We start from the raw sequence: 72,089 nt of genomic DNA, 5'->3' as shown, positions 1-72,089 counted from the left end.
TCATAAGTGAATTTAGAATCAGAAAATAAATCACAATAAATTACACATTTTTAAAAGCAGAGAAATATTATCATTATTTTAAATTCCTAAAAAAATAACATGACATTTTTATGAATTATTCTATAATACTTCTCTACATGTTTTCCACATTTTTATGGCTGCATACCTTTTGATCACCTATTCAAATGACAATGATTTGTCATTTATATAAAGAGACTATAAAGCGAATTCATTCTTTTTTCTAGAATGGTTGATAGAAATCCATTTATAATTATTAATGTTTGAAATGCAACTTCCCACACAGGCACACTTGCTCTTTGTAGTTCTAACAGAGATTTGTTTTCTCCAAAAAACAGGAATTTTGAGCAGTTCTATTTCATATGATTATCATGAAAAAAGGAAATAACCTAGTGGATTTACAGTTGCATACACTACATGAACACATATATTTCTGCAGGACAGAGTTTCTGTTTTGGATAGGCATTATTAAGAACCACATCCTTTGCTTACAGTTTTATGCTACTAATAATTGGAAAGATTTTCCACAGACTAGCCTGTTTTTCCTCCTGAATCTTGTTTTTCCTCCACAATTTATGTATTTCTGGTGCTGGCACCAGAGAACACATTCATTTGTGACAACCCTCTGGCCCTGCTTTGTGGTGAACCATCACAGAGGGTGAGAGGATTCCCGGAGGCCATTCCTCCACTGGAAGACTTGGCACTAACTTAACTATGTATGGAAGGGACTATGAACCACATACATACATCCTGCTAAATCCAAATTATTCCCAGCTCAACTTCCCCTGTAACTGGGTCCAAAAACGCCCATGGCCACTCCTAGAACCAGCTATGTAATTTGTGGGACCTGGTGCAAATGAAAATGAGGGTCCTCCTAAAATGATTCGGAATCTCAGAGACAGCAGAGCACTTATGCCAAGCACAGGATGCCGTGCCGCTGCCCAGGCTGCACACCCGTGAAGCTGGCCCTGGTCACCAGTCAGGAGAGGACATTTAATGGAGAAGTATAATTGGAAAGAGACAGCAGTTTCAATAGACTATGGCTAAAATAGCATGCGTTTGCCAGTTTTACAAAATCATACAACCTTATGAGCTTATTGCCCGGGCCTGTCCCGAGCCTCACAAGGGCTTCATGCAAGTGATGGTACCTGTGGCTTATGTGTCTTCAGCATCAGGGGAAATTGGCAGCACTAAAACATAGTAGGTGCTCAATAAATACTGTGAACGACGCCTAAGAGACTGTGCCGTCTAGCCAACAAGACAATGAGAGATGAATAAAACACTGCCACAACTCAATGTGTCAAGTCCAAAAAACATTACTGCATAAAATGTGGGGATGTAAAATCACAACAAAAGAAATAACCCAAGTGACTCTATCCAGTCAGGCAGTCAGTTCTGGGGTATCGGCTGCACAAGCCAAACCCACCTGGTCCTAGCTGCAGTTTTGGCACCATCTGGTGGCAATTTTCCTCCCTGATTTAAACACCGAAGGGGACTATTTTAGATCTGGAATCGTGGCTGACTTGGCTCTTTCAGGACAGTGGGAGTGATTTAAGGAATCTCCTAATTAATTGTAGCAAGTTTTGTGCCTCAATCTGAGAAATTCAGTGGGGAGAAATCTAAGGCTGTGAGCTTCATCCTCTGCTTCCTTGCTCAATGAGGCAGGACTGTGTCCGGTAGCACAGAGTCAGGCCTGCATAGGAGGCAATGATAGTCCAGGGGAAGAAGCTATGAAACTAGATGCTGATGCGTCTTCCAGATACAGGAAGGAATAAATGGGCAAGAATTCAGTATATTCTAACTGTGTAAAAGACAGATCTGGATGAAATTTTAAGTGAGAAGAGAGTGTAGAAGTATTGGAAAGAGTCTAAGGTCTGGAAGAAATGTCAGGATTCTGAGGTGCACTATCCTACAGAAGCACCATAGAAGGGGAGGATCAACCAACTGGATGTCCAAATCTAACTGGATCACAAGAAACTACAGACAAGAGCTGACTAGGCCTAAGAGGAGAGGCCTGGAGCTCTGAGGATCTGGGTTCAAGGGTACTGTGTTCAGGGTTAGAGCAGCGACATGAATCTACAGGATATGAGATATGGTAAGAAGAGGCTGCTGGTCAACCCAGTGGGCTAAAAAGAATGTGGGGAATTTTATTACTTTACAGGCACCTACTCCAGAGAGTTGGGATAATCACATTAGAGCACCTGACACTTACTAGGAACTCAATAGAAGGTAGCCACAACTAATGATGCTAAAAGAGTTCACTAAAGACTTCTGTTCCCATCTGTTTCTATTTTATCTTCTTTTACCCTTGTGAAATATTGGTGTGGATATGTTGAAGGAAGATGAACTATGAAACACAAGTTTGGGATAGCGAGTAATACCAATTACCAAAAATTTCTTTACACTCACTAGAAACGATATAGTTTTATAACAGTAGGTCATTACTAGACTGTATCAGTAACAATGATGACTTTTTTCCAAACAAGTTGGTCTCCATGAAGATATAGGCAGCTAAGAAGTTAGGAAACAGTGTCTGGCTTCATATGGGGTTTCCTAAGAAAAAGCTAATAGGATGCTACACAGAAGCTTTGGAAAAGGTGTTTGGCTGGGAGCCTACCATCAGCTAAAAAGTATCATCTACCTGACAGGGGAAGATGGGTACAAAGGAAAGACACATAACAATTATAACAGAAAAGAATTTAAGTTTTAAAATTATATTAGTCTACACTTTTAATTGTAGAATAAGCTATTACATGAAAGGCATTCATTGGAAAACTCCTCCCGATAGTTTACCATAATACTTCTCACCCTACCCCAGATCAATATTCAGACTCCCTATTAGCTGAAGGAACAGCAAGACTGTCAAAGGGAACATAGGAAATAATGAAATTTTGAGAATAAAATGTTAATGAGAAAAGGAAGGTGAGTAATCTTCAATGGGCTGTTTTTAATTAAACTATACTCAAACTGAATATTTTCTGCCTTATTCTCCCTTCCTTCAATTCAGTCTACTGAGAGGTTTATTTCTGACAGGATTCAGTCAGGGAAACAGAAACCCCATTAAGTATTTCAAAAGAGATAACATAAAAAATTGGTCAACCAAAAGTTGTTGGAGAACTAAAAGAGCAAAGACAGAATACGGTGCTGCGGACCCACAAGGGCAGGCAGCAGTACGCCCTAAGGCTGCAGGTACAAAGCGGGGAGGCTGGGGCTCTCAGAGCCTAGAAGCTAGAGGAGAGCCCTTGCCAAGTGCCCAGAGCCGGGGCTCAGCGGCTGCTGGGGCTTCTGAGGAACAGGATGAGGTCTGTTCTGAAAGTGTCAGGAAAAATGCTGGAACCTGGAAGCAGGAGCTACTGTCAGTTCAAGAGTCACTGTTGCGGTGGGGCTGCCAGAAGCAGGGTGCAAAGAGGAGCGCACAAGCCCCTGTCGTCCTGCAAGTCTGCAGCCTCCCCATCCAGCACCCCGGACTGGACTGGCAGAGCCTAACAGGAAAGCAGCTGGCCAGGAAGGAAGAGGGCTTGCAGAGTCCCAGAGGTATAAAGCCGCGTATGGAAGGGTGGGCGTGTGGCTGAGAGACAATAGCTGGACGACGCACACACTACACATTTAGAAAGAGAAATTTATTCCATGTTTAGGTCTCTGACTCACATCTTAATTTACAACAAACTAATTTGCCTCAAAATACTGCAAACAGGGACAAAAGAAGTGGTGGGGTTATCCAATGTCAGACAGAGTCCAACAGAACCACACTCGCCAGGACCTTTTCTTATGCCTTAGAGAAGTATTCTCATTTTGTCCTAATTGTTCTTACCTATGAAAAATGGGCTCCTACGAAGCCATATACAGGCCTGCTTAAAACAATAAGCTTTTCTAACCCCCGAGCACAACATACTCCGGGAGCATGGTCTGGATGCTTATCAAACAAGTTCCCGAGCTGTTCTCTGAAGTTTCTGGGCAAGTACAAACAACAGAGTCAAATAAATGCCTTTTAAAAGCAAGGCAGTGGAGCACGTACCCTGTCAGTGAGATCCTCATATCCCCACAGAATAAACAGTAACATGAGAATATTTATACTAAACAAAATTGTATATCAAGCCTGCTTTGGCTCAGCCAGAGGGAATGATAAATTCCTTGCAGATCTCTCATAGAGTGGTCCTTTGTGGGCCATGGACGCCACTTCCAAGACAGTACAAACCAATTACAGAGCAAGTCTTTTCATTATGTTGAAGAATGAAAATATCACCACCACCCCCCGCCATTTTGTTTTATTTTGCAGTTATATTTTAGTTAGCCCACCCCCTGCCCCTTATGTTGAAATAATTTTAATTTATTGTTGAGTCAAGCCCAAATTCAGGTTGGAAACAAATGACAGCCCTCCCCGCAATAATGACATCAAGAGTCCTTATCACCCTCATAACCGAGCTTTCTGCTTTCCTTGTCCTTCTAAGAAACTAAACGTTTAAGTTTAAAGTGGGATAGAGGAAAAACACCAAAGAGTTGATAAATTGTAAAATCTATTTGCCCACATTGATTTTGTTCTATCCACAACTGGCACAAGTCACAGGCAAAGCCCTCTGGTAGGAGCCGGAGGTTAGACGGACTAGGAAGCCGCACTCCATACAATGTCCACTTTGTGGTCCAATGAAGAGAAAAGTAGTGCCGAAACATTTCCACAAACTGTCAGTTTGTTTTTAAGAGGCCAGTAGAGAGAAGGTTAATATGAGTCAGGGTATTTCTTAGCTCATTTTGTCAGATTTTCTCAACCTAACTTGGTAATCTTTAGTTGTTACAGATCCATTCCAACTACTTCCGCCAGCTCCCTCATAGAAAGAGCTAGTGATACATACTGCATCTGTCCATAGGGTAAACCTTCAGGAACTCACAGCTGTTTCAGATTTTCTAAAGAACCACGGTGGGGCAAGGGAGATGGGGAAGGAAGAGAGAAAGACAATGGAAAGAAAAGGGGAATTAGAGTATGAACGGGAGGTAAGAAATGTGATTTTGCTGGTTTTGAAAATTATTTATTTAACAGAAATAGTAAATTATTGCTTTTAAATAGACAGCTGAATCAAAGGCCAAATTTAATTAACTCTATTTTAAACCATTAACTAAACCTCACATGCAGTGCCAGAGTCCATCATAACAGATTAAAAGGGAAAAAACAGTCTTATGTGTTTGTATACTTCAACAGATATTAGAAATTTGCCAAGATTTTCTTTAGAAAGTGTAGGCTTAGTGAAATTATCTTACTCACATGTTTTAACTCTGTAAAATTTATATATACTTTTTTAGTAATTAATTGTGGTAAAATATACATACCATAAAATTTACCATTTTAACCGTTTTTAAGTACAGTTCAGCAGCATTTAGTATTCACACTGATGTACAACCATCACCACCATCCATTTCCAGAACTTTTTTCAACTTCAAAAACCGAAACTTGGTACCCATTAAATGGGTGTTTGGCTTTATGTAGGCCTTACTTGAAGCCAGTGGCCTGGAATGGAGTGATAGGAACCTGAAGAGGCTAATTCATATAACCGGCAAACCAATCAACTCCTCCGACAGCCCCAAATGACTCAGTGGCATCAGGTGCTTTTACCCTCTCTCCTCTGTTTACTCTTGATGCCCAAAACTGAACCAAAGCTCTACAACAGATCTGCAAGAGTATGAATAATATATTCGTTTCCGCACTACAGTCTACCAAGTATTTCCATTTTATTCCCCCAGAATACAGCCCTTGATCAAGGCGGGAACTATTTTCCCTACTTAATAGGTAATGGAACTATGACTACATGGAGGGTGAGAGCAAGGACCAAAACCCACGTTCTCTAATCCAGTGCTCACCCTAGTAGGCCATGTGGCCTCTACCAAAGTAAGAGAAGAACGAAGCGTTTCTGCTTCTCAGCTCTCACAGACTGAGAAACTGGCCCATCTAAATGGACAGCATTTGCTCTCTTCACCACAGCAATTAAACTTCTTTATGACTGGAAACCACACTCAGTCCACCATTTCTCTATCTTTGTTGTATTTATATTGACAGTGAAAAGAAAACACCCACAGAATCACAATTCTGGAACAAAATTAATGCAATCATATTCAAGAGTCAAATGTAAGTTAAAAAAAAGATTGGTGAATAAATTCTATAAAAAGATTGAGTTCAACCTCTTTTTTATTCTTTTACTCATTAAAATAAATTCACATTATCTGTTCTTACTAGACAAGACTATAATCTTTCTTGCTAAACAAAATCTATGGAAAAAATTCATTTCTTTGTGCCTTATGGAGAGAAAGCACCTTGTCCTAAAGCAATAAAAATACTAAGGATTTACATAAAATTGCCAGAATCAACAAGTGGCTTCTTTTAGTTCACAAAGAGGCTACATATTTTGATTTCTTTCAAATAAAATTCTTCTACTGATACCCTTCTCTTTGCTCAAAAGCAATACATTCCCTAAACCTTCAGATTTTCCATTTAAATTCCAAAAAAGATAAACACAATTCCTTGAAGTCATGCCCAATACCACCATTCCATCTCCCTATATAAACATTAAAAAATTAGACAAGTCTAGCTTTTGGAGTTACCTCTAAAATGAACAATAGGTCATCAAAAAAGTAGGAAGGTAAAAACAGACAATCATGCTTTGAAAAAGGAATTTTATTTTCTAATTCTCCCCACACTTCAGTCACTTATTACTTGATCTTTTAAAGTGTACGTTTTAAAAAATGATTACTCAAAAACTGAGAATTGAATACAGACCTTGGGAATAAAGAGCTCAGGAAAATCAAGTAAGTTGAATCCATTTTTAGGTTTGTTCACGATCATTAAGGGTAGTTCAGCAACCATGGCCATTTTATCTATCCAATTCAGGAAGGCTTCTAATGTACACAAGGACATCAACTTGATACAGAGTAGGTTCTCATGAAGTTTTAACAACTAGAATACCTTAGGGTGATTACAGTCTATACACACCTGTTTTTGTTGAACAGAGAATTTTCCACCACACAGCTACAACCAAGCTCTTTGTATCCTCCTTTCATCTTCATTGACCAAAAGAAAACTTTGTCATGATTTTAAATTCCTTAAAATTTAAGTGAAGCCTTAGATTGGATCACATGAAAATACCTTCCTCCCCATAACTTCCAGAATTCCCCAATACTTTCTTTTATAGCATATTCAGCACAGTTCTTGCATTCTTGGGGTGTAAATCCCAATTAATGCTCTTCCCATAGTATCAATTCCCTGATCACTCACCAACTTTTTAACTTGAGCTTCTATATAATGAGGATACATAAGAAAAATGATCCCAAGGTCACTGTAAGCCATGTATTGAGAGTCTTCTGAGGTTTCTGTAGCTTCTGGGTCTCCAAAACGCTCTACATTGCAAGCTATCTCAATTTTCCCTTCATGAGAAAAAGTCATTGTTTGGACACCCTTAAATCCATTGGCATTTGAGCCCCGAATAGCACTCGGGATTTCTTTTCCCAAAGCCAAGTCTTGAGAGTCTATGGTAACACTGCAGCTCATCACATATGGACGATGCCTACATCATTAGAAGAGCGAGTTAATCAAGCAAAGCAAAAGCCTCATTTTTGAAGAAGCCTCATTTTTGAAGATTCTATCCTTTAGCCAATTTCAATCCAAGGAACTTCCTTTACTTTATTTAAAAACAGTCAAATATTCCTCATTATCAACTCCACAATTTTCTAAAGGTCATTTATTTGTTTGTTTATATATAACAGAGCTATATTTGAGCTAAGGCAGATACTTTTATCTACTCTAAAAGTACCTGAAAGACACTTTTTCTAGAATAGTTAAGAAGAGCCCAGACCTTCCAAAATATCAACAGAGAAAGGAAAGCACACTTGATAACTAAATATCAACAGCAGCAAAAACCCTTGGCCTTTCATGCATGTCCAAGACCATTTCCACACAGGTTGAAATTCGGTGCCAAGCCTCAGGGTCGGGGCATAGGAGTAATCACACTATGTACCCATCCTCCTCCCCAAATATACACCTGTCACCACAGAGTTACGTTAACATCTGATTCAAATTAATCTCAACAATAGTCTTGACTAGGAAAAAAGGTTTCTAAAAAGTGACATAAGGCCTTGGAATTGGGAAGGGCAAAGACACTTGTGTCTCATGACAATGTGGATTTGGCAGGCTTTGGAGCATTATGTATACCTTCTTCGGTATAACCTGTTGGAGGCACCTCTTTCTTCCTTTTCCAGCTTCCCAAGGGACTGGGACTGTCACTGCCACTCTAGAGTCCTGTTACTCTAGAGCCCAAGGGCAAATGTCCCGATTTTCCCTGCCTCAGGGATGGTGTAGCTCATGTTACATAAATAGCCCTGCTCTAATTATAGTTTACATTATAAGATGGACAACTTGGTTAAATTAGCATTGGTATAAAAAGCTTAGGTTTGCAATTTCTCCATTTTGGGGGAACTTAACATTTCTAAAAGCAAAGTTAACTAGAGATTGATGGGGGATAAAAGGCTGACCTCATCTTCAGCATATGACAATTCCTTAGCTACTACTTCAACATTATTTTACTGCCATCGCCTTCCCTTGCTACTTTCAAACTTATTACTCATGATGTCAGTCTCCATCAGAGATATCCTGCTGAGTTCACTTTCTCCCAGACAGCCGTGGTTTGGGGGTTTTGCTGCCTAGCCTGTGTACTTTCATACTAATAGACGTTTTACGGAAAATCAGCACACGGAAACCACATTTCATCTTTTTCCCACACATGTACATAATGAAACATTTCAACTCCCGAAGCTGGGCCTCCTCCTACTGGGAATTCTGCAGGAATGAATCAGATTACATTTCTCCATAATGCTGATTTCAAAAAAATTAAATTTCCTAACAGTCAATACATCTCTCTCTCATAATTTCATATACCAATCACTTACTCTAAATATCTTTGAGAATTATATCGGTTTTAACATATCACAGAGTACAATTGGAAATTTTTTTGTCAATGCTAATGTCATTCATTAACAAAATATCCAAGCATGGTTTCTCTCTCCTCTGCCCCTCAACAGGTAATGTTACAAATAGTCCTATTTCCTCAAAGCTGATATACATACCCTACTCTGACTCAAGAAGTGGCCTCATCTTTACCATATTCCCAACAAATAGTTGGATCACACTCAGATTTTACTAAGGAGTATATATGTACTGGGTTATAGTAAGAACAACTATTCAAAATACATATTGTGCCTATTGTGCTTTGCTATTCTAGAACTTTGATCTGCCAATCAACATTCAGATATTCACATGTAGTTTATCCCACTGGGGAAGCAAGTTTCCTTTTTTGTGTTGTTGTTTTTAAGATTTTATTTATTTGAGAGAGAGACAGAGAGAGCACGAGCAGGGATGGGGGTGTGGGAGCAGAGGGAGAGGAAAAGGGATAAGCAGAGTCCCCACTGAGCACAGAGCCTGATACAGGGCCATTGGGTTCTATCCTAGGGTTCTGAGGACGTGCCCTGAGCTAAAGTCAGATGTTTAACTGACTGAGCCACCAGGTACCCTAGGGAAGCAAGTCACTTTCAACAGAAATTCCTTCATAGAAACCCAGTGCTCTTCCTTCCCACAGTACAGTGTGGCATGGGCCATTCCATTCCGTATAGCCATGGGACTTTTCCTAAATCTCCCACCCAGTAAATTCTAAAGGGCCTTTTATCACCACATGCCTAATAACTACCCCTATCTTTTTTTAAGAGAGTGGGGGTGAGGGGCAGAGGGAGAGGGAAAGAGAGAATCTTAAGCAGGCTCCACACCCTGAGCAGGGCTTGATCTCACCACCCTGAGATCGTGAGCTGAGCAGAACTCAAAAGTCAGCGATGCTTAACCGACTAAGCCACCCAGGCATCCCAATAACTATCTTTTTTAGAATTTGTAAAGTTGATCATTTGTGCTAATAAATGAATTCATTGCCTAAGATAAATTATTAAAAATTTAAGAAGTTTAGATGTTAAGCCTAAAGTGCTAGAGTTCCATAAAGGATACACTTGTCCCAACACTGATTTACTTAATTAAAATAAAACCCTATTTTAAAAATTCCTACAAAAGCATAGTTTAAAGTTAACTCTGAGAAAAATAAAATTAAACATCAGAAATAGCTTTTACATTCTTTTTAACTAAAATAAGAGGTAACCACTTAAACAATACAGAATGATCATTTTTGTATATGCCCTTGTTATTTGTATTTTAAATTATGTTAAACTTTAGTTACACAGTAATTTATTTTGTTTTAGTGCTTTACCTTATTCAAGCAGTGAATACAGAGACATTCAATGAATCTGAGAAGTTTCTGAGCTAATCAGGTAGTAGTTTCTTCCCTGTGGGGTTATGAGGCCACGACCCATTTCTCCCTTGAAAAAAAGAGCAAGAAAGAGGGAGAAAAAACAACAACAACAACAAAAAACCCTGCTTTCTGCACAAAGGCATGCTTTCCAATTTCCTCCACTTAATCCTTCCCAAGTCCAGCACCAATATGGTGATCCAATTCTGAAGAATCAAATTCTTTAAATTCGCTTAAATTCAGCAGTCCCATTGACCTTATTCAAATGCTGAATTTGATTTTTTATGCTAATTTAAACTTAGTGAGAATTTTTAAATAAGGGAGATAATTAATCCCAGCAAATCGTATTTCTAGTTAAATGTCACAATTAAAGTAATTTCATTTTTTGCTCTAAAATTAGAAACCTGATGTGAAAGTTTGTTTCTCAGTTTGCGGTTTCGCTCCGCTCCTGCCTCCCGCAGATTGGCACTGGGCTGCTCTGGCGGCAGCATGAATCTCCTCACTGCAAAGCTGAAATTCCAATTTTATTCCAACGCAACTGTCAAAACGCCCTGAAGCAAGCTAAAAACAAGGAAAAAAATCTTTGGTATGATTTCACTTTCCATGTGTTCTTTAATGAAAAATTTATCATTCTAAATATTGGTGTTTACTCCTAGTTAAATACTTTTTTTTTTTTTTTATCAAAAAGAAAAAGAAACTGAGATTCAGTTGCTATTATTTCACAGGGAAATATAACAGGCCTGATGTTTTCCTGACAATTCTGTTATTTTCTTGTGTGGAAACACTGTATTTATCATATACTGTATGGCTGGTGATTCAGATATTGTAGAGACCTTATGGTGAACTGATATAGATGTAAACTCTTTATGCCAGATTGTTTAAGCAGAAAAAACCCAAATGCACTTAATTAACATCTGATGTGTAGCTTTTGCAAACACAAATGCAATATTTGTGTTTGAGCACTGGCAGTAATGACTGTGAACTATGCTATTAATGTCTGGTTTAAAGATGCTTGTGGTAGGACCATGTCTGGAATAACACAAATAAAAAACTGCATTCAGACAAAACAATAGTGAAGAGCCCATTAGAAAAATGAAAAAGCAGTACTCAGAAGAAACACATGTATTTTTTTCCCTTTAGATCAAAATTATTTTCAAAAATAGTTCCAGGCACCATCATCTTCAATCAATTAAAGGTGAAAAAATTCTATATATTTTCCTCTACAGAAAGATTTTCATTTTAAGGGGTCAAAAGTTGCTTAGGGATGTCTTTAGAAGTTCCATTTATTTTATTAAGCTACTCTTTGATGGGTAGTATCAAAACATGCACAAGGAAAGAGTCAAGATGGTGTTTCGGAGTATTTTGCATTTTTATATTTGAAGAGAGAACTTCAAATCTGTGGATTGTGTTACAGTTTGAATAAAGAGAGAGACTCTTGTGGACCGAGGTGCAACTCCCTCACTAAATAAGTTTTTACTGAAATCCTGCTGGGTGCCAAGAACCATGCAGATTCCTGGGCATAAAAACACAAAGAAGGTTAAAATAAGATAAAACCTAGCCTAAGTGTGGTCTTTGTTTCAGAGTAACTAACACAGTAACAAACAGACTCGGAACTCAAGTTCAAAAACATAAATAGTTATTACACCAAAAGCAATTAGTCATCGTTATATATCGGTACTTTACATTTTTGAGAACATGTACTAAAGGGAAACCACAGCTGAAACAGGACATTTGATGACTAAAGCCATAAAACTCAAACATAATTGCTAAGTCTGATGCTCCCATGGCAGGAAGAATGCAGGACTCTTATGCATGTGGCTGGATCCACAGAAAATAAAGCTAAGTGAGAATCTTATGGCCCTGGGCTGGGAGTGGCTTCCCATGGGTCTGAATTCAAGGTCCACCTCTTGAGGACACTGCCTCTGCTTAGCCGTCTTCCTGCAAAATGACTAAGATGCTTTCCTGCTCTGTGAGGAATTGGGAGCCTCAATTTCTCAACTTTGAACCCCTCTGAGTAACAATAACTAAGAAAGGAAATTAGAGAGGTAGGTACACATTAGCATTATCAGGGCATGAAGCCAGCCCAGGTGAGGGGGAAACCTCAGGTGACTTGCCTGCTCCCAGGTATTCCATAGCAGAACAGCTCCCTTCACCAGTTCATGCGGAGACCAGACCTAAGTCCTTCACATTTTAATCACAGGTTACATACTTAATTACACATTGAGACCTTCATCTTCCATCATCCCAACTAAATTTACAAACAAACACAGAAAATTATGAAAACAGGTTCTTTAAAACAAGACTCATTTGGGGATGCCTGGGTGGCTCAGCCGGTTAAACATCTGCCTTCAGCTCAGGTCATGATCCCAGGGTCCTGAGATCGAGTCCCGCATCAGGCTCTTTGCTCAGCAGGGAGCCTGCTTCTCCCTCTGCCTGCCGCTCCCACTGCTTGTGTGCGCTCTCTCTCTCTGACAAATAAATAGATAAATTCTTTTTAAAAACCCACAAGACTCATTCTAAAATTAGAAATTATTTCTCAAAGGCTAGGTAAATTTTTCGTGTGGACTAAATTGGGTTATTCAACATCAAGAAAACTGCCTGATGCTGCGCTTCTTATTTACAAAGAGCAAAGTAAGCAGGGGCAGCTCTCAGGAACCCGTTTAAATAACTAGATGGAAGTTCCTGATTCCAAGATGTACCAATTCCCTCCAACGACAATTCCTGAGGCACCATATGAAACTACAGCTCAGAGAATTGTCCTTGTATTTTTAAACAAATGATGCATATATGCAAAGCCAGTCATACAACATATCATCCAGGAGTGTTTAAATTATCTCACAAATGTTTAGGGTTTTTAAATATATATGTATAAAGTATTTATTTATAGACCTAAAAGTATCAACTATTACTGCTTCGCTCTTATTTACGTTCCCTATGAGCCGGCCAACTACAAACTTTCGAAAGGAATTTGGCTTAAAAGATTTTGTGTGTTTGGCACTAACTAGGGCTGTTAATCATTTCTGAACTCATTTTTTTCTCTTCTGTTTATCATATTCTTCGGGAACTTCGAAACGGAAACCCGTTCCCTCGTAAGTCCTGCCTTCACTCAGGCACTACGTAGGACAGTGAGCTAGACGTGTTCAGCTGAGAGCCCCGAACACTTCTATTTAACTTTTTTAAGAAAAAAAAAATAAACACAGCAACAATGTGTTGAGGCTTTTCTGTTTTATTGGGAGGAGTGAAAAAATATGCTGCGAAACACTGATGTAACTTTAAAAAGTGAGAAAAGTATATAAAGCTGTTCAATCTAAAAACAAGGAAGGAAATTGCCATTGTTTGGAACTAAATTCACTGAAAAACTAGATGAATAACATCTACCCTAATTACAAAAGTGTTAAAAATTCTACTTCAATAGATATTACTGTAAAAAAATTAAAGCATTTACTCCTTCCCACATAAATTTTTTTTTAAAAAGGGAGAACTCACACAAGTATAGTCACCTAAGATTTCAGTTGATCATATTCCTTAAATTTGAATTACAATCTGGTTTGTGAAATATTAGAAACTGTTTATTCACATCCCTTATTCACTGTTCCTCCTTGAAACATTTTATTTTTCTGCTATTAGCATCTGCTTCCAGCCCTGTCCAGGCCACCTTGGCTACTCTTGTAATTTTCAAGTTTTTTCACAAACTAAGATTTCTTTTTTTTTTTTTTTAAGATTTATTTATTTATTTATTTATTTATTTATTTATTCATTCGACAGAGATAGAGACAGCCAGCGAGAGAGGGAACACAAGCAGGGGGAGTGGGAGAGGAAGAAGCAGGCTCATAGCAAAAGAGCCTGATGTGGGGCTCGATCCTGGATCGCCGGGATCACACCCTGAGCCGAAGGCAGACGCTTAACCGCTGTGCCACCCAGGCGCCCCACAAACTAAGATTTCTACCACTTGTCAGGTGATAGTAGCAAAAAAAGACATGGGGAGAAGAGTTGTGCTAGTTTTTCCTTCTTATCTTGAATCTTCCATCTAACCCAAACTGAATGAATGCACCGAAACCCAGGTTTTATAAAACTGACCATTGCAAAACCTTAATAATTATCCTTTATGAAGATGATAGAAAATAATCACAAAATTGATTCAGAGAAATTGTGAAAGTAATTTGGAAGCATTAAGAATTTAAAAATGTTTTTCTTATAAATGTATGAGATAAATAAAATACATACACATATATTTTACAATACTGAAATCATACTGTTCATACTACTTTATATTCTTTGGCCTTGACACTGGCTATCCGCTCTTCCTAAGACTCTTCACATCTTCACATGGCTAACAGTCTTACCCCTTCAAGTCTTTGTTCCAATGTTGCCTTCACAATGATGTCTACTTTGGATTATCTCATTTTTTTTTTAAGATTTATTTATTTATTTGAGAGAGAGTGCATGAGCTGGGGGTGGGGCAAAGGGAAAGAGAGAGAGAATCTCCAGCAGACTCCACGCTGAAGAGGGAGCCCAATGCAGGGCTCAATCTCACGACCTTGCGATCACGACCTGAGCCAAAATCAAGAGTCAGATGCTTAACCAACTGAGCCACCCAGGCGGCCCCGGATTATCCCATTTAAAATCAAAATTCACTGCTTGACTGAGGGTTTTAGAGGGGAGGGGAGTGGGAGGATGGGCTAGCCCGGTGAAGGGTATTAAGGAGGGCACATATTGCATGGAACACTGGGTGTTACACGCAAACAATGAATCACGGAACACTACATAAAAAGCTAATGATGTACTGTATGGTGACTAACATATCATAATAAAAATAAATAAATAAATAAAAATGAAAAAAATCATAATTCACCTCCATCCTAGAACTCATGATGATGCCCCTTATCCTGTTCAATTTTTCTTTTGCCTATACCACCAATCATTTTTCTATCACACTATATAATTCATTATTTTTTAAGCTTGTTATTTATCATCTGTCTTTTTACTCCCTCGCCACTGGACTATAAATTCAGGGCACGTAAATTCTATTTTGCACAGTGATGATAGCGCCTGGCACATACGAGGTACTTAATAAATATTTGTCACCTTAATCCATTAATTACAAATCCTCTCTCTACATTGTATTGTATTTTCCATATCGCTAAAAATTCTTCCAAAACTTCACACTTAATTGCTTGTACAACGATCGTTCATATGGATATGCTATAATCTATTTAACCATTCCCAAATCCAGAACATTTACAATGTTTCCAGTATCCATGGTCATAAGTAACGCTTTGATAAACATACTTGTAGACAAGTACATGCACCTTTTATGATTTCCCTGGGATTTATCACTAGAACTGGAATTCCTGCAAGGCAGTTCTATGCATTTTGAGAGCTGTTGATACATATCACTGACTCGCTTCCAGGAGGTTTTTTTTTATACTACCACTAGCAGTATGAGTGCCTCTAACGACATCTTTCCCAGAATTACACATTACCTTTAAAATACCATCTTTAAACATTTTTGTGCCAATTTTGGCATCTTAAAGTTTTAACTTAGGATTTGCAGATGTTTACGAAATTATTCATGTAAATCACAGCTCTCTGTGTGGAGTAAAATAAAGAAGAAATTAGAAATCCCGAAGGGTTGTCCATTTCAAATCAAACGCTGCAGAATAGGTGAGGATGGAGTAGAGACACAGATTATCTCAACCATAAGCAATTCTCTCATAAGCCGGGGAAGCAATATGCACTTTGGCTTCAACAATTACAAACCAAGTTTGTTCCTAAGAGACTTAATATGACATTGAATTCAGATTTACTTTTACTATCATGTTAAAGTTCTTCCCAAATACTGACCCATTCATTCTCACTGCACTACAAAAACAAGAATTCAGCTTTTCAAGGGTTTGCTTAACCTAATGCTAAAGCCAGTTCTTCTGTCCCCCAATACTGGTAACCCTATTTCTAACTCCTGTGCACCTGACCAATCCCAGTCACCTGGCATAGCAATGACTTGGTCTGCGGTGCATTCCTTCAGGCTTAAGTGAGCTCAAATTAGAAACCAGGAAACAGATTTCTGGAAGTTAGAAAACTTACACTTCTACATTTGTGAGACAAATTGTGGGAAAATATGTGAGGTTCAAATTGGCAGGGCGCAATCAGTTTCTTCCTTTTTTCCATAACTAAATACTGAAAAACATTTATAATCACTCTTTAATAAATCTCTCCACAGTGGATTTTAAAAATGCCCGTTAGGGCACTTGGATGGCTCAGTCAGTTGGGTTTCTGCCTTCAGCTCAGGTCATGATCTCAGGGTCCTGGGATCGAGTCCCTCTATCGGGCTCCGTGCTCCTCGGGGAATCTGCTTCTCCCTCTCCCTCTGCCTGCCTCTACCCCCTGCTCATGCTCTCTCTATCTCTGTCTCAAGTAAATAATAAATAAAGTCTTTTTTTAAAAAATGGCCCTTTAGTATCATATCTGGTACTTAATAGACATGATTTCAACTTCACAGTCTTGTGAGTGAGATAAAATTATTATGTCCACTTTATAGATATGGGAACTGAGGCTTAATGAGATTAATGGTCAATACACAACCAGGCCAAGATTTGAGCATAGCCTCACAGCCTATGCTTTTTTCACTGTTCTACTGTACTAGATTGTAGATATCATTTGTTTGAGAGCAGAATTCTGCACAAGGCCTATATATAACCGCAGCAGAGCTGTGCCGCAAGGAAATGTGCCAGCCCACCTCTTGCTCCTTGGGTATCTAGTGATAACTGCTAGGTAGGTATTAACTACCAAAATGTTACCTAACGTGATTTAATTTGTGACCCCCACAGAAGATAATTGAGAATGGAAGAATTAAGTCTCAAATAAATGGCACTGGGCTGGAGACGTGCAGGGAACAGGGGCTGGGTTTTGAAGAGGGGCACTGCCTTTTCCTAAGTTCAGCCCTAAGCACAGGGGATGACTAGAGTAGCAGAAAGAGGCAAGAGTTGATCAGATCCAAGGAAAGAAATATCATTCCCAGTGTTTGTTCTCTCTGTTCTAGGAGCTTGTTGCCTAGAAAAGCTTTTTGCCAGGGTGGCTCTAGAACTGATTTCAAAGCCGTAAGCATCCACTTGGCCACTCTGGATGTTCAAGTACTGAAAGGTTTTCCTACCAGCTCAAAGTAGCCTCTGCTCAGGTCCCTACCCCTCAAGTGTCCCCATCACACACCAGGATACAACCTCACACTCGTAGACATAGCAGCAGACCCCCAGGCACCTTCCCCAGTGTCAGGAGCTGCAACCATTCTCCTCACTGGCCATGCCGCAGGGCTCATTAAAGATCCCAAATATCACCTTTGGGGGCTCTCATCGAATATATTACCAGGGCATCTAGCTTCTCCGGTCAGCTTATAAAGGCATGGGTGAGAGCAAAAGCTAAGAGAAGACCCTCACCTGATTCGAGGAGCTACCCCAGTTGTAAACCTTTCTGCTGATGTGGGAGAGACCAACTGAAGGGGATCTCAGGATGCTGATAAGTTTAAAAACAAAAGCAGGACAAAAACATACTGAGAACCTGTTAAACCATATCTTTGGGTGGGCAGGTGTTGCTCCCAGGTCAGATTCAAGAGCACTGAAATCCCTCCCCGTAAACCAGTCTAGTCGCTTCCTTCTCTGGACAAGACCGCACTTCTCAGGCAGGTGGGCCTCACCAAGGAGAAACACACTACAGTCAGAGAAATGCAGGACCAAATTCTCAGCAAGGACCGTGAACAGGGAGAAATTTTAACAAAATTAAATTGAAATCAAACCCAATAAAAAAGTAAAACATAATTTTTTGTGATAAAACACATTTAACATAAAATCTACCACTTTAAACAATTCTAAGAGTACATTAAGTATCCTCCCATCACTGTGTAACCATCGCCACTCTACCATATAATTAATACAATTTTTAAAAATCAAAGTTTGGGTATAATTAATTTTCCCTTGAAGTTAGTCTCATGATAAAAGTTTGTCTTTGTACAAGGAGGCTAAAATCTCCAACACATTACAAATCTAGTTTCACATGGAAAATTCATCACAAGAATCAACGAAATTGGTGCCTTCAATTTTTAAATAATTTTATAACAGCACCAAATTGTGTATATTGTTAAGAAAAATAAAAAGTTAAGAGTAAAAGGGCCAGATCTGCAATTGGAACCTGTAGCTATATGTACTATTAAATTAAAATTTTCATTAAAGTAATTGGAAAGGAAAAAGTGAAATTGTTGCTATTTGCAGATGACATGATATTATATATAGAAAACCCTAAAGACTCCATCAAAAAATTGTTAGAACTAATAAGGAAAATCAATAAAGTTGCAGGATGCAAAATCAATACACAAAAACTGTTTCATTTCTATACACTAATAATGAACTATCAAAAAGAAAAATAAAGAAAACAACCCTGTTTATAATTGTACCCAATAAAATACCTAGGAATAAATTTAGCCAATAAAATGTATATTGAAAATGAGACATCAATGAAAGAAACTGAAGACAATACACAAAAATAGAAAAGATATTCCATGCCCATGGATTGGTAGAATCAACATTCTTAAAATATCCATACTACCCAAAGCAATCTACAGATTCAATGCAATCCCTATCAAAATTCCAACTGCATTTTTCACAGAAATAGAATACATGATCCTAAAATTTGTATGAAACTACAAAAACCTTGATAGCCAAAAAATCTTAAGAAGAAGAACAAAGAAGAACAAAGCTAAAGCCATCATGCTCCCTGATTTCAAACCATATTACAAAGCTATGGTAATTAAAACAGTATAGTATTGGCATAAAAATAGACACATGTATCAAGGGAACAGAATAGAGAGCCCAGAAACAAACTCATACATATATGGTCAATTAATTTAGGACAAAGGAGCCAAGAACATACAATGGAGAAAGAACAGTCTCTTAAATGGAGCTGGAAAAAATGGACAGCCACATGCAAAAGAATGAAACTAGAGCACTGTTTTGCTCCATACATAAAAACCAACTCAAAATGGATTAAAGACTTGAATGTGGGGTGTCCGGGTGACCCAGTCCGTGGGGTGCCTGGGTGACTCAGTCAGTTGAGTGTCTGACTCTTGGTTTCGGTCTCCGCTCAGGTCATGATCTCATGGGTCATGGGATTGAGCCCTGAGACGGGCTGCACGCTCAGCAAGGAGTCTGCGTGAAGATTCTCCCGCCCCACGGCCCTCCCCCAACTCACAACAGCACTCCCTCCCACCCTCTAAAATAAATAAGTCTTAAAAAAAAAAAAAAAAAAGACTTGAATGTAAGACCTGAAACCATAGAATTTCTAAAAGAAAACTTAGGTAAGTTCCTTGATGTAGGTCTTAGCAATGATTTTTTGAATCTGACACCAAAAGCAAAAGCAATGAAAGCAAACATAAAGTGGACTATATCATACTAAAAAGCTCTGAACAGCAAAGAAACCCATCAACAAAATGAAAAGGTAACCTACCAAATGGGAGAAAATACTTGCAAATCATGTATCTGAAAAGGGGCTAATATCCGAAATAAATAAGGAATTCATACGGCTCATAGCAAAAAAAAAAAAATCTAATTTAAAAATGGGCAGAAGATCTGAATAGACATTTTCCAAAGAAGAGTTACAGATGGCCAACAGGCACATAGAAAGATGCTCAACATCATCAATCAACAGGGAAATGCAAATCAAACCACAATGAGAAATCACCTCACACCTGTCAGAATGGCTATCATCAAAACAGCAAGAAACAAGTGCTGGCGAGGATGTGGAGAAAAGGGAACCCTTGTGCACTATTGGTAGGAATATAATTTAGTGCAGTGCTCCCTTTGGCAGCACATATACTAAAATTGGAATATAATTTAGTGAGGCCACTATGGAAAACAGCATGGAGTTTCCTCAAAAAATTAAAAATAGGACTGTCATATGATACAGCAATTCCACTTCTGGGTATTTATTCGAAAAAAATGAAAACTAACTTGAAATGATATCTGCACACACCCCCCTCTTCATTGCAGCATTATTTATAATAGCCAAGACATGGAAGCAACCTAAGTGTCCACTGATGGATGAATGGATAAAGAAATAGTGTCTGATACACACACACATGTACTATTTTTCAGCCATATAAAAGAAGGAAATCTTGCCATTTGCAACAATGTGGATGGACCTCAAGGGCATTATGCTAAGTGAAATACATCAGACAGAGAAAAACAACAAACACATATGATCTCTCTTGTATGTGGACTCCATCTAAAACAAACAAACACCAAACAAACAAAAAACAAGCACATAGATACAGAGAACACATTGGTGGCTGTCAGAGGTGGAGTGTGGGGGAGTGGAAGAAATAGGAGTCAAAAGGTAAAAATAAAAAATAAAATTTAAATACATAAATAAAATATAATTAAAAATTAAGTTAAATGTGGCAGTAGCCACATTTCAAGTGTTAGTAATCACACATGGCTAGTAGTCTTCCTATTGGACAGTGTAGACATAGAACATTTCCATCATCACAGGAAGTTCTATTGGGTAAACACTAAACCAGATATTCTGTAAGGAAGTCCAATATTTCAACATTATTGGAGGCTACTCTGAATGACAACTTGTTTTCATCCTCTTCCTCCATTCCCCATATCTGGATTTTCTGTCTCTAACCTTATCTTCCAAGGCAGATTACAGAATTGCTTTCCAATCTTTTCTGGAGAACTGCCCCAGAAGACTTCTGTTTGCTGCTGATGGCATCTTTTTATGGGTCTAATTACAGTCCCCTGTAAGCAAGGATAGAGATAACATACGTGTGTGTGTGTGTCTGTATGTCTGTGTGTGTGTCTGTGTGATGTATAAAATTTAGATATTTAGAGAATTGTAGCATTGCCTTGGGGTGGCAGGAGTGTGGGCCTTCTTTATTCGAAGGTACATTATGGAACAGCAGAGGCTAACTACGATGGGCTTCTAGCCACAATAAGCACAGGAAGTCTAACCAACTGCAATTTTAGGGTTTGTTATTTGTTTTCTGTTTCTAACGTAGACTGCCATGTTGATGGGAGGGGTAAATTGTGGAGGATACTAAAAAACATTTTGTTCTCCTGGGTTGTATGAAATCTTGGGAAATGCTCTTTCTTTGAGTCAGGTTAGGACTCCAGCATTGGAAACTCATGATGTTGTACACACCACAAAGAAAATCTCCCACATTTACTAAGTGATCTCTGCTTCTTTGACAGTACATTAAGATACTCCAGGACACAGCCGGTGGGTGGGGCCAGATGCCTGGGACATGTACAGCCAACTGAGGTTTAGGAACTGTAAAATAACGTTTAGGTGGTTAGCTAAATTCTCCTCTCAAATCTGGAATGCCAGGGGGTGGGCATTGCAAGAACATTTAGGAGAGTTAGGATATTAAGACATCGTAACATCTGACAACTCTCCAAATTGTTCTGATCACCTGTACCTGCTCCACCATAACTCAAAACGACTCACACTTTGGCTGCTGCAGGAGCCTAAAGCACAAACTGTGATGCCTAAAAAGTCTCCTACTGAATAGTGTGACATATTTTCTGGCTTTGCCCAGCTCTCGGCCTATCCAGGCCAGCACCTCCATTCGGAACTATAGTTCTGGAGCACTGCATAAGTTTATAAGAATGTCTGCAAAGAAGGATTTTTGGAGCCTGGTAACCTAAAGGGCAAAGCAGTGGGAGATACCTGCAGTAGCGACCCCCAGCTGTTAGTCAGCAATGGGGGCTCAAGGGCAAGGGTGCACTTTGGTTTAGTGCAAATCGCATATGCTTTTTTGAAGCCATAAGATATCAGTTTGAATACCATTTCTGCTCCTTAATAGCTATTTGGGATCTTGAACAATTCACTTGACATCTCTGAGCTTCAACTTCTCTGTCTGTAAAATTAAAAAAAAAAAATGTTTTAAAGCTTCCTCTAAAGCACCAACTCCTTATCTAGAAATTTGGCAATTAAAAGGAGTAGGAAAAAAGCGTTTATCCTGCCTTTCCTGTAAAAACTGTGTTTCGGGGTAGCTAGAGAGCCAGAACTGAGGAAAGATTTTTTTAACAGAAAAAATCCAACTACTAAATGTGCAAGTAATGAAATAATTAGAAAATCATCATTTTACAGCCCCTAAGAAATAATTGTTTCAGACAAAAATCAACAATAGATGAAACCCTCATGAAAAGCCAACTAGGACCAAAGGCAATTCATCTTTGAATCACCAGAACTGAGATAACCAAACATTATCAGTTCCTGTTACAGTGCATATAAAGCTCTAAGCCTACCTTCAAAGAATTTTTGCCAAAAAAAAAAAAATTGAGCTTCAAATCAATCAAGCCTCTAAATCTAACTTAAAGTTTATAAAAAATATGAGACATGAAGATAGAAATTAAATGATACCACAAGGGAGTAAACAAGCAGATTCAGGACAACTGACCCAGTTTCCGTAACCAGTAAGGGCTGGAAGAAAGGGGGAGGGCAATGCAGAGGGACTGGTCTAGATCAACACTGGTAGAGATACAATGAATCAATGCTGTGCATGGAGATCCAGATTCAAATAAGCCCATCACAGGAAGACATGTGCCCGGATTATACACGGGATACTAGATGGTGCCAGAGAATTCTCATCTTGCTGGGTGTGATGACACTGTGGTTATATAAGAGCATGTCCGTAGTGCTTAGCAACATATATTAAATACTAGGGGTGAAATGAAATGATCTTTGGAACTTGCTTTAAAATACATTAGTAAAATCAAAGGAAAAGAAAGGAGGAGGAGGAGGAAGGTGAGAAAAACAAAAGAAGTAAAGAAAAAAAAGAAAGTAAAGAAATGACTCCATAGAATGAATGAAGAAATTAAGCTTAAATAAGCTAAGAAAAGCACCTGGCACGAAGCCCGCTGCACGGTACTCAGTAGACGCTAGCTTCCTTTCCCCTTGGCAAGCCCACACCACTGATCTGAATTCCGAAAGTTCTGAATACCTTCCTGGACTGCTATGTCCGCACCTACTAGAAACCGGATATTTTGACAACGCTCCTCTTCCATTATGTCTTCTACACAAAATCAGGATGGAAGGAATCCAACTTAAGTTTTGTTTTTTAATGAAGCCAGAAAAGGAAATATTTCATTATTCAAGTACAATGAAGACAACCAAAGCCAAAATGATAGTTAGTAATAGAGATAGTACGCTACACTCTTCACATTCAAGGAAATAACATTTATGTTTCTAATAATTGCAACTTAAGGGCCCATGGCAGGTGGGTATTTGTAATTTTGCTGAAAAGTAAATTTAGATTGCCTGTATTTTAAAGAAAAGCATCAAATTTAGTCAGAAGCTTACTAGCAAGTTATTTTATTTGTGAAGTAAATTACATATTCAAAAGAGCTAGTTTTAATTTTATCATTTTATTTTTACAATTAATCTACGTTAAAATCACCCCACGTAACTTCAAATGCTCACATCCTGCAAATCAAACAGGCCTTTTGCAGAAGATAAAAATTCTGCATACTTCAAGCTCAACCCAGTGGGAACTGACTCATTGGTTTTCAGGTAAGTGGGTTATTATTTAAAACAACAGCTCTGTGTGCATTTTCTGTAAAGCCACCACTCCTTCTCGAGTGAAGTCAAATGCTTCCAGAGCAGGGACTTTTAGCACTTGCAATGAACCCAAAAACCCAGAACGTCTGTACTAAGAATCCCTACTTCCTGTTTGTGCTCTCCGTCCACTAATATTCATTTCTCTCTCTCTCTCTCTCTCTCTCTCTCTCGTTCACAGAGTGTTTTACAGCTTTTATAGGATATAACATCAAATCTAATCTACTTGTATTATATAGTTAATTGTGGACTTTCGCTCCTCCATCTAGGTTTCATACTCCCTGAGGCAGTGCCTTGAAGTTAACATTTGTTAGGTTGAATGAATTGAATTTGGTTCCTAAGCCCTTTGCAGGTATTGGATACTGCAAACCCAAAGAGAGGGGTCCATTCCAAGCACACAAATGACAGTAAGGGGTCACTATGCTAACAAAGTGAGAAACCATGGGATCCATTTTCCACCAGTATTTTCATGTTTTCTAAGCTGTCCTCAGAACACTAGTCCCATCAGCAGCCATCAAAGCCACCTGTCTCTGAGGGGCTACTTGAATCATTCAGTACTATCAGACAAGGCAAACATCTGAATCACCTTGTGCAGAGAGTATGATGTCATCGTGCTGTCTTGAAACAGGCAAAGCAAAACTCTGCAGCTTCCTAAATTGCACTCTATTAAAAAGCAATATTTTTTCATTTTTCTTCCCTTTTTGACGATCTTTTCCCACCATTATTAATTCTGATCTTTCCATTTTCACTAGTTTTACTTTGAAAAGGCTGATAAATGACAATATTTTTCAATATATTTTTAACCCTCATGGTTGGCTGACTTTATTTACTCAAAAATGATTTTTAGCCATTTCTATACACATACATTTATTCTCTAAGTCTCAACTTTAGAGACTTCTATGAGTTTGCTTATACCTCTTTGCAAAAAGAGGACTATGCGATGAGCTGTACCTCCATGCAATGAGAAGCTTAAGCTTTCTCTGAGCCTATAACAGACAAAAGTGTGGCCGAAATGTAGTATTTCAAGAGAAGATACAATAAAGTTGTATGTAAAGACAGTAGTTAAGAATCTGCTCAATTAAATGGATATGCCTGCCTTATACTAATACACACTTCATGCCTACAGTGGTATTTACTATTGTCCTTTTCCCTTCTGCTTTTGTTTCTTTTAGGAGCAATTTAGGACTTCTGATATAAATGGAGTTAAAATTTAACCGTTAAACAGACTTGCATTTCTGCAGCTCGAGGAACGTAATGATGAGCCCACTTTTGTTATACTTTCAATAGCAGCCAAAAGGCACAACTAGAAAAAAACTCAGGTCTGTCATTCCCTTCTCTCTAGGAACAGATAAATTTTCTTTCATCTGACCCATGGTATGATATGTGGTTTATTATTATTATTTATTATTATTATTATTTTTAAACCAGAATTCTAGTGATACTCAAACAAGAATCAAATTTTTTCATAAGTACATAGCAATCAAAAAGTATTTTTCAACCCTGTCACCTCATACCCAATAATAAGTAAAGGGAAAGCAGCACAGAATCTGAAAATTAAACGGTGCTAGACTTGAAATCTTACAAGCGTCCTCTAGTTTCAGTCTAGCTCTCTTAATATAGCCAAGATTTTTGTTTAGTTGATTTTTTTATTTATGTATTTTTTAATGAGAAGGAAAAAAAAAAGATTCTCTACCAGAAGCCATAAAAATCTCTCAGACGGTAAAACAGATAGCCCTAAAAGTTTTTGCCTAAATTCATACACATACCTAAAATAAAGCTGGTCCATTCATCTCACTCAGTCCTTTAAAAGAGAAGTCATTTGAAAAAGCAGCATAGTAGTGTGATGCCGCACTGCCTCTAATTAAGTGCAGACCAGGAAAAAATTATTCTTGGTTCAATCCATGGTGGGGGGCGGGGGTGAGTGTGTGTGGAAATTTCTCTCTTTGCAATTCAAGATTATTTTAAAGATAGACCATTTCTTTTCCAATATCTTCATCAAACAGAGCTGTTAAGAATTGTCTCCCAACCATCCATCCCCAAAGAGCACGAAGTACCCAGTGTTCACCCCATATGCTCGGCTTTGAAGTGTGAAGCTGGGACGTCCCACTAGACTCTGCAGCCGCCATCAAAGCCATCTCACTACGACCAGCGCTGAGAGTTAGAGCGCGGGGCCCTAACCGCTCCAACACAAACACTGCATTAACAAAGCAACCACAAGATTCCTCCCCCACACGGCTAGAACTTGAAGAAATGTTTACCATATGTACACATGCACGAGATACGGAAATCTATTATGCTAGAACATCACTGAGAAGTACATTAAACATGCTGACTAGAACTGGATGTTATTCTAAGGGACTGAAAAAAAATAAAATGCAGCTGATCTTTATGATGAAAGAACAGAAACATCAGGCTGAAAATGAGATCAAGTGCAATTTCTAAATTGTATTTCTACTGACACAGTCTGTTGCCTGTTCTTTCTTGAAGTAGCAGAGAACAATTTGGGGGGGAAACAAAACTCTACGGCACATCTCTGGATGCTACTGTTTACTCTGTCATATTTCATTTTTAAAGGACAAATAAGCTTACAAATAATGATACATTGACAAAAGCATCTATGATTCAAAATGAATAGGATTTACCAAGAAAAAATAATTACACTTGTGTCTCTGAGTTGTCAATTTATCATTGGCATGGCGGTAAAAAATAAAGTGCAAAGAAAAAACTTGTTACATGCTATGGAAATGAGGTAATGAAGAAATGAGGGTAAACACTTGATTGATTTTCATGTAAAAATTAATCTGTCAAAATATTTTAAAATCTTTGTACCTAATGACTCCATTCATTTAGAGAAATTCTTGCATTTGTACACAAGAAAGACTATTCAAGAATGTTCACTGCTGCATTATTTGTAGGAGAGAAATTTGAGAAATAATCTGAATGTCCACAAATAAAGACATGTATGTATATGCGTATACAAATAGTGATATATTCATACTATGATACTATATAGCAACTAAAAGGCATAAACTAGAACTATATGTAATACCAAGGATAGATTTCCAAGATATCTTGCTAAATGAAAAAGTTCTATTTTGATAGCATTTATATTACAAACACACACAAGCAATGCTATATTGGCTTTATGAGTATATACATATATGTAAACAAAAGCATGGGGAAAATTCTGAATTCAGAGTGCACATTATATCCTCACACTATAACCTGGCAGGGGGTGGTTGGGAACCAGGAATGGGGATAATGGTCAGAGGTGAACTTTAACCTTACATGGAACACTTGAAATTTTGAAAAAGAGAATTAATAAGAAGTCCTAGGCAAGGTCTAATAAATAAAAAGTTGTGCGGATCCTTCACTCTGCTGCTGTCTTGATGGAAAAACATGAGCTTCTTAATATTTCTAGGCCTGTTTTTCAGCTATAGAATGAAAAAATTCACCTATCCTCTATCTTTATTAGAAACATTAAGAATTATAGGCCTCCAAATTCTTCATATATCATATACTTTCATGGAGAAATAGGTATCCATGAAAATATATAGTATATTAGTAGTTTTGGGGTACATTTTATATGTGTTTTCACATCCAAGAATCCAAGAATTTTGTTATTTCCTTGTATACAACATATACTTTTATAGAGACATACATGCAAAACTTGTTATTCCCATGTAGGGCATATGCTGAGATAATTACCACTTAGTGCAGACATGATTTTCACTCATTTAAAGAATTATACTTTCCTGAGTGCCCTAGCATATGTTACTTGTGCTGTATTCAGTAATACAAATGTTTTAATCTGTCCTGTGGTGTTCTCCAATTGTTTTGGGTATGGATTCCATTGCCCCATCTTTCTTAGGGGAAGGTACTCCATTACACTTGCCTGATAGTCACAATAGCATCACCATGTAAATGGAAAGATAACAGGCACTCCGATACTATCTGGATGTTCACAAATACCTCTTCATGTAGCTTCATATCATTTGTCTGAAATAGGCACTGAATATTATTTTGCAAAGAAGAACCAACAGGAAGAAGCTGTCTGCTATAGAACTTAGAATTTTAGAGCTGAAAGCACTTTAGAGATCTCCTGCTCAAGAGGTTTTCAAACATCTTGTCCTGCAATCCTTTTTCTCAAAAGGCACCTTATTTGGAATCCTGGTAACACAAAAGGGAGACCAGGGATCCATTTCCTTTATGGAGGAGGGCAATCGCCTGGGCCCCCAATGCTCAGCACCCTGACCCACAAGGCCACAGAGAATCGCTACAGTGACAGCCACTTACTGGCGGGAAGCAGTGTACAAGGACCTTTATAAACAGGCATGACTTCTCATAATCCTCCTGGCTGGATGATACTATCCCCCACTGAATAGAGCAAAACCAAAAAATGACTATAAAAGAGACTAAAAAATTTTCCTAACATCAGCTGGCAAATAGGTAGCAGATCTGAAATTTGAACTCAGATTTATTCAGCTCCAAAATCCTTATTTTGACCACTTACGATTTGGCTTTCCTGTCTAGCCACCCAATGTGATATGATCCTTTAGTTTATGCTGATCAAAAAAACACAGCATATATGCATACATCTGTCATGTGTATGTGGGATAGAATTGGGCCTGTCACTTTCTTAAGATTCTCCCTCTTAGTAAGGACCTCTCACTCTCTTTCAGGGGGCTACTGAGAAGCTGGGGCTGCCCCAAAGAAGAGTTCAGAATGTGACTTTATTTGGGAATAGGGTCACCGTAGATAAAATTAGTTAAGATGAAGTCATATACAGGAGTAGGGTGGGGTCCTAATTCAAAATGACTGGTGTCCTCCTAAAACAAAAAATAATTGATCTAATTAATAACAATGTTATAACCATATGTTGTTGTCATTACTATTATCACATGCTCCATGTCTCCTGAAGAAGCACACCCCACTTAACCAATGGAGAACAGGTAGATCGGCTGGTGGATCCATACGGGTATGGACAGACTTGGATTGATGTAGCTCATTTTACAGGCCCATCAATGTCACTAGCATCACTATGTCGTTTCTTCAGAATTTTCTAATCTTAGTGACTTTGACATTGGGAGTCACTACAAATGCTAGGAAGCAGGGATAAAAAAGAAAAGAAACTCAGGAAAAGAATTGCCAAGGTCAGGGGGCCCCTGGGTGGCTCAGTCAGTTGAGCATCTGACTCTCGATTTTAGCTCAGGTCACAATATCAGAGTCATGAAGTCAAGCCCCGAGTTGGGCTCATGCTCAATGCAGAGTCTGCTTGTCCCTTTCCCTCTGCTCCTCCCCCCACTCACACATGCACACTCTCTCCCTCTCATAAACAAATAAATAAATAAAATCTTAAAAAAAAAAAAGAATTTCCAAGATCCAGAGACCTGGGTTCAAAAAGTTAACTTTGATATCAGTGACCTGTTATAAATCCGTTATTAGGTTCACATTCTCTGAAACACCATCAGCAATCACATAAAATCAATCTCTGGGTATTATAAGGAACTACTCAAAATCAGAAAACCTAGAGCCCTTAAATTTTGAGAGGCCCCCAGGGCTGCATTTACTAGTAAGTAGTGAATGTTAATGTCTCCCACAATGACCCATGGCTTCATCATAAAGTATTCTGAGATCCTTTAGAGGTGCGGTGGGAGGCCTCCCAATTTTTAACTTTAAATCTTATAAGTGACTTCTAGATTAGGGAAGAATTATAAGAAGTATGCAGTCAGGCAGCAAAGATTTCATGCACTCAACCCATTCATCCCAAGATTCTTATAATATGGTCATTTTTTTGGTCAATATTTGAGATAAATCCTATTCAATATGCTTCAAGAGTGAAACAGGGAAGGAGGGAGAGTTAATACAAGGATGTGTTATCAAGCTAGTCATCATTGTGAGAAACTGGGTCTTGGCCTTGCTGGAATGGGCCTCAGAATTGTCCATCTCAAGGACAAAAGATGAAAGTATGCGTCTACCAGCTCAGGTCCCTCCCTGGTCATGGCTTGCCCCATGGGGTAACTTGCTTGGACTTCAGGTTACCGCAGAGTCAAAGCGAAAGAAAAGAGTGCAGGTTTTTCAAGTATGGTTGGGTTCATCCATAATTGCTGTGGAAGAACAAATTAGTTTATCCCACTTCAACCATTTGGCCTTATCCTTCCTCATTAGTACCTCTGTTTATATTAGTAGATATAATCCTGTTGCACTTATTAAACCTGTAGTAATATGCATTTACTGGTAATTCACCTTTGTAGTTAAAATGTACTAAATCAATCTTAATATTTTAAGTACTTTCCTAATGCACAATCCCTTGTTTTTTCAGTTTTCTTAAATACAGTGCCAGTATCCTTAAAATTCTCAAACTAAATGCTACGTCCTAAAACTATTTTAACATATGCTCATAAAAACAACCACTGTTTTTAATGCTATGGCAATGAGGGCATTGCTGATGGTGGAGAGAATTATATCAGAACCCAGCATCTAAATTGACTAATCTCAACCAAATCCAGGGCTGTTTCATAAGACAATCTCCATAGCAACTAGAGAATCAGGGTAGAAAATTCTTGAAGTGGAAAGTTGTGCCTGATTTGCCAGATCAGCCCATGTTTTGACAATCTGTAATAAGGTAATCAAAGGGTCTCAAGACTATCACACAAGTGTTGACATCGTGTGAATCTGTCATGGCATGTGTCCTCCAAGTTATAAAAATACTCAAAAAAAATCTAACAAGGCTGATATTTCTAATCAAATTCATTAATGTTTTATATACTTTGAGGTAAATCAAAAAATAAAAATCAATCATGTAGGAGCTATTTCTTTATTCATGTAACTTACTTAGCTAGTACTTCATCTTCCCAGTCTTCTAAATAATGTCAATTTAGATGGCATTGTACAAACATTATTTCATCTAATTAGTGACATAAAACAAAAAGCAGGTTTCCATATCATTTATAAAATTCATAGCTATTGTCCAGACTTTTAAGGCCGAATGTTATGAGCCTAATGTAAGGTAAGCCCATTGTCACTGGCAAATCGTAGGGAGAACTTGCCTGAGCACCTTCTGCGCTGACCCCTCCCCCACATTTTTACTTAATCCTTCTCATGAAGATTTATGTGTGAATGGGAAACAGGGTCATGTTTCAGAAACACTGGCTCCCACATGTAAAAACACTGAGCAAGGAAGAAGGGAAGAACATACAGGAAGCAGTATAACCCACTGCAATCCTTCAGAGAAAAATGCTTATAAAAAATTTATAAAAGCCCAGAAACTGAGACTAAGTATCTTCAATATTGAGCTGGACATCAGACAAAAGAATATGTTCCTGTAAACTTACCACTGATACCAAATTAGGTGAATTAAGTGTTCCTGAATGATCCAAATTAATTAAAAATCATTGAGAAGAATTACAGAAGTAGGGACTTCCAAGTAAAGATGAGAGTATGGATCCTTATGTTTGCTTTCACTGCTTCCCAAAATCCCAGGAAAAAGACAGGAAAGGGATACTTTTTAAAAGCAAGGACTCACTCAAACAAATGGAAGAGAAATGGAAAAGGAGGCAATAGCACTGTAACTTGGAAAACAGATATATGAGTGGTAGGTGATTTAGCAGACCCAAGGCAGCAAGAGGAAGAGCAAAGAAGCAACCTGACTTATGCCACACTTGACAATGATCAGAAATGGCAGCCTCACTCTGGAAGGGAAGATAGAGGCAAAGCTCAAAACAGGGAGGCTCGTGGAAAGTCTGTTTAAGCAGCAGTTAGATGCTACCCAACCTCCACATAGATAGGCAAGTGCCCTGCCCCCACCCTGGCTGAAGACACACGAGGCATCTGGCACCGAGGTATCTGGCACCAAGGCATCTGGGCTGGGGAATACTGGGCACAGCTGAGGGCAGGGATGAGTAATGAAAAGAGGGGAGCTAAAAGAATACTTACAAACTAAATGCTGAGACTCTATCAGCCCTCTTCTACAATTCATTTCCTAAAACATGGACATCTGTGTCTACCCTCCAGGCTGAAGACTGGAAGATCCTTCTCTAAGGAACTTGAACAGCCCAAGAGGAAAGACCAAAAGAATACTGACAAAGTGGGTTCCCCAAAGAAATGATCTAGTCAGAGGAGTCTACAGCTGACAAACTCCACCTATATACTAAGAGTATTCATTCAGTCTTTTGGTGTCCACTCTTAGAGTAAGCAGCTAACCAAAAATCATCAGATATCCAAGGAAAGCCTTTAAAACAAACAAGCAACTTGGGGGTGACAGTGGGGGTAGGGATTGAAAAACAGACACAATGCAGGAAGAAGAAAATATCAAAAATTATCCATTGATACTGCATTCATGAGATATGGTCAGGATGTTATTTCAAATAATAAGATAAAAGGACCATTCAGAGAGTATATAAAAGCATTTGGAAACGAATAATAGAAGAAATGAAAGATTTACTGAAGGCTTGGCATATAGAGGAAATTTGCCAGAAAGTATTATAAAAATATAAAGTGATGGGGAAAACAAAGAAAATAAGTGTAGAGAACCAGTACAAGAGTTCCAATATCCAAATATTGGAGATTCCAGAAAGAACTGAGAAAATGGAAGAAATCATCAATGGGGTAATTCAAGACTTGTCTGGCACCAAGGAACAAGATGTCAAGGACTCAAAAGGCCTAACACATATCCAGCATAATAAATGAAAACAGACCCATACAAAGGTGCATCACAGAAACTTCAGAACACTAGGAACAAAGTGAAGATCTTACAAGCTTCCAGAGAGAAATGACAGCTCACACACAAAGATTAGGAATCATAATGCCTTTAGAGGTCTCAATAGTAACATAAAAATAAGAATTCAATAATACAGTGTCTTCAAAATAAAGGAATTATTATTTCTAACCTAGAATTTTATACCTAGCCAAACTAACAAGTGTGATGCTAGAATAATAGCATTTTCAGACATGCAAGGTCTCAAAAATATACTCCCTCCTTCCTTTTTAAAGGAAGCTAATAGAAGATACGTTCCTCTAAAACAAGGACATAAACTAAGGGGGACAAAAAAAAAAAAGAGAAGATATGAAATTTAGGAACCAGTGGAACCAGTGTATCCAACATGGAGAGAGATGCAGGGAACACCCAAGATGATAGTTAAGGGAGATTCCATGATGGCAGTTATCCTCAACAAATTGAGGGCAACCAGTCCTAATTGGAACAGGTCAGAGAGGTCTAGAATATGGTTCTTTAAGAAGATGAAACTGATAGAACATTCAATACATGGAATGTTTTATCTAAATGCATGGAGAGACGCTATTATTAACAGACAAGTTGGGGTTAAGCCATTGATTGGCATATAAAAAACTAAGTAAACAAACAATCAAAAAGATAATGATCTATTTCAGCCAAAAGAAAAAGTTGTGCAGAAAGGGTAAAATAATAACAATATTCTAAATACTTCATTGTGAATAATGTTTACATAGTTATAATAATGTAACCACTAAATATTTATCCAAATTTTGACATAACTATTTGGAGAAGAGGGAGGATTAGGAAGAGGGTGTGAGTGTGTGCATGCTGGGGGTCATGGGTGGGTGGTGAAAGGAAGCTAAATTTTCAACTTCTGCAGGGAGAAGTCAATATACAATGCCTAAAACTAAAAAAACCAAGAAGCACAATATGAGTTGGTATTTAGATATCTGGAGTTTAATCCTAAATGGTAAGACAAGAGAGTTGAAAGCACTTGGAGCTGGAGAGAAGGAAATTAAAGTGATAGGGAAAAGGGAGTTATGTAGGTACTTAGGGTTTTGGGAACAAACCCTGTGAAACAGTCAACTTTCAGCCACATGTGCATTTCATTTGGATAATAACAAAGAGGAAAAAGGAGGAAAGAGGAGAGAGAGGTAAGGACACAGGGAGGAAAAGGAAAAGAAAAAATTTTAGAGACATAATACAGATAAAAATGAAAGATAGCCTAAGAGATCAAATGTGGTTTTTACTGAAAAGGAAAACAAAGTCCAAACATTTTTGGAAAAGTATAAGCTTTAAATAAATACAGACTAGATCTCTGTGTCTCCTAGCTCTCGATTTTATATCTAATTGCCAAATGGCAGCATATAAAAAAGTATTCAATGCTCTTTCCTCCCAAATCCCCTTTCTTCCATCATTTGTAAGTGATGACACTTTCATTCCACTACTTTGTTCCCAGCCGCTCCCCCCCACAAAACATCCCATTGGTTCTCTCCGTTCTCTCCACTTTATTATCTAGGGCACCATCACATTTCCAAACTGGTCTGCCTGCTTCCTGTCCATCCTTTAACATGCAGACAGAGTAAGCTTTCTAAAATTCAAAGCCAATCACAGCACTCTTGCTTAAAACTCTTCTGTGGTTCTCACTGCCTTTAGGATAAGGTTTGAACTCCTTAACCTGGCATATACGACTTCATGTTCTGACCTCTACTACCTCTGAAGCTTCATTTTTTAACATGCCCAGGAATNTCTCTCATCCCACCCCATCTCTAAGTTCCAGCCTGCCACACTGAAGTCCTTTGCAGGTCCTCAAACCCAGGATGCTCTCACATCTGAGCCTCCACATCGCTGTGCCCATTAGCCTAAAAGTTCTTCAACGAAAATTATATGCAAAAGTATGTGTGTCTGTGCCGATGTATGCATACACAAATGAACATGCATAAAACTTGCAAATGATTTTGACATTATTTATAAGTCCCCTGAACACCAATTTTGGACCCTACTTTAAGAACACATTCCTTAAGTTATAAGCAAGCTTACAGCTGCTATAAAAAAGTTCTGAAACACATTATTCAGAATATTTGCATATAAAGCATACATGAATTACACATATCAATATTAGCTATTTTTCATGTCACTGGAATGTTCTCCATTGCCCTTCCTCCCAAAGAAAGTTGGTTAAATGATTATCCTAAAGTTAGTTTCTGTGAGAAGCAGCTGCCTTAAGTGAAAAACATCCCTTCACTGTTCTGAGAACAGCAAGATCCTAGAATTTGAATACTTCTACCTCAAAAGAATGCCTGAGCATGCTGTTAAGACAAAAACAAAAGCAAAAACCTTTAAAAAAATTGAATGATATTAGATGAACAGCTGTGTAGAAAGGGGAATGTAAAAATAAAAACTGCATGTTGCAGCATCAAAATAGTAACCATATACAGTATGACTGTTTTTAATCAGATGAAGATTGAAGCTATTACATTTCAAATCAAATGTTATAAATTAGTTCAAGAATGCAGCTGAGCTCTCATTTAATTAGAAATGTCCATGTTTAAATCATGAGGTACAGTAGCTGCCAATGAAGCAAAAGGGCAAGGGGAGGGAGAAATACTGTGTCCAGACCCTCCGATTGTCAACTGCCTCCTACGCAGGATGAACATCTGGGGGTGGACTAGTCCTGATGTAATGAAGAACTTCATGTACTAGTTAATTTGAGATTTAATGTAATTGAACATAATTGTTTCGAAGACAATTAAAATCATTATTCTGGTCTAGACAATTCTGAACTCTTCATTTTTGTGTGAACCGTATTTTCCCCCCACGCTGAATTTTAGCCCTTTTTGGGTAAAAAAGTACAGCAAATTTGGGGCCAGGATTCCCCTGGGAAATAATCTTTGATTGTCAAGTCACATTAAAATGCAGTGTAAGCAGTGAGGTGCTCCTCTGGAAACAAGTCTCTTTTCCTCTCGCTAGTACCTGTTGTAGCTCAGCCAGAGTCCAAATCTACAGCGCCAACGTTAGACAAGCCAGCGTCCAATAAAAATGAGGCAACATCATACAGGGATTTCGGAGGTCACACAGAGAAGAATGCAATTATCCTAAGGCGGACTTTCCCCCAAAGGTTATGAGCCTCTGCATCTCGTAATTAACCACGCTACAGCTAGACAGTGCAGGCAAAAGGTCTTTCTTTTCTCCCAATTTGCCTAATTCAAAAACACCTCAAGTGACATAGCTCAAATTTTCCAAATTAAACTCACCCCTGGGGCTGAAATCAAGCATGTGACAGTTCAGTTCTAAAGCAAATCTTAAAAAGAGTTGTGCATAGGGAAAGAAAGAAAAAAAATCAGAGGAAAAAGGGGTAGGAGTTAACATTTAAGTGGTTTTTCAACCTCATCATTACCCCTGCTCAAGAAAATAGGACACAGATGGGCAAAACACACCATTGTTCTGCCCTGAAGAGCCTAAGGAACTCCTTAGAAACTACTGTTGTTTCTCATGATCTATGGTGAATCTGTAAGGGACAAAGTGGTTGATCTGCCCCATCCCACGGCATTTAGAGTTCCACAGTGTTGTTGGGTGGAGAGTGGAAAGATAAGTCACAGAGGCACGGTATGCACTGCGACCCATGAGATCCTATTGTTGATGTAAGTCTTCAAGGTCAGCTCTTCCCAGGGAGTTGAGGAATGATTATATTATTACAAACTGTTCTGAGTTGTGAAAAGTGGTTTCCAGTCAGGAAGGACACACTTCCCTAAACCTTCTCTTACTTCTGGCCACAGCTCCACACTCGTTCCCTTGGACACCAGAGAGAAGGTAAATGGGAAAGAGGTTCACTGCTCCCAGGCAAGAGAGGATCCCCTCTCGAACCTGCAGAGTGATAGACTTGAAGGCCTCCAAGCTGGCAACCAGAAGAGAATTGCTTTAAAATGTGAAATTGTAAACAGCAATCACTAAACTTTTACTTGCATCTGAAGAAGTAGCTATAATTTTACTGAAGCACTAGTTGTTTTTCTTTTGCAATCCGTATAGGAGGTTTTTTAGCAAATAAAGAAAAATAAAAGATCCAACCATCTCCCTGCACCTCACCTCCCAATTGTCATAAAGTTTCACATTTCTGCCAGCTCTTTATTCCCAAATTTGGAGGAATTATGCAATGTTCATTGGTCTTAAACAACTTTATATTTTTCAGTTGGTTACTTTAATTTTTTTCAATTTTATCAAATTAATCTGATAAAATCCCATGTTATTTTCAGAGTGCTTTATGAATAATGACATTAAAATATACACACATAGGGGCGCCTGGGTGGCACAGCGGTTAAGTGTCTGCCTTCGGCTCAGGGCGTGATCCCGGCGTTATGGGATCGAGCCCCACATCAGGCTCTTCCGCTATGAGCCTGCTTCTTCCTCTCCCACTCCCCCTGCTTGTGTTCCCTCTCTCGCTGGCTGTCTCTATCTCTGTCAAATAAATAAATAAAATCTTAAAAAAATAAAATAAAATAAAATATACATACATACATTTTTCTGAAGCATAAGTATTTGATTTTGCTCTTGTTCATAATTAGATTTTTTTATTGAATCATTATATCTACGTACATATTATAGACTATACTAGATATATACTATATAGTATATAGGATAGACTATACTATACACCTATACTACTACTACTCTGAGTTTTCATTAATGCAGTATGACCATTTTAGCAATAGCAATAAACAACATGGAAGCAAATTTTACATCCTATGATTAACATTCAAGATAATCTGTCCTACGTTTGCTAGAAGTTATCAGTCAGCTCTTTGCTCTCCAAATAGGCCTTTTGAAGGAAGAAACTCTGCTAAGTTGAAATCAGGTTTATTTGAAAATATTTTGAACCCTTTACTAAACAATATTAAGATAATATAGCTTTTCTTAAAACAATTACGATCCTTCCAATTCAAGTTGTCCTATTAAACCCGACAACATCCCAGAGACATGGAGTTCATTTCATTTCAACCCATGAACTAACTTAAGATTTTAGGGTCCTGACCCAAAACACAACTGTTTGGTATATTTCATTCCATTCCATCTTATCAGTGAAATCAAGGTTGACTTCAACACTATTACTTCACAGGTTAAAACTACAAAAGGTTTCCTTAACCACATAAGATATGGGATCATCATCTTCAGTGAAAGAATATTATTAAATCTTGGACCCCAACGTTCATTTCAATAAAGAGGAAATGGGAAATGTTTGAAATATACATGTTCAGAAGAATAATGAAATGAAGTTTTGGAGTACACTCTCTCGAGTATTCAGATTTATACAGGAAATCAATGATTAAAGAGCATTCAGGTCTACCTGAAGCTTATCCTTCATCAAAAGGCATATACAAAAACAAAGAAACTGAAATCTTACCTAACTCATTAATAGAAGCTGCTATAGTAATGACTGATCTGATGTAGTCTTGATCAGAAAATGAAAATACATTGAGCATTGATACTTCAGGATATTCCTGCCCTGCAAAGAAAACAACACATACATGCAAGAATTTTTTTTTCTGTGATGAAATCCTAATCATCTATTTCTTCTGATACAATTAAATTTAGCTTGATAGAAAAATTCTGGGATTTGACCTCTGCAGTGACATTGACTAATCATGAAATTCACTGGTAGTAATGTCTACTTCTTACAGCATTACTATATAACCAGATTATAGTTATAACTAGATATGTTATCTAGTTAGAACAGTTCAGAGGCTCAGTTCAGAGGCCAGCATTTGGTGTCTATGACAGATCATCTCTTGGACTTGCTACTGGGCTTGGCAAAGTTCTCTCAACTCAGTTTAAGATGGTAGCCTCTTCTTTCAATTGCCAAATCACACCACTCTAAATTCTGGTCCTTCTCAATCTCATCCTCTAGGCTTTGTCAATTTTTCCTTCCAAAACCCACAAATCAAACTGCCTGGATCAAAATCTGACATCTGGAAAAGCTAAGATAGGCCAATTAGTGCCTGAAGCACAGGTTCCTGGGATGAATGCACCTGTCTGTTAGAACCTGTTCTGTCTCCACCATCTCCTTTTCAGAGGCCACCAACAGCCTTCAGATGTTAACGACTTCCAGCTTTTGGTGGCTTGTGACTCACTCGAATGTGTAACCTGAAGGAGAAAGCTGCCATACACTTGTATGGCACCCGCGCATTACCCCAAAGTTATTTTTAAAGTTTACAAGCCTGGTTCAGCCTCCTTAAAAGTCCCCCTTAAGCCTACAAAAGCAAATTCAAAGTGAAGGACAAAAGTTTTCAGGCAGTAATTAAACCGTTAGCTATGCTATTATACCTTTGTTGCCCTGTCCCCTGGCAGTCTAACAATTAATCTTTTCAGAAGAGAGGAAAAATAAGTTACACACAGGAACTACAGAGCTTATAGCAGCCCTACGCTATTAATTTTAATAACATGAAAAGATAAACATATGTCACTCACTCATAGCCAAATGAGCATCTACAGAGCCCTGCCCTGGTGTACGTCTAAAATTTATAACTCAGGTTCCTTTACCTAAGACATTTTAGGCTATTTAAATATTTTCATATTGCTTAATCAGAAAAAATACAGATGACATAATTTTATTCCACTCATTTAAAAATAAATGCATTTAAAATATTTGTAAAACATCAGGTCATTTTCTTAGCTAGTGCCACCTTCCCTCATCTTTAAAACCATAAAAGATGAAGCAAGAACAAGACTATACAACCTCTTATTTTATGTATTTTTTCAACATACTCTAGCTCCTGGAAGAAAAGAGATGATTTTATTTTTTTATCCTAAATCTTCCTCTGAAAAGCTTTTATTCTCAGTTTCACATGATACAATTGAATCAAATGCTAAAAGAATGAAACACTCTCTCCTGCAATTTCTTAAGCATGCATAGAGAAAAAAAATTACTGCTGGCAGGAGGAACTGTCAGTATGAATCTCAGCAGAAGTAAATTGTTTGGTATTTGTAATGGAGTATAATAGCTATAATTCCACTTGAGCTGCTGCCACTAATAAGCTGATAAAAACTGTGAGTTGAGACCCAGGTGTCCATCAGTAGATGGCTTCCACAAATGTCTCTGCACAGTCACTTAATCACAGAGACAGGTAACCCAATCCCATTAGAGGTACTGTGTCTGACAATGAGGGGCCCAAGCTGGCTCTTCCCACAAAGAGAATGCAAAAGCACAGCTGCATACTGATTCCAGGAGTTTTCTTATCAGTAATTATTAGGAATTTTCTAAGACGTTTCCATCTCCTGCAAAGTTGTAAGACAGTAACTTCAATGTGCTCATGATTAGAAATGGGCTAGGGGAAAATACATCTTGCTCGTGAAAAGTAGTCACCAAATCAAAACTGACTCAGAAATTAAAATATACTGTCTCGAATGCTTTAAGATTGTGACCCTAATGCTCACCTGTTGCCAAAAAGTTGATTTAATAACAAAGCATTTCTACTTAAATGATTAGAAGTCCGAATACACTGTGTTTTGTATGTGTGTGTGTGAAAACAAAAACAACTGGTATCCAGAACTGTGTGTCATCACATGAACATTTTAACAAAGGTAAAATAAACAGTAATATCTCTCATTGGAAATACTGGCCCAGGGAGTAAGGAGGCTTGAGGTCCAGTCTTCTGAATTGCTGAGTGATCTTACACACATCACTTAAACGCAATTGCCTACGAGTTTTTATATGGAGAAAATGGAGTAGAAATAATAATGTTGTAATGAAAGCATGGGCTTTGCTGGCAGGAGAGCTTTGAAAAGTAGCTGGTATTTGGCAAGTTTATTTTTTATTTAACCTGTTGAATAAAAAGCATAATGTACAATTATGCTCATTCTTTTAATGATCAAATAAATGGCCCACGAGGGAAACATTACACCTTTATGTAAATACATCCTCCTTAGGAGCCTGAACTCCTGAACAATGTTCATCTCAGACACTCTTCTCCAACGTGAATAAGTACACTGCGGAGCTTTTGGAAAGAGCACATGTGCACATATGAGTAACTGATCTATCTCAGTATCCCGAGTTTTGCAGAGGCTGTAACAGCCCAAGAACAAGAAGGAAAGTCTAAGAAGAAAGAAGAGTGTTCTATAGCACTGTCTGCAGAATACAAAAACCACTGTACTCATACATATTCGCTTCAATTGTCTGTTGTTCCTACCATTTTTTTTTTTTCAAGAAGAGCTGCTTTTGCTATGTTCTCAACAACGTATTTTCTTCTGGCTTCTGAAATATTTAGTAAACAAGCAGCCAAACGGAGCCCCAGTCTGGAAGAAGACATGGTGATTTTTCTAGAATAAGAGAAAAATTATTGTTCATTTTGGTCTCTATGGCTCATTCATATTTTCATGTTCATTAACCATAAAGAAATTACAGTTTTTTGGAAACCAGGCAGTCATAATATGAACACTTCACTATTTTATTCCTGGAGAACACCTAAAGGAAGAAATCCTCAGATTGGGTCAACCAGGAAACCACGTGTATGTTGTCATGCACATATGAACCTACAAACATAGTGACAATACTAGAAAATACAGGGCAAGTTACTCATCCTGAATTGTCATATAAATGAAAATATTTGTTAAAGTATTTTATTCCCTTTTAAACATCATCTTCCCTAGAGTATCCCTGTTTACAAGGTCTATCCTACTTACCAAATAAGCTTGATCCTCTTGTTAAATGAAACTTACTAGGCAAATGTAGATAAGAGAAATGAAGATTCTTATAAAAACCACTTTTCTGGCAAAAAGAAAAGATATCTCTATGGGCCATGCTATAAGCAATATATGAACAAATAAAAGGGACTAATTTAAGTGCTGTAAGTAACAACTATTTGACTAAATTACTCTCATAGTTTAATCCCCAAAGTTCCTTATCAGTTTAAAAGATCAGGCCATATTTTGGTCTCTTTTAAATATTATAACTAGATATGGCCTTCATGAATTCATTCAACAAATTATTTCATAAGGGTTATTTTGTGTCAGGCAATGTTCTCAGGGTGGGGAATACTGCAGTGAATGGTGTCCAGGTTTGAGACAAACGTTAAGCTTATGAGTTTAAGCTAAACTGTGCTCTGGTGCAAATAGCAGTACTGTCGATGCATAAATCCTCTGGCTTCTGTTCACTAGGATTGTTCATTGGCCTAATCGTCCTAACCTACAGGGAATGCAGGGCTCCGTGGCTAGTTTAGGTTTCGAAGCAACTTTTCATATTGTGACCATCATCTCATGATTGAAAATTCATAAAAATATGGTCATTAGGTTTTTGTAGACATTAATAACATCGTTGTAATAAAGCAGCTCAGACCTCTCTCATTTCTATGTAAACAAAAAATTGCTTTACACAAGGGGTGTGGGCGTCTTCTGGCTTTCATTTGTTTTCAGTGTGTTTATGTAGCTTAATTGTCTCATCAGGCACTTTCCCAACATAATTATGCTTTTTAACAAATGGTGTTTATGGCAACCCCTAACAGTGCAAAAGAAAGGATTAGTTTCATCCTCTCATTCCACATTTTGATTCCCTGTGGACAGTTAAATCACACAAAGATGGTGTTAGAAAAATCTACCTTCACAGCAAAAACTGAAATTAGCGGCCACCAGGCTTTTGGAGAGCAGTCAGGCTTGTTAGCAAAAAGGGTAAGTGTTTCTTTGCCTCTTCCACTTACAAAGTAACCCAGAGCAACCTCGCAAACATTCAGTGGTTTGGAAGAAGGCGCTCCTGGTCCGCCCATCCCTCCAATCACAGTTCGATTACTTCCGGCCATAAACCAAAAACCTGCCTCCCGGGGAGGAACTAGCAGGGCCAGCGCGGAATGAAGCAGTTCGCGACAGTTCCGCCAGATCACCTGCCTCCTGCGCACGCACCGCCGTTCGCGCTTTTAGGGCCGCAAAATAGGCTCGCCGAGGGGGCGGTAGCGCGTGCAGCGGTTGGAACCCGCCGCTGGGACTCCCTGCGTGGCCCCGCCCCGGTTCCGGTGTGGAGTGGCTCAGGGCCACGTGGGCCGAAGGCTACCCCGAGGAACTCGGGGCGGCCCTGGGGCAATCCCCCGCCGCCCCGCGAGGCCCGCCGGGAGCAGCGTCTGCGAGCCGCGGGACCCGGCTGCGAGGGACGGCCGGCGAGGGGACTGCCCGGGACCGGCTCTCGAGCCGGCGCTGGCGCCCGCAGCTCCGCACTGGGGAGGGAACCGACCTGCGCGCGCGGAGGGGCAGCGGGATAGGACGGCGCGGAGCCGGGGTCGCCGCGCGTGACGCGCGCAGCTTCCGCCGCCGGCCCCGCCCCCCGGACGCCCCGCTCGCGCTGCAGTCCGCCGCGCTTCGCCCTGAGAACGCTCGGCGGGTCGCTTCCTGGCCTGTCCCCGGCTGCCCCGCACCCCCGCAGCCCGGCGGCCCCGAAAGCTTAACATTCTGCTTGGAGTTGCCTCCTCGCCCCCTCTTCTTTAGCTTGGGATTCTCCACAGTTGTCTCTTGTAAATTAATGACTTTTTAAAAGGGCATTAGAACCTAATGATGAGGTCATTACCCATTAATCATACACCCAGCAGGGGGCTCTTTGGCGCACACGGAGACGCACCCTTCTAGTAAAGTCTGTCCTGGGAAATACTGCCCGCAAGCGCTTGTGAGTAGGAGCTGGACCCACCCCAGGACAAAAGCAGTACTAGCACCTGCCCGTTCACTCGAAGTTACAAGCAGTATGAACCAGGCATTAAGCATTTCCCTTTTTTCTAGGCCAGTGAACCTTGAGAACACATTTCCCCTACAAAAACCTGGTTTTTTAAAAAATATATATAGCAAGGATTAAATGTCACCATTTTGATCCAATTTCTTCCTGAAGTGAAATAATCACTAAATAACTACTTTGACAGAATAAATTAATTTTTAAATCTATTTTTTATTTTCTAATTATACTTTTTAAACACAGATTTGAGGAAATTAACATTTATGTGGACATTTGGTTTCTAGCCTAATGTGGCATAAAAATAAGTAACATAATGAGTGTTAAAAAAAATCAGGTTCATGATGCTTCTCACATCATCATCATTGTACTTAGATGTCACAACAGTATTATGTGCGATTGTGTCAGATCCAGCCTTCTCCATCTCGGAGTGTTGGCAGGTAGGAGGGTTGTTGGCAAGAGGAGGGGTGTTAACCTCAGGATCCTGGATTCATTCCAAGGCTGGTAATTACATTCTGCCAGCCAAAATTCATCCCATATTTTAATTGGATAAATCCTTTCTGGCCTAAGCTACTGCTATGCCTGTCAAACTGTTGCCACATTTCACCCCAGAGGTGTCTGTGTTTTAGTTGCAAGAATCAGTCCCTTTGAGGTTGGCTTATCAATTTAAATCCTCAAAGTGCTTTGGGATCCTGTGGAATTAAATATATATTTAGGTATTTTTTCTACGGAATGTGCCATAGAAATGTGTAAAATAGACATATACCCATGTTAATGCCTGAGAACCAATACCCATCTAATGTCAGCAGATAATTTCAAAATAATTTAACTAGGTGGATGTCCCTAACTTTCTCTTCTGTCCTTTTGAGAGCTTTTACTGACCATAGCATTAGCTTCCAGGTTACAAAAAGTACTTCAGTGTCCAACATTTCCTTCCAAGGGAAGACAGTGGAACTGAAGGCCCTGTATCTCACCCTTCCAAACAGTCCTATGAGACTACTTGCTACAATGGAAGACATAGTAACATTACATCTGGTGTTATCTGTCCTTCCAGAGAAAACAGTGTGACACGTAGGGGCTCGTGGTTCTAGCTGTAACAACTGCTAGAACTAAAGCTTCTTCCCACGTCTCCTAATTCTCTCTGTGAGAACGTCTTTCCCTTTACAGGGCTGCTGCGGTGTTAAGATAACATTTCTGAAAGCATCAACACCCAGCGCTCAGTAAACCTTAATCCCTTTCTCCACTCAGCTGAGGTCAGACAGAAATGGAGAGAAGGCAGGGTCCCAGTGCTCTTTGTGGATGAGGGCAGCATCTGCTCCTGCCTCAGGAGTGTAAGCATGTCTTTTAGGAAAAGACAAGGAAACGGATACCAGCAAGTCTGATGAAAAGTTCAGCAGTAAAATTGAAAGTCTCATTTTGCTCTCTTCAAGAATTGAAAAGTATGGGATGGCTGGGTGGCTCAGTTGGTTAAGCGTCTGCCTTCAGCTCAGGGCATGATCCTAGGGTCCTGGGACTGAGTCCCACATCGGGCTCCCTGCCAGGGGGGAATCTGCTTCTCTCTCTGCCTGCTGCTCCCCCTGCTTGTGCTCTGTATTTCTCTCTCTCTTTCTGACAAATAAAATCTTAAAAAAAAAAAAAAAAAAAAAGAATTGAAAAATACCCTTGGTGTTACTTTTGCTCAGTCACATGTAAGCCTGCCTTTTTTGTTATTTAAAAGAGCTCTATGTCACATTTACAATGTGTGAGCATCAAACCTCTCATTAGTTAACTTAGCATGCTTTGGGGGAGTTTTTCATACATTTTGGGTGAATGTGTTATTCTGACTACATGTTTCTCCTGCTAAGTCCACATTCAGGGACGTTGATCGTTAGAGTTCCTGTCCAAAACCAAATAAGCACTGAAAGAGAGCATAGCTACAAGTCCCAGTGTCAATTTTATCTGTGAGACCTGTTTCCTAACACTCCCATGGGTCCTTGTGAGACGAAGATAGTTTTCTATACCCTTTATTCTCATTTTTGCAGCCAGAAAAGCATAGGTCTTACAGGAGCTTCCCTGGCCCATCAGAGCTGAGGTGTATAAAAGGGAGAGGTTGTGCTCTAGTTTGGCTCCGCAGAGCTACGGGAACAGAGCACGCAGGCGCTGCTTGAGCAGGCCCGGGATCAGGGTGAGGGAGTGAGGCATTCACCTCACATGCAAAATTTAAGTGGGTGCCAAAAAACTTGGTAATGCAGTATCCTCAGAAGTCAAAATTAATGCAAAATAAGAAATCCGTGGTGAACAAAATAACAACATTTTAAGTAAAGACAGAAACCTACCCCATACTTGTCCAACCCGGTCACCCTCCGCTCACCCTGATCCCTGCCCTGTGGTTGCGTTCCCCTTTGTACCAGTCTGTTCCTGATTGAAGGGTTACGAGAAAACTGCACCACTCTGCCCTGCCTGCATCCTTTCTTTGGGCCCCCAAAATGGGCAACAAAACCAGAAATGTCAAGGGTAGAAATTTCCAAGCCAGTGGTTACATATAATTTATAGTCTGTTCAAGAGTTCTCTAGACCTCCATATAGGGGAGAATTGGCCAACTTATCTCAAGAGAAGGCAAACCCTTATTAGAACAAGCAAAAGAATCAACTCTATTAACTAAATACATTTCCTTACCTATTATCTGACACATGTCAAAATATGGTAATTAGAAGCTTTCCTATTGCACTTAGGAATTTTGAAATAATGTTTTAAAGACCATTTTAAATTAATGCTACAAGTCTGTTTTCTATCTTCATATTCCAGCACTTACCTCTGTTCAGGAAAACATGAGAATTCCCCTTAGAAAGACAGAAATCTAATTCCTTTAAAAAAAAAACATTATTTAAGCGAGAGAGAGAGAGAGACAGAGAGCGAGCACGAGCAGAGAGAGGGACAGAGGGAGAGGGAGAGAATCCTCAAGCAGAACCCCTGCCGAGCATGGAGCCTGACTCAGGGCTCAATCCCAGGACCTGAGATCACGACCCGAGCCAAAATCAAGAGTCAGCTGCTGAACCAGAAATCTGATTCCTAATGCAATTTTTTTTTCTTTGAAGATTTTACTTTCACCCTCTTTTTGCCTTATATCAGATTTCATTCTGCATTCTTTCTTCATGAAATGTAAAAAGATTTTATTTCTTCTTTCATGTAAATGTGGTCTAATAAATGAATAATTTCAAAAAGTGACTTTAGTTATCATTCCAGGACAAGTTAAATACAGAAGTGGTTTTAATTACTTGTTTAAAACTGTTTGAATCATGTGATATTATGAAATATCTGTTCTATTAGTCATTTTCTAAAACAGCAATTGGGTTTCACTGCTGCCATTTTTAGTTTGTAGTTATGCTCGTAATTTATTTTAAATGAGTAAAAGGAGCTTCATGTCCAGAAAGAAGTTATAACAACTAACAGAAATACCTCCATTTCCCATACACTGCTGCCTTAATTGTGGGAAACAATCTCCAGCCATTTTTGTCTTAATGAAGGAAGAAAAAAACTCACAAGATTTCCAGAATTAACCTTCTTCACCTACATTTTTGGGAAATGTCTTTCTCTTTACACAATATGATTTGGTTGGCTGAATTTATCATAAAAGACCAGTAGACTAGAATGTAAGCATAGTTATTAGCTTCAGCTGGAATCACTTGTTATGCATTCTGTTCAATCATACTAGGAATATCTCAGTAACTAGCCAAAAATTAAAAGTTTACAACCTATCCACACCTTAATTTATTCTTTGCCTTTTTATACCATGTACACCATGTTTTATACCATATATACCTTTTATTCCATGTGGTCAGTCAGTTGTGCATTCCTTTATTATGGAACCTAGGCATTGAATGGAATGAAGTGTCTCCTAGGGCCTCTCTCCAACGCTGTTTTTTTTTATAGCTATTAGTCATATTGCAGATGAAAAACAATTCCTAAAATAGACTTTGCATTTTTGCTGAAAATTTGTTTTTAACTTATGGGACTACATTAGAATTATTCTTAAAACTAAAATTCACAAAATGTATCTTATTATATCCAGAAAAATGCTGGGAATGTTCAGAAACATCTTCCCCTAAGTAACATGAATTTTGGTTGTGTCGTGAAGTTTTGTCAAGAAATATTTACTTTAAAATGCCCACCACTGGGTGATGACTGCCAATTTTCATTAAGAAAGATAATATATCTTGTGACAATCCCAGTAGTGGCCAGTCATGCTCTGTGCAACTGTAGGCACTTCTGTATTGCTGTCATTTAATGTCCCATGTAAATGCAAGAGAATGTCAACTCTTATTGATACCAGGAGAGTAACCTCCTATATGCACAGGATTCAGAAACCTTGGACAGAAGCATTCTTGTGATGTCTGCATGTCCTGATTCACATGTGTATTCAGAACCATTCCTTTCTTTGAAAATGAGCCCTTTGGGAGAGAACCAGTTCTGCTCTTGGTCAGATCTCTAAGCTCTGTCTCTGCAGGACGTTCAGACTGAAGGTTCCAATGATGTTTTTCTTGCTGATTTGTCTTGTGTTGCATATCTTAGTGTTTGAAGGGATTCACTTTTTAAATGTAATTTTTCATTACATTTAAATAGAAAGTGTCTAATTTCTTAAGAACAAGTGAGCAAGATTAATTTGTTGGTGCTGTTGTTCTTAATGTTATCTTTATCCTACCTGTGCCTCTCAGTTATTACGCAACTCTTTTAGCTTGAAGTTCTCCGTTTTTTGGAGAAGATTTGAAAATACAAATTCATAGAAGTTCAGGTCAGAAAAGACCTCAAAGATCATCTGGCACCTCATCATAACCTTTGTTCAAATGATGTCTGATCTTAACAAAAAGACAATAGGGGTGGAATTGGAGTTTGTGATGAAGCAGGGGGAGGGGTGGGCGCCGCGGGACACCCCCACTCTTTGCCCCTGCCACTACTTCTTCCATGGCCCCTCCCTGAACCCTAAAGTGCCTCTGAAAACCACCAACTAGCTCAACCACTTTTCTGGGGCTTGAAATTCTTTTTTACCACAGCATATAAAGTTCTCATCTTTTGAAGATTAACTATCTTGAAACAAGTCTATGATGCCATCTCAAAACACGAGCACTGTGAAAAATCCACACTACTTTAAATTATTGGGTTTTAATGATAATTTCTGTGGTGGAAAGTAAACATGAACGGATATTCAAATCTGAAATGATCCGTCAAAGGTCTTCATTAATACTCAAGGAAGTATGATACAGAAACCCGGAAGGATCGCGAATGGGGGAAAGAAGAAAAAAAGGGTTCAAAAAGATGCAATCAGACTGTTATAGTGAGACAACAAGTGAGGATGAGAGTGGCTTAGTTCCTGTCTCCCAGATCAGTTCAGAAGGCTGTAACACAGCTCTGCCTTTCCCAGTGCCTCTGTCAACTTTACCATCAATATTTTCACGTTTCTATTTGGGGTACAATGATGGCAGTGTTTTGCCACAGGAGATTTCTGTATTCTATTTAGATATGGGGCCCATTTTTCTTTTCTACCTTCCCCATCCAGTTTTTTTTCTTTTATCTCATGGTATGTCATTTGATCTATGGGCTAAATTCGGAATGACAACAGAACTGGACTAGAACAGGGGTTTTAGCTACCTATATTTTAAAGCTGAATTTAAATTACAAATATAAAATATTAAATGAGAAATATAGTATTAAAAATACATTTTATAAATCATAATCAAATTATATCAAATATTCAGTTGATAACTACAAATTTTACTCAAGTAAAATTCAAACAATTGTTAATCTTTGGAGTCTCTTCATTTATTAATGTACAATATAAAAGACCCCAGTGTTTTATTTCCCTAAAACACTCATATTTTTTTAAATTTAGTTTTTATCTTTTTAAAGATTTTATTTATTTATTTGATGGAGAAAGAGAGCACAAGCAGAGGGAGTGGCAGGCAGGGCAGAGGGACGCAGAGGGAGAAGGAGAAGCAGGCTCCCCACTGAGCAAGGAGCCCAACGCTGGGCTCAAGCCCAGGACGCTGACATCACAACCTGAGCTGAAGGCAGAAGCTTAACGGACTGAGCCACCCAGGTGCCCCAAAACACTCATATTTTTAAAGTAATTACTCAAATTATAAAACAGATGTTAAATTTCTTATATCTAGTTAGTTTGTCTAAAATTTATTGATAAAAGCAGAGAAGGTTAAGGAAAAAATATTTTAAAAATCTATCCCAGGTACAACCAAAAGTAGTTATTGACATAGGAATTAACCAATTGGAAGACTATACTCTCCAGAATAACTTGATCTTCTCAAGTATGTCCAAACACCAAATAATATACTAATAGGAATATATTATATTTTGTTCATTATAATGAAAGCACATATCTGCGACAACACAACTTAGTGTATAAAGATATTTTCTTTATAGATATTGTGATTTTTACTGATAGTTGTAATATCAGTGTAAAAATATACAGCATTTAATATATCTAATGGATTGACTTCAAAATTACAAAATGTAATTTTATAACTAAAGGCAACCTGAAACATATCTCATCAAATACTTTAGGGGTGGGAAACCCAGACATAAAGAGGTAAAGTGATTACCACATGTTTAATATCATTTTTCTATTTTAAGTTTTGATTCCTGGAGGGTGAAGTCCAAGGCCCTCCTCAGCAGGACCCCATTCTACCTTTTTAAGAGTTTCACCTTCCCCTTTTCCAACCTCCCTCCCCTCTCTAATTTCATGCCACAGCAGCATACCGCTTTCCGAGCACACTCTGGACTACTGTGTATCTCTGGGTTAGCTTGTGCTTTGCTCAAAATTTCATTCTGTGACCACCATAAACAACCTCCATCCCTGTGAAGCCTTCCTGAATTCTGCCCTCTTCTCCAGTACTTACCATTCTCTTCTGTGTTCTCAGAAAATCCTACATTTAACACTGAAACACTGATCACATATCGTTACAGTATTTCATAAGTGTCTCTCTTCCCTGTAAGATTAAACAGGAGTAGGATAATTTTTGTCTTTTTAATCCCTAGACCTTAGTCTGGTCTAGAATCATACTAGGCATAGTAGATGCTTTGTAAAAATTCACTGAAGGGGTGAATATGTACACACAGAAGTCAATGAATGTGTGAACTAATTAATGAATGAGCAGACAAACCAACAAAGAGTGAACGAATAGGTCAAGTTCCTCAACCTGGGCACCATTAATCTTGGGCAGGATAATTCTTTGTTGTGGGTTAAGTCTTTCCTGTGCATTGTAGGATACTCAGTGGCATCTCTCACCTCTACCCACAGGTACCAGTGGCAGCCCCGTCACCCAAGCTGTTACGATCGAAGATGTCTCCAAAGCATTGCTAAGTATTCCCCCGGGGTTGGAGAACAGCTGAAATACAGGGAAGCCTGGCTGAATGCAGCAATTTCAGGTGGAGGGCAGAGATTAGAACTCTGGTCTCTATTTCAGTCCAGAACTTTCTCCATTACAACTTAGCTCTGCTAAGATCCAAGTTCAGTTCTTAAACTTCTCATAAGACATTTTTAAAACCTGAGACAAATAACAAAATTTCAGAAGTATAATTTTCTGGGACAAAGTATTAAAAAAGCAACATTAGGAATAAAGACATGCCTTCCTTATATCAACTAATCTGGCTGATGTTACTTTTTTTTTTAAATGGCATTTACCTGTAGTCGATATTATTAAGTGGTACTTATTTGGCCCCGCCTAAAAGTTGCTCCTACAAAGCATACGGTTTTCAAAAATTTTCTAAATGCCACATCATAGCACCATCTTGTGGATTTTAGAGGAATTCACTGATTTCAGTTTAAAATGTCTAGTTACTTCTCCAGAAAAGGAGACAATAAGAATAGAAAAACTATTAAAAAAAAAATTGGGACATTCTTTTCTTATTGAAATGTTCTACCAAACTCTGAATTAGGGACTTCCTAAAGTTTGATTTTGACTTTGGTATTTGGCCAAGATTTCTAGTCGGCTTCAGCTACAGCCTCCCTTTAGCCTTTGGAAAATCAAACAGCCACATACCCATGTCTTCATCATCCTGTCTGCATCATGCACAGTCAGTAAAGCAGGGGCGTAATGCCAACAAGGAAGGCCATTCTAAGGTTTTGGCTAACATTTGAATATTCACTTTGAATGTACAGACATAACTTGGAACTAAAATTTCCTTATATGCCGGAAGTATTGGAAGAGCAAAGTGTTGCAAAATTAGGGAAGATTGTGAAGGCTGATAATGTTATATAGAAAACAAATAAGAATTTTTAAGTTGTTAAATTGAGAAATAGGGAAATAGATTGACAGAAATATGAATATTTGTGCCTGTACCATCAAACTTTAAAAATTCCATTACTGCATTTTTTACGGTAAAAGTGTAATTGTGATTACATTTCACATTTCTTCCTGTATCCAAGAAGTTCATTCTATGACGATATCTAACTTCAGCCTCTGACAAGTGTTGTAATACTAAGCCGTTTGGCATTCAGCCTAAATATGTATTTATATAAATCTATTCTAAATCTAAAAGGAGAGGACAATGAAAAGAAGGTAATATAAAACATAATAGATTTGAAGTTTCATCTCTTTTTCAAATATGTAAGTTTTCTATTCTGACTTGAAAGAAAATATTCAGCACAAACGACCAGGAGGACCAAATGCTCAGAGAAGTGGGGGAAGCCTACATGGGATTACTGATATGGAAGAAGCATTTCTACTAATCACATCTGCAATTAAATTCTAATTTTATAGACAAAATATTCAATTGGTTACAATTCTTATTTGTTTTTCCCATCCCAAGACGCAATTGCCCTCTCTTCTCCCTGCGAAAAAGTAAGGACAGTCGTACACTAAAAGGTTTTGTTACCTCATCATCTCCTTTGTTCATCTCTTCAAATGGAAACACCAAGAACTGCTAGCCAGGTTCAGTGGGGCGCATTTTGGTATCCAAAGTCCATTCTTCTCTAAGTTTCCTTTATTTCGGAAAATGGGATAAGGCAAGGGTGTTAAAAAGAGAACTTTTCCTGCAGGAACTTTCACGTAATTGTTTTGACCCCAATGTAACTATTTTATGTTACAGGACAGTAGACTACTTTGCTTGCCTGTGTGCCTAAAAATGGAGCCCCAGCAGGTGGAGAATGGCCATGGATTCTAACAACCACGACGGCAATAATTGTTAAGGCGTTTAGGTCCCACATTACCTCTGTAAGAAAATAATCAATGTTATGTATAACACATTTTTTATTTTGAATTGATATAGAGATGTCCCTGATTAGTAATACTGCATAGTGGAAAAAACTCTGGACCAGAGATCAAGAAGCCATGTTTTTATTCCAGCCTATCATCAAGTGTGTAACACTGGACAAATGACTCAGGCTCTCTGCTCCTCTGTTTCCATATCTGTAGAATGAGGGAGTTGGAAGAGGGATTCTATCATGTCCTTTCCAGTTTAATAGGCTAAGTTTCTATGACGTGCCCTATTGGGTAGAAACATACCCCAATCTGCATATTCTTTCTGAGACTGGGTACCAAGGGATCAGTTAAGCAGTGTTGCCCTGCACAGTTTAGGAACCTAACAAGACCATCTCTAACTTCTTCTTCTAGTGATTAGAGGGAAGTTGTTTCTTTTTTTAAACTTTTCTCAGTACCATTTATTTTCCATATATACATCTCTGCTGACAAGTTTCATTTTACTTGTAAATATTTCCTTCAAATTTCAGAAGAGGGCTCCTAATTCTACTACTCAAAAACTCTAGTTTCCAATTCTCTGAACTTTCCATATTTTATAGACCACAATCATATATCCTGTCAACAATCTATTCCTGAAGAGGGCCTGCAGAGCATTTACTCCCTGAGGTGTAAGTTTTCCACAATGAAAACAAGATCAGGTCTCACCACATGGTATACTGTTTTCTTGAATATGTACAATAGCCATTATAATTTTAATGATTAGGAAATCCATCTTTATCTTTATTTTCTTATTGTTCTTGTCTTGGTGTAGTTTATTCTGGTTTTGTTAATCTGGTGGGATTTTGGGGGGCATGGGGTGGGGGTGGGGGCGGCTATTACTTCAGGAAATGGCTTGATCTTTCTAAACCTATCATTTTATCCTGACCTGACACAAAAACCATTCCTGTGTAGATGTGATGCTTCTCTGGATGTTTCCCAGCTCCTTTGCTGTTATCGTATTTAATTATGTCTTCCTAGAAACAAGTAAGAACCTCTGAACTTTCTCTTTAATACTATGGCCATTTAACAGATAAATGAACTTACCTTAATCCAACATTTACGTATTCCCAATGATTCAGGTACCTTCTGTTTTCATTGCTGCAATTATCATTTCAGTATTTTATACATTTAATTCAAAGGTAAAACAAAAACATTTGAGAGGAACTTGGTGGGTTCCTTTGTGCTACCTTGATCAAACATGGTTTTGGTAGTGAAAATCCACGTGCAGTATTCACTGGAATCAAAAGTACTTGAGTCTGAGAATTAAATACACATACACACACACACAAGTTATCCATTTGAGAACTGAGATTAGTGTAATAACCTGGAATCTGACACAATAGGAAATAAGAAGGGATAGCATTTTTTTAATTAAAAAATTATTTTAAGATTTATTTATTTGAGAGAGAGAGAGAGAATGTGAGTGGGAGGGGCAGAGGGAGAGAGAATCTCAAGCAGATTCTGCACTGGGCTCCATTGCACGACCCTGAGATCACGACCTGAGATCACAACCTGAGCCAAAACCAACAGTCAGATGCTTAACAGACTGCACCACCCAGGGGCCCCAAAGGGATAACATTTTTACCTACTGCTAATGTTATACCCTGCACTAACCTGTCACCTACTGAAATAACACACTAACTGCATAGAACCAGAATCCTGAGGCGTCTAACGTTGAACATTAGGCAATAGTTGTGGCAAAGGTAATGAGCCAGTTAATCTCAAAGTTAGGCATGGTTTTAAATTTAAGCTATAGACACACCATAATGAACAGTGTTGGGGCAACCAACATAATTCTTTGTTTTTTTTTCTTTGTTATCGAACATGAAATTATATTCTCAAGTATTCTGGCAAAAATAATCAGTCAAAATATTTTTGGTAAATGAACTTCTTACCATTTGTCTTTATTAATGTCTTTATTAATACCATAACAACTATTTTAGTATTTTATGGCATTTACTAATGAAAATTCTATTTCTATTTAATATTTAAAGAGAAGATTTTCACATGTTTTTTCTCTTCAAGTTATCATATACACATGTTATTTTTATCTTATTTACAAATTAAGCACATTTAAATTACTAATCTACTTTTAAATTTTAAATGAGAAATGCTTTTTAAAAAAGCAACAGGAATTAGACATCGAATGCCCAAAATATTGAAAACATAATCCCTTTAAAAATATCTACCGTCTCTCTCCTTCCTCTCCTTCTAATTCAAACTAGTTAGTTTCCTTTGAAGATGTCTTTTGCCAATGTTTCTGCAAACTATTTTTGTTTGAAAATTTCAGGGTGGAATAGTTTTTTAGATGAAGGAAACTGTATTTGCAATTACAGCTTATAAAGTAAAGAAAACCATAAAGTTCCTTTGGCATCAGTTTGACTCAAGGTCAAAATTAGATTTCCTCTTCCTATAATATTTGAATTATAAACCTCTCTTCTTGTAAGTAGATTTGAGAGGTCAGCTGGAAACTGCAATATATTGTATGCATACTAGAGTTATGGTACAATTCGAAGTGAACAGCTCACTTAATTTTGGCCTTCTTCCGTTACAGTAGTGATTTTTCAGTCTTAGTACCAAACATACACTGGGTGAGTTTCAATTGTACAATGATGCTGTTGTATATTTTCTTAATTCAATAACAAGATAGGCTTAAAATTTTTCAGATTAAAACTATTATAGATTGGAATCATGTATTTTCACATCAGGCTGTGTGGCGATAGTGATAGTTAATAGTGCGAAGGAAGGTATTGGGGTCTACTATGCAACAGATTAAGTGCTATGAGAAAATAAATAAGGTACCTGTGGAGAGATAATTCCTGCCCTTGAGGACCCTGTAATACATGGCTGTTTTTTTAAAGCTTTCAAACCAAACATTTGCAAATCAATCTCAATGAAAATTCTCTTTGAGTAAGAAAGCATGGGAATTGGGCTAGAAAACTTACCTCATTTCCTCTCATCAACTCCTATTTGAATGCATCACATTACTTATGATGGTGCCTAAAGATACACTGAGAATTCAAACTCATTTTACCTTAATTACTTAATATATATTAGACTGTTTATTTATGAAGTCACAAATCACTGAGCTGAAAAAGACCTGAATAAAATCCTCTGAAGTGGCAGGGAAAAAACATGTGTCCCTTGTTAAAGAATTAGACTTTAAGAGAAACACAGAATCATTAAAGGGTTTGCTATGGTCTGAATATTTGTAACCCCCCAAATCTCATATGTTGAAAACCTAATGCCCAGGGTGATGGTATTAGGAGGTGGAGACTTTGGGGATGATTAGGTCATGAGGGTGGAGTCTTCATGAGTGGGATTAGTGCCCTTACAAAAGGATACAGAAAAGTCTGTAGTCTGTCACCTGGAAGGGGGCTTCACAGAACCCAACTACACTGGCATTTTGATTTCAGACTTCCAGTCTCCAGAACTGGGTGAAACAAATTTCTGTTGTTTATAAGCTCCCCAGTCTATGGTATTTTTTTAAAGATATATTTATTTATTTTAGAAGCAGAGAGTAGAGGGAGAGAGAATTTTTTAAGCAGACTGCACCGAGCACAGAGCCAGACCCAGGGCTTGATCTCATGACCCCAGAGATCACAACCTGAGCTGAAACCAAGAGTTGGTCACTTGACCGACTGCGCCACCCAGGCACCCCTGGTATTCTTTAACAGCAGTCTGAATGGACTAAGACAGGGTTGTGAGGCCAGAATCTAAGATTAATTTTATTTGATAAATAAATCTGGCTCATGCTCAAGCAATGAGAATAACACAGAAGCACTACAAAGTAATAAATTCCAGAGCCTGATGAGAGGGCCACACCTAAGTCTTCTGCAAATGGGCAGCAACAGGTAGGTTTGCAAGGCTGTCTTGGTTACTGGTTACCTTCCCACTAATCTCCTTGACTTCCTCAGCCCTCATCCAACTGCGTGGAAAGATGTGCTGAGGACAACTTGGGCTTTGTCCATGCTCCCTAGCTTTCCCACCAAGATTATTAAAAACCTGATATCAGTGATATGGTAATGATTTCCATCATAATTTATTGCATCTAGAGCTAAAAGTAATTTTTCGTCATGAAGACAAATCTTTTTAAAAATTTTCTTAATCTACATAATGTAAGTAGGCCTAAGATTAGACTACCTACATGGTAGACAATATAATTGTTTATTATGTCATGCTTAAGTGGAGGGTAGTGTGTTTTCTTGACTTTTAACATTTCAAGCACAAAAATAGAGAAGAGTATAAAGGATCTCATGTACCTAGTTTCAACCACTATCAAAGAAGTGAATTTGATTTTATCTATACCTCATCTATTTTTCTTTACCCCCCACCTTAGTCCTAAAAGTATGATTTTATTTAATCTTATTTTAATGTTTTTTAAAGATTTTATTTATTTATTTATTTGGGAGAGAGCATGCGCTCAAGCAGGGGGAGGGGCAGAGGGACAAGCAGACTCCCCACTGAACATGGATCCTGACACAGGGCTCAATCCCAGGACCCTGAGATCATGACCTGAGCCAAAGTCAGATACTTAACCAACTGAGCCACCCAGATGCCCCATCAAAGTATGATTTTAAAGGCAAGCCCAGTTATCATATTTCATCCATAAATTTAAGAAGGGATTTTGATGTCAAGAGATCACTGGTCTCTCGATGACTTACAACTGCTTTGGAAAAATTCACTTTGCCCAAGTGGCCATTTGCTCTCAAGAATCCTTGATCCTAGCCACATGTTCTCTCAAACATCTTCAGTGTGTATACTTCCTACACCACTCACTGTCAGTGGTATTACCTTCAGTTTACCCATGATTCTTAATGTTAATATGGCAGTTTGATTTAAAAGGTATCTAGACAAATCACCACTCACCCATTCATCTATTCACTCATTTATTCATTCAATAAGTATTTGTTGTTCTAGACACCAGAGGTACAGTGTTAAGCAAATCAAATAAAGAACTTGTTCTCCAAACTTATTTTCTAGAGTTTTGATAAAAAGGCAATCATTACGTGGAAGAGCACCTCTTTACAGAAGCATTGATGTTCCTGATTGCACTTTATTTTCCCTCTGGGATACTCTTTACACCCTCGCAACAAGCCCACACTTTTTATATAAGGGTTCACAAGTTTTACATATGTCTGTTGCCACCCTGCTCCCCCAGCTCCCACTGCCTGTCCTACAGATTGCTCCAGGAAGGTCTGGAAAAAAATGTGAATGACAAAATAAAGTATTAATAGGGAAAAAAGTAACCTGTGTCTAAAATGCATGGCTTTGAGAATGAAATTTCTAAATAATTACATGACAGCTTTCAGGAAATACGTACGTCTCTACATAAAACTGTATAATTTAGTAACTATGATGTGTTATTTTAAAATGAATGAGTGCGCAAAATCAGTCCCCTTACATATCAATCTCTAATTTAAAAAACTGATGTTTAAAGCTATAAAAGTTATCATTGTTTTTTGCAACATGGAATACTATCTAATTCAAATTCCTTTAGAAAGCCATCTATAGTACTTTGAGTTTTTGTTGTTCCAAAATTGACTTTCTCTCTGGACAGGTACTTTATAGAGAAAAACTCAATATCTAAGCACACAATATATACCTGTCCTTAAAAAAAAAAAAAAAAAAAAAAAAAGCAAAACAATAGGAATCATAGAAGTTTTCTCTCTTTTTAAATTCCAATTAATCTGGTTTAAGCTGTTTATTTTTATTTCCTCAGTCAACAAAAACTAAATTGTAATATGCTATAGGGCATCTTCTGCCATTGCTTCCTTACAGATTGAGAATAGAAATGGTTTCTAATTTTAAGGATCGAAAAGATTTAATAACTGGATGAATTATATTTTTAAATTCCCATTAATTTATTTTCAAATGAGGAAAACCCACAACTCTGAGAACTGATTATTATGGGGGGAAAAAAGGCCTTGATTTGTAATTGTACCCAAATATGAAAGCCTACATTTTGTAAGCATAAAGATTACATTCTCTTCAAAAGATTTGCAAATTCTCATAGGCACATAACTTAGAGAATGAGAAGATTGTAATTTGAAAAATTACAGATTTCATTGTTTTTTTGATGTGTGAAACCTATAAACAAATATCAAGAGATTGTATTGCAAGACTGAAAATCCCTTGTTTAGTTTTGTAAGGGACATTGCCCTCTGTGGGTTACAACCCTGACTTAAAAGAAAAATGCAGAGTAATGCAAAAGACACTCTAATCACTGCATCTAATTACAAAGAAGAATAACACAGTAAAAAAATGTAAGTATCCTTGGGCAGGCGTGTGGTCTAGTGGTCAGAGCATGAGATTTCAAGTCGGTAGTCTACATTTCTATTTTAAACACTACTTCTAAATTTCTCCATGACTTTGGGCATGACATGAACTTTATTTTTAAAAACGAATTTGAGATTCATGCTTGATAATTATAAAGTAGTCTTTTAATCCTCTGTTGGAGGTAGAGATCTAATATTATAAAAAATTAACAGAGGGACAGGTGTTTTCTTGACTTGGTGATAAAAAAACTTACTTGACAGAAAGTTCAGGTAAATATTAATGAATTCAGAAATGTTTTCTTTCCCATTTGCTGGTAACACTGCTTTGCCCATATGTTATTTCAAAGTTGGTTCAAGGCATTATTTAATAATCAACTCACTGAAATGGTGACTAATTCCGATAGCTTTCCTCTAAATTGCTCCTTTGCTTTTGAGGAATAGTAGTCCTCAATGGAGCCAACGCTGCTCTTTTTATACTAATTGTTATTGTCACTCTAAGGAACTTGTACTCCACCGCGATGTGCCTGCTTTGTATTTTGTTTATGTGTAGTGTTTTTTAAGTGTTCCTCCAAGTGTAATAAGTACAGACAAATTACCATGTAAGTTTTCTTTAAACTACTGCTAGATTTCTAGGGATGAATGTAGGTAAGTGATGCAAATTCTAACATACCTCGATAAATCAGTTAGCACAGTAATTTTCACTGGGGGGATAATTAACATTTGAATCCAAGGAATGTGACCTGACTTAAAGGACTATTCCCTTCCTTCCTTCCTCCCTTCCTCCCTATTTTCCCTTTTCTTTCTTTTCTTTCGTTCTTTCTTTCTTTCTTTTTCTCTTTCTCTTCTTTCTTTCTTTCACTGAGTTTCAGTACTCTATGAATTTTTCTGAGTACAATAATATTCTTGTATGCTTTTTAGTCCTTAGTTTAGCTAAAGAGTATGTTTTATCATGGGGAGAATCTGCCCGGGCTAAAATAGCCAGTATACAAATTAGAAACAAAGAGCAAAACCAGGAGTATCATGGGGTATTAGTATAGCATGCAGTAAGGTTATACAACATGTGGCCAAAATCTCAATTCCACAAGAACCTTCAGTGTCTGATATATTGCACATTTTCCAGGCAAAAAGTGGTTTTTTAAAAACAGCAATTTATCAAGATAATGCCTCATGAAGGGAAATGGAGACCATTATAAGGCAAAGTAAAACAGCTTAAGGAAAATCTTGTTTTATGTTTCCCTGATTAGAAATGCAGTGTCAGAATGCCTTGCTAAAGTACTTAAAGCACGATTATATGGTCTAAATCTCAGGTGAGAAATCACTGAGTTAAAGGATCAAATCCTGACAGGGTCAGTTTGGTCTTCTGGCATTATATAGGAGGAAAATTAGAATTGAGCTTTCATTAAATATGTCCTCTGGGGGGGATCTTCGAATGGAATCCTTGTGTGGTGGCTTGCAGGAGCTCTAATAGCTTCAGAGAATGCCTCTGGATTTTAACATTTATTTATGGTAAATTTAAAAAGGGGGAAATCCAACTTAGAAAGATCATGAAATTAAAGTTATCTATTTTTTAAAACCTGAACACTTAGGAAAATATTAGTAGTTTCTATTTTAAATGCAGAAATTTAGTCCTGCATTAAGTCCACTGAAGTCTCAATTCCCGCTTGGGCCTGTTCAATGCATCTTGCAATCAAAAACAATAACAGGAAAGAGAGTAATTTCTTAAAATTTGCTGCTTTAGTTATAAAACACTAAATTTCCCCTTTTTAAAAATCAAACTATTTGATTCTTCGTGTTCTCTATGTGTTTCCAAATCCAACCCTCCTTTACCTACCCACTCCCTAAATATACAATGGACATAGATAAAAAACAACAACACCTCCTAGGCATGTGATGCTGTCCCTCTGAGAAGGGTAAGGTGGAAAAAAGATTTGTAAACTACGGGAATAAATTCTGCTATAACAGAATTAGGTACAATGGGTCAACTTCTAGAATAGGGAATGTAGGGTTTTCATTTCATTCTTCAGATGTTTTTTTAAGTATCAATTATAATGATAAACTGTAATTCTGTGACTAGCTTAGTTGATACTTGAACTTTCTCCAAGAGTTCATATTTCCCCCCATTAGCCCCAGTTTTATCCAGCATTACAGCATAATACTTGCATTCCAATTCTAAATCTGCTAGAGTACTTTATATGGATATAGGACATTTGGCTTGGTGCAATAAAGCCAGAAACCTGGCTGGAAACTTTGGGAAAACAGAAAGTTCCTTTGTTGTCTCAATGTATTACTCATCCTATAAAATTCAAATTTTGTTCTTGACATAGCAAAGTTATCTCTAAAAGGTGACCATGGAATCAGAAATAATTATTTTTACAGTGGATTTATGTCATTTTCAGCTTGAGTTTATTTTAAATTTGAAGTGTGCTACAAACTGTAGCTAACCTCCTGTTTGATTGTTAACCACAAAACAGAATTTTAATAGTTATAACCGAGAACCTATAAAAATGGTAACATATGCATTAATTATTATTAAAATATTACATTCTCAGTGTTGATTTATGCTTTTGAAATAATACCAAGTATATATAGCTTGGTTAACCTTTACAATCATTAATATTTACATGATCGAATTTTATAAAATCTAGAAAGTAGTTCAGGGTGTTATGGATAGACATTCAGAATCAGGCTTTTCCAACCATCCTCAATATTCAGTTTCCAATTTGTGATTTAAGCCACCACCTTAAATGCACCTCTAATTATTGCATTCATAGTCTGGGTAGCAGGAAGAAAAAAGGAGGCATTTCCTACCCAGAACAATTCATGGTAACTTTCATGACTAACATGTGATCATGATTCTTTGACATAGCTAGTATATTCATAATTTTTAACTCTTTTGTCATTGTATTTGATTACACATTTTCTACGTTAAAAGATAATTTTCAGGAAAAGGTAAAATCATGATTCTCACATGCAAGCAATCTTGAGAAAGAACAAGGCTGAAGGCATCATACTTCCTGATTTCAAACTAAATTATAAAGCTGTAGTAATCAAAACAATATGGCATTGGCATAAAAACAGACAATAGATTAATGGAACAGAATAGAGAGCCCAAAACTAAACCCATGCATACACAGTCAACCAATTTATGGCAAAGGAATCAAGAATAGATAATGGAGAAATAAATGGTCTCTTCAATAAATGTTACTAGGAAAACTGGACAGCCACATGCAAAAGAATGAAACTGAGCCACTATCTTCCACCACACACAAAAATCAGCTCAAAATGGATTAAAGACTTGAACATAAGACCTAAACCATGAAACTCCTGGAAGAAAACACAGGCAGGAAGCTCCTTGACATCAGTCTTCATAATGATTTTTTGGATTTGACACCAAAAGCAAGGCCAACATAAGCAAAAATAAACATGTGGGACTACATCAAATTGAAAAGCTTCTGCACAGAAAAAGAAACCACCAACAAAATGAAAAGATAACCTACTGAATGGGAGAAAATATTTGCAAATTATGTAACTGATAAGGGTTCAATATTCAAAATATATAAAGAACTCCTACAACTCAATAGGAAAAAAACAAACAATCCAATTAAAAACATGGGCAGAGGATCCAAACAGACATTTTCCAAAGAAGACACACAGATGGCCAACAGATACACGAAAAGATATATCACCACAATGAGATGTCACCTCATACCTGTTAGAATGGCTATGGCCAAAAAGATAAGACAGGGTGCCTGGTGGGCTCAGTTTCTACTCTTCATCCTGGGGTTGTAAGTTCAAGCCCCACACTGGGTGTAGAGATTACTTAAAAATAAAGTCTTTATGTATATAAAAAAAAAACAAGAAATAAAGTTTAAATAAGAATGTGGAGAAAAGAAAGCCCTTTTGTGCTGTGGGTGGGAATGTAAATTAGTGCAGCCACTGTGGAAAACAGAATAGACGTTCTTCAGAAAACTAATATAAGAGCTACCAAATAATCTAGCAATTCTGTCTCTGGGTAATTACCCAAAGGAAACAAAAACACTAACTTGAGGGACACCCGGGTGGCTCAGTCGTTAAGTGTCTCCCTTTGGCTCAGGGTGGGATCCCAGTGTCCTGGGATCAAGCCCCACACTGGGCTCCCTGCTCTGCTGGGAGCCTGCTTCTTCCTCTCCCACTCTCCCTGCTTGTGTTCCCTCTCTCGCTGGCTGTCTCTCTCTGTCAAATAAATAAATAAAATATTTAAAAAAAACAAAACAAAACAAAAAAAAACCCCACTAACTTGAAAAGGTATCTGCATCCCCATGTTCACTGCAACATTATTTACAGTAGTCGAGATATGGAAGCAACCTAAGTGTCTATCGATGGATGAATGGATAAAGAAAACGTGGTACATTTATATAATGGAATATTATTCAGCCATAAGAAAGAAAATCCTGCCATTTGCAACAACATGGATGGACTCTGAGGGCATTCTGCTAAGTGAAACAAGTCAGACAGAAAAAGACAAATATCTCCGTTATATGTGGAATCCAAAAAAATAAAAAAATTAAAGTCATAGATACACAGAACAGATTGGTGGTTGCCAATAGAGGCTTGGGGGTGGGTGAAATGGGTAAAGGTGGTTAAAAGTTACAAACTTCCAGTTATAAGATAAATAAGTCCTGGGAATATAATGTTCAGCATGGTGACTATAGTTAATAATATTGCATTATAGATTTGAAAGTTGCTAAGAGAGATTTCTCATTATAAGAAAAAATTTGTAACTATGAGTGGTGATGTACATTAACTAAATTTATTGTGGTGACCGTTTCACAATATATACAAATATCAAATCATTATGTTGTATACCTGAAACTAATAAAATATTCATGTCAATCATATCAATAAAAAAGTTTAAGTTTAATCAATTTATCCGTTTTATAGTTTGCAGTATGAGATTAATATAATCCCATATATATGGTAACATTATTATATCTGATAGTTATTCATGCTACATTTATTATTTTTTTAAGATTTTGTTTATTTATTTGAGAGAGAGTGCATGAGCTGGAAGGGAGGGGCAAAGAAGGAAGGATAAGCAGACTCCCTGCTGAGCCGGGAGCCTGCAGGGCCTATCCGAGGACTCTGGGGATTATGACCTGAGCTGAAGGCCAATGCTTAACCGACTCAGCCACCCAGGCACCCCTATTTATGCTACATTTAAAACACGTGCCATGCCATGGTTCTTAAAATCCAGGGCGATAGAGTCAGACATGGACTCTTTGAGTTACCAGCTTAATGACCTTGGCTCAAATCTCAGTTTCTCTACTATAAAATAGATATAAAAACCTATCTCAATGGATTTTTATGGAATTAAATCAACTAATAACATGTGTATGTAAAAATAGACCACAATACTGGATGCACAGTATGTGCACAAAAAGGATTAGTTACTTCACTACCTTAGGAAGCCGAGCTAGAGTAGAGCAGTGGCTTTTTTCCCTCTCAATTTTTCCTTTCCTTCTTCCTTCCTTCCTTCCTTTCTTTCTTTCTCTCCTTTTCTTTCTTTCTTTCTCTCCTTTTCTTTCTTTCTTTCTTTCTTTCTTTCTTTCTTTCTTTCTTTCTTTCTTTCTTTCTTTTTCTTTCTTTCTCCCTCCTTCCCTCCCTCCCTCCCCTCCTTTCTTTTTCTCTTTTCTTTCTTTCTTTCTTCCTTCCTTTCTTTCTTTCTCTTTCTTTCTTTTTCTTTCTTTCTTTTTTCTTTCTTTCTTCTTCCTTCCTTCCTTCCTTCCTTCCTTCCTTCCTTCCTTCCTTCCTTCTTTTTTACTTTACTGTGCCTAAGAATGATCTTGGAGTTATTAAAAATGGAGATTTCTGGGCCTTATCTCTTAAAGCTGAATCCTCGGGTTTAGAGCAGAAAAGCGAGCAGGATGACTTTTGATGTAGGTGGTCCCTAGGTCCATCTTGAGGAAGAAGTGGTTCAGGTGATAGTGCAGCAGGTGGTGGCAGGTGTGAGGGCAGCTGCTCTCTGATCTAGCTTGCCTTTCTAACAGACTTAACATATGGCTTAAGGCAAGATACTTCCCTTTCCACCCCTCCTTTGGCCATCTGTAAATGAGAATTTAGAGATCAAGTCTATTGTTTTGGCCCCAGAAGAGACTTTGGTAAGTTTCAAATAATATAATAACTTTTGTAAGTCAATAACTTATAAAGTTAATATATGTGAAGTAATAACTTTTGTTAAATTTTCAAATAATGGCCAAGAAAAGGGGAGTTAAATTTTAAAAAGGAATAAAACCAAGAGAAAATGTATTTGGCAAAAGGCATAAAATTATGTTTGGAATGAGTCAGGACAAAAATTGAAAAGGGACTGGAGACAAGCAAAATAAAGATACAGCAAAAATAAGGGGCAGGTTAGCAACAAAATACTCAATCTCGGGTGCTTATTTGGGGAATTGGGGAATTAATAGCCATACACTCAGAAAAGGGAAGCAGTTCAAAGGAAAAGCAGCAAAAGGTACAAGCAGAGAAAGAATGAATACATGAGAGGAAAACTGAAGGTCAAATGCAAGAAAAGGAAGGCAAGGGGGTTCCGAAATTTGTCTCTTGCCTAATGATTACCTGAAAATCCACAAAAGAAAAGTCTGCTGAGGGAAAAGAACTAAGCAGAATTTCTGAAGGAGAGAGCACAGAACTTAGAACCTAAAGGGCAATTTGTAGCTGGGAGATTTTTAAGCAGCAAATACCCACACAAGGATTTCACTGAGGGAAATCCGATTATAAAGTCACAAGGGATGGTTTAAGGCTCTTTCATTGACTCAGATGCCAGGATGAAAAACTGACTTTCAGGAATAGACCAATTTTTAAAAAAAATATTTGTGAAGGGAGAGAAGCTTCTGGCTGTTAATGCTATTAAAATAGCATATGGCGTTTCTAAATGAACATATCATTTATAACAAACTGATAGGAAGGGATCACATAAATGGTAAAAATCCTGAAAAAAATTGAATGTAGAAAAAGAAATTATAAAAATGTAATAAAACATCTATAGCCAGATAATTTGATTTATGAGTCTGTGCTTGTCCTCTCTATTTCCTTATATTTCTCTCTCTTTCCATTTCAAGCAGACAGCCATGCTTTGGATTCCCTTTGTCAGGGAAGCTTTGAAGCTATAGTTCCCTTTGTCAGGTTTAATTTAAAAGCAAAAGTTGCATATATTCAAACTCTTTCCATCTTTTGTAAAAGCTAAAATTCATCAAAAATATTATGGTAGAAACCCCATTGGGGAGAGGAGAAAGGGCAAATGGCAAGAAAGGTAGGAACTGTTCCAGCTGGGTTTTGAAATGTTCTACAGGGCTTCTATGGGTGAACAGGACGGCAGTACCTAACAACTGTTGTGCTTTTAATAGCTGCCAATTCATTCAAGTTGTAAATGTAAAACTAATTATTCTGAAGCTTTGAGACACAACTTGGAAATCTAATAAATTCACTTTGTGAATTTTGTAAAATTATGAAGTAGTTCATGCTTACAAAAGAATACATGTATATACATGTGCATATACACACACATATAAAATGATGCATAGAAAATAACAGACATGATTTAAAGAACAATGAAATAAACATCCTTACAGCTACCACCCAGTTTAAGAAAAGGAACATTACTTTTGAAGCCCTCCAGCCTCTCTGATCATCCTTATCACCTCTTCTAAAAATAACTACCTATTTTAATTTTGTGTTTATAATTCCTTTGCTTTCCATAATAGTTTTATCTACAAATGGGTGTGTATATTCCTAAATCATATTTAGTTTGATACATCTTTGAACTTATATATCATATTTTATATGTGTCTATAATTTGCTTTTTTACTAACATAACATTTCTGACGATCACCTAAGTTACTGCATCTGGTTATAGTTCACTCATTTTTCACTGTCATATACTATTCCATAATTTGAATAAACAACAATTTATATACCCATCCTTCTATCAATGGACATTTTGGTTGTTTTCAGTTTTTGTCTTGTATTATTATTATTATTATATTATTATTTTTTATATTATTATTATTATTATTAAGAAAGAGAACACATGTGTGAGCAGAGGGAGGGACAAAAGGAGAAGGAGAGAGAGAATCTCAAGCATGCTCCACATCCAGCCGGGAGCCCGCCAGGGGGCTCCATCTCACAACCATGAGATCATGACCTGAGCCAAAATCAAGAGTGGGACGCTTAACGGACTGAGCCATTCAGGCACCCTGCTATGAACATTCTTAAACACATCTCTTAGTGTATACATGCAAGAATCTTTCTTGCATAAATAACTAGGAGTAGAACCACTAGATTGTAAGATACACCAAATTGTGTTCCAAAGGACTGCATCACTTTACATTCCCTTAAACAAAGTGGTCTTCCCCAGACTTTTGGTATTGTCAGACTTATTATTCATTACCAGTGTACTGGGAAGTAAAAATCCCTTATAAATCACTTTCATTTATTCTTTGATGAATGTTCAATCAATTAATAAATTCAACAGATTAAAATTCCTTAAAGTTAGCCCCCATTTACATACAAAAAATAAATCTTTTAAACTATATTGACAAATTTAAGATATCTGATTATCTGAGCCACTTTACATGACTGACAAGGCAAACTAACAATTCAACAAGCAAGGTCTAAGATTCATAGCTATTACAAGTCTAATGAACCAAACTCGTGCATGTATCAAATCAGGACTCTCTTACACATTCAAGCACTATTTACAAATTCACCAGTTCTTTTATACATTTCAAATTAAAACCTTAAGTCTAACATCAAATTATCTTTACTTTTCTGATTTAAATTGCAAGGTAACATATCAAATTCTCTTTATCTTTTCAAACACAATAACAAACACAACAGCAATAATTACAAAGATCATTCCTAATCTATTATTATGAAGAGTTTGATTTATTTCATCATTACAATTGACTTCCCTGACTATAGGGCATAATTTACAATCATAGGCGGGCTAGATCAGAGATTCCAAACTGCTGTATGGATCACTGGTTAGAGATTTGGGACCACTGTCAAGATTAGATGTGACTTCCAGGATCATTCTACCAAAGTTATAAGTTAATTCATGGAGTCCTTATTGGGACTTCTGCTTGCTCTATTGATGTTCAGTTTATCTACTGCTGCTTAAAAACTCCCTCAAAACTTAGTGTCTTAAAACAACAACAATTTTATTATATCAGATGATTTTTAAAATCAAATTCAAGCAGGGATTGACTAGGAGACTTGTCTGCTCCATATAGCTTTGACGAGGCAGCCATTTGGGTGTTGTAAGCTGACTGTTGAGCTGAGTTGAAGGGTCAAAGACAGTGTAACTCACTCATTTTGTCTTAAGGTGGACGTCTAGAAGCCTGGGCTTAGGTGAACCCATTCCCAGGTAGTTTCTCCTGCAGAGTAACCAAACCTCTTACATGGCTGCTCAGGAGGCCCAGACAGAAAGAAGCCCCTGAGCTTTTAATGACTTAGCCTCAGAAGTTCTAGAATGTCACTTCCACCAGATCCCACTGATTAAGGAAGTCATTAAGTCCACTGATTCAAGAAGTGAGCAATTCAACTCCACCTCTCAATGAGAGGAATGTCAAAGAATTTGAGTTATCGTCAATCCACCATGGGTGAGTTCTGCTTGCTATGTCAACCTATGACCCTGTCTAACTCACACTATCCTCTAGAATTTAGTTTCCCAGAAAATCATGTGTGGCTAGATATCTTTTTGAGTTTCACAGTTTCCTAATTTTTGCTGTAAACATCTTTAAAACTTAATCACCTGATCTGGGAAAATAGGATTCTGAACTTCCTACCCAGGTTGCAGTTAATCTCTTAGTAAATGACGACTTCATTTAATTTCATACTCCATCACTACCCCCGATATGGCTTGTACTGATTTATTTAAATTTTGCTTTTTATCTGCCCCTCCAGTCATGATTTTAAAATCATTGTATTACATCCTTTATTGGGAAAGGTCAGAGGTTGACAGATCCCAGAGTGTCAGTGCCAAGTATGTGATACATATGGCAGCAGACATACAGGGAGATGGGATTGCAGGCACAGTAGCTACTGATCAGCAAGAGATTCCCATTCCCCAAGCAGGCAGCAGAGTTGCCGGATCTGAAAGATGGCTAATGGGCTGGGCAGCGGTTATTTCAGTAGCAAACAGAATGAGCCAATAATTTAAATCTAGTTTTCTGGAGGAGTCTCTGTGGTAGTGGCTTTTGTACAATTCTGGGGGGAGAAGGTTTGGGAGCCCAATAATAACTGAGAATGAATTACTCTCCAGCTTTACTAATTTGAGGCTCAGAGTTAAATTTAAATTGGCGTAAAAATTGGTGTGGTATTTTCTGCAGACCTGAGTTAGTGGATAAAGAATCATAGTGGCCTCAGCTGGAGTGCTAATACTAATTGCCAATCCTTTTACTAATCCTTGGTGGAAATCCCCTCTCTCATCCCACCTACCATCTCGAGCAGCTATCAGAAACTTCTGCCATTCTCCTGAGGACCCCAACTCTTACATTCTCAAACGATGGCCTTGTTTCCTTCTTCACAGATTTCCTGTTCATCTGTCTGCTAAACTGACCTATGCCACATGCATTCTTCCCTCCAGTGTCAGAGGAAGAAGTGTTCCTATGTTAGGAGGAGTACACTACTCTTCTTTAAGGATAATAACCCTTCTGTCTTCTTTAGCACCTATGCTATCTGTACTGTCAATTTCTCTGATACGTTAGCTTCACCTATAAACTGGTGAGATCTTTTCCAGCCTTAATAAAAATTGTTTGGTCCTAAGTTCCCCTCTAGCTAGTCTGCTTCACCTCTCTCATTTTCATTGTCAAGTTTCCTAAAATACTTATTCTAAACTATTCCACATCTTTAATGTAGTCTCCAACCCACTGTAACCTGGCTTTGACTCCCCTACTTATGCTAAAATTTCTCTTGAAAAGGTAGCAAAGGCCCAGGCCCCAACTTTGGATTCCTTTCAACAGTTTTCAGCACTACTTTCTACACTGTAAACTACAACTTCCTTAAAGAGCTCCCCTTCCTCACCTGTTTTGAGGAATTCTATCTCTCAGACCATTCATTGTCAAGTTCCATCATTGAATTCTCTCCCTGGAAATAATTCTTTTTTTTTTTTTTTAAAGATTTTATTTACTTATTCGACAGAGAGACAGCCAGCGAGAGAGGGAACACAAGCAGGGGGAGTGGGAGAGGAAGAAGCAGGCTCATAGCGAAGGAGCCTGATGTGGGGCTCGATCCCATAACGCCGGGATCACGCCCTGAGCCGAAGGCAGACGCTTAACCGCTGTGCCACCCAGGCGCCCCTGGAAATAATTCTTATACGTTCTTCAAGGTTCTGATCTTGGCCAACACTGTTTCCACTTATCCAACACTGTTTCCTTGGGCCATCTTATAGGCCTCCATATGTTTAAATCCTAATTAGTATATGCCTTTTCCTTTGAGACCCAGATCAATATATTCAAGTTAAACTCCACAAGAGGCTGAGATAAGCATAATGGGAGGATGACAACCTACCTTAAATCGTGAGTCAGGGAAGACTTCTTTAGAGAAGTGTAAGTTGAAACCTGAAAACACAGAATACAATGTAAATAGTACTCCCAGAGTTTTCATCCTGAGGCCCTGGAGATAGTAACAGAGCAACACGAGAGTGGGCGTTTGGGGGAAGCTTGGCCCAATAGATAAACAGAGGTAAAAGAGATGAGAGACACAGAACTATTTCTTGTAGTCTTTTTTTTTTTTCTTCAAAGATTCTATTTATTTATTTGAGAGAGAGAAAGAGAGAGCATGAGCAGGGGGTGGAGGGTACAGAGGGAGAGGCAAAAGCAGACTCTCAGCTGAGCAGGAAGCCCAACTTGGGGCTCGACCCCAAGACCCCGAGAACATAACCTGAGCTGAAGGCATACACTTAACTGACTGAGCCACCCAGGCACCCCTCTTTCTTGTAGTCTCTTAAAGGCGGGTGGGATTTTGATTCTAATTTGAAGTTATCAATATCTTTGTTGGTAATGCAGCTTTGGCAAGGGTTCATAATGGCTTTCCCAACAGGTATACATCCTGATACTCTGACTTTCCAACTATTTCTCGAGTTAATCCTCTCCCCACTTGTCACTTAGCAAGGATCTTTTTCTTTTCCCCAGGTTTTTGCAGAAACCAACATCACTGCTAGCCCTGGACCACCTATTGAGTTCTTTGTTTTGCCACCAGGTCAAGGTACAAGGCATTTTCTACCCAGGCCATGCTTCCTCACCCTTGCATGCCTTTGGATTTGCTCTCTTCTCCAGTATTGTCCTCATTCTTCTCCTTTGCCAGATAACAGCAAATTGTATTCCTATTTCGAGACCCATTTTGAGTACCATTCTTTAACGCCTTTCCTAACCATCCCCGCTAAGATCTCACAAACATTACTGTTCCTCAATTGTGACTCTGCTACCTTGCAGAACTGATTTATATTTGTCTCCCCACTTATGCTGTATATTCCTTGGGCCGAGAGTTATTTCGTACACATTTCTATCCACAGTGCTTCTCCTAGTAAGTTCTCACTAAGTTTGTTGAATGGATGGTGTAATTCATCAAATAACTCCTCCGTCTAGTGTTCTTTACACCACAGAGTCTTTCTCAATATTTTTCCTTTTCCTGTTTCATTAACATCAAAGGAAGGTGGTCCCGATTTCCTGTCCTGTTCAGTCACAAAGCTCTTACCCTCAGCTCTTCCAAAAGACGCTATCGGTTCTTTCATTCTCTCCTTTATGTCCTCCCTCTTTTTTTTCAACTGGCTTTTTCCCTCTGCCGTCAAGTAGATTCAGGTTTTAATTATTCATCCATGATATCACCAGCTTGACTCTGCTGCTTCTTGTAGATACTTTATTGTTTCTGTCAGATTTTCCCACTAATGTGAGTTGCAAAAGCATCTATTTCTGCTTGTCCAGCAGCAGCTGTCAAGACTGCACATACAAAGACACACACACACAAACAAAACAAAACAAAAATACAACACTTAAGGAAGAAAGGAAATGCTTTCCTAATATTTTATAATTTGGCAAGGCTAGTGCGCAAAAGAGAAGCCAAATTTTAGAAATAACTACTTGATTTGGCCCATTTAACATTTTAGATAAAGGCCACATTCTTTCTCAGGCTGTGACCTGTAGGTGGTGTCTTTGCTCCTCCAGGCACATATATTAAGTCCAGAAGGATAGAGTT

The sequence above is a fragment of the Ursus maritimus genome, unplaced genomic scaffold (genome assembly GCF_017311325.1).
Source record: "Ursus maritimus isolate PB19 unplaced genomic scaffold, ASM1731132v1 scaffold_1, whole genome shotgun sequence".
Lineage (NCBI taxonomy): Eukaryota > Metazoa > Chordata > Mammalia > Carnivora > Ursidae > Ursus > Ursus maritimus.
The sequence above is the reverse complement of the archived record's forward strand: the minus strand, read 5'-3'. Positions refer to the sequence as shown.